The 72,089-nt window shown below is 39.5% G+C and overlaps 6 protein-coding genes across 6 annotated transcripts in view; 4 read left to right on the top strand and 2 right to left on the bottom strand.

Moving 5' to 3' along the window:
- LOC140238762 (uncharacterized) overlaps positions 1-856 on the top strand; it is a 13,308-nt gene extending 12,452 nt beyond the window's left edge. Inside the window, exon 3 of the mRNA XM_072318658.1 lies at positions 1-856. This exon is cut by the window's left edge and continues 1,351 nt beyond it. Coding sequence (XP_072174759.1) covers positions 1-790 — 790 coding nt within the window. The 3' untranslated portion in view covers positions 791-856.
- Positions 857-16,038: 15,182 nt separating this feature from the next.
- LOC140238763 (uncharacterized) lies at positions 16,039-18,048 on the top strand. Its single transcript, XM_072318659.1, has one exon. It carries the CDS (start codon positions 16,138-16,140, stop codon positions 17,962-17,964), a length of 1,827 nt encoding a protein of 608 aa, XP_072174760.1. The 5' UTR covers positions 16,039-16,137; the 3' UTR covers positions 17,965-18,048.
- A 2,062-nt stretch (positions 18,049-20,110) lies between these two features.
- On the bottom strand, positions 20,111-34,429 carry LOC140238921 (uncharacterized). The gene is made up of 11 exons (XM_072318817.1): positions 34,273-34,429; positions 31,850-32,028; positions 31,114-31,452; positions 30,076-30,225; positions 28,256-28,651; positions 27,185-27,360; positions 26,359-26,610; positions 24,921-25,060; positions 23,166-23,265; positions 22,551-22,722; positions 20,111-21,752 (listed from the first exon to the last, which is right to left on the bottom strand). The coding sequence occupies exons 1-11, from the start codon at positions 34,425-34,427 to the stop codon at positions 21,631-21,633; spliced, it is 2,181 nt and encodes a 726-aa protein (XP_072174918.1). The 5' UTR covers positions 34,428-34,429; the 3' UTR covers positions 20,111-21,630.
- Positions 34,430-34,889: 460 nt separating this feature from the next.
- LOC140238530 (uncharacterized) lies at positions 34,890-37,340 on the bottom strand. Its single transcript, XM_072318434.1, has 4 exons — positions 37,107-37,340; positions 36,720-36,758; positions 35,173-35,394; positions 34,890-34,909 (listed from the first exon to the last, which is right to left on the bottom strand). The coding sequence occupies exons 1-4, from the start codon at positions 37,150-37,152 to the stop codon at positions 34,890-34,892; spliced, it is 327 nt and encodes a 108-aa protein (XP_072174535.1). The 5' UTR covers positions 37,153-37,340.
- Positions 37,341-46,915: 9,575 nt separating this feature from the next.
- LOC140238531 (uncharacterized) lies at positions 46,916-47,842 on the top strand. The gene has a single exon (XM_072318435.1). The coding sequence runs from the start codon at positions 46,916-46,918 to the stop codon at positions 47,840-47,842; it is 927 nt and encodes a 308-aa protein (XP_072174536.1).
- Positions 47,843-51,195: 3,353 nt separating this feature from the next.
- LOC140238895 (uncharacterized) lies at positions 51,196-54,020 on the top strand. The gene has a single exon (XM_072318795.1). It carries the CDS (start codon positions 51,196-51,198, stop codon positions 51,967-51,969), a length of 774 nt encoding a protein of 257 aa, XP_072174896.1. The 3' UTR covers positions 51,970-54,020.
- The last annotated feature ends 18,069 nt before the right edge of the window (positions 54,021-72,089 follow it).

The following is a 72,089-nucleotide window of genomic DNA, read 5'->3' on the forward strand; positions in this document are numbered from 1 at the left end:
ATGCGGACGGAAATTCAAGAGCAAATTCAGTTTCGACATTCACCTGGAATTTCATGCACAGGGGCAGTGGAGAGAAATCCCAGGTCCAAGCAGCCGTCCGTTCGCGTGTTCGATGTGCCACAAGTTCTTTCCCACTCGAGCTTTATTGTCGTCCCACAGAATGGCTCACACCGAAGAATTACCGTATCGGTGTGGCGTATGCGACAGAGGGTTCCGGGGAACAAAGCGACGTGATACGCACGAACATACACATCAACGGGTCAAGAAGAAACTAGAGTGTCCTGTTTGTGGGCAAGCGCTTACCTGTACCGAAAGTTTTGCTTCTCACATGAGAAGACACAAATACTACAAGGCAGAAATCGAAGCATACGCTTGTGACAAGTGCCCAGAAACCTTTGTATCAGCACCAAAACTCTTCGATCACATAAAAGCGCGCCATCCTCCCCGTCCTTTTAGTGAGACATGCGAGAAGTGTGGTCGCAGTTTTTGTTATCCTGCCGTCCTTCAACAGCACCAACAGTCCTGCTGTTCCCAGCCCGGTGCTGAACGAACGACATTCCCTTGCAAGGTGTGCGGAAAAGTGTTCGCAAAGAGTATGTTGTTGTGCCGTCACAAAAAGATCCATTCAAGTACCCGTCCTTTCAAGTGTCGACACTGCGACATGGCTTTCAGGCAATCCGATGCCAGACATCGGCATGAGATGCTACATTTCAAAGATGGCGAGTTTCGTGACGTCACCAGGCATACGTGGAAGGTCAGCCACGGAAAGGATGGGAGACAACTCCGCTAGAAACTTTAGCGTCCATGTTTTTACAATTAAGCTGAAGAACCTGCATGATTGCACATCACCCTACTGTCAGTTCTTTTTTTTTTTGGGGGGGGGGGGGGGAGTGGGGGGACTGAAAGTGACAAAACAGTCATCTTCCTTTTTTTGTATTGCAATGATATTAGTATATTTCATGTATTGCTTTCATCGTTGAAACCTTGACTCCCCAAAAGAAAGGTGTTTAATGTAGTTAAATGACATATGGTGTTGTCATGACTGGATTGTAATGGACATCGATGTATGTGATAATGGTTTATTTACTTATTTATTTATTTATTATTATTATTATTATTATTACGATCAAGTCATTCATGTACATCGTCTCTCCGATTTTTTCCCCCTTACTCCCAGTGCCCATTCTACTGTATCGACATTTCTTGTGTTATGTGAAGAAATATCTAGCTTGGGTTAATGTATGGGATATTCCGTTCATTGAACAGTGCAAAGAAGAGCTCACATATATATTCGTGTGCGGGAAATTTGATTCATGAAATATTAAAAACGAATGTTTTAGAACGTAAAAAGTTTTTTCTTCTCTTTACACCTCCATGAGCCAGTAATGATATTATGATCACATAAGCATACAACGTAGAGGCATCGGCTGGTGCCTGTTTTGAAGAATATGTAAAAAAAAATATTACTTTTCCACACAGCTAGAAGAATAAAAATAAAAGGAACCGTTATTCATGCGCATTCAATTACATGTATTTTACATCTCCATTCTTTCCATCGTTCCAAACCCAATAATGTTCTGCATAATGTATAGGCCTAAATCATCGTTCATGAACGCCCAGTTATCTAGAGTACATGAAGATGATATGTTATTGTGGTAGAAATTTGTTGACACAAATGCAGTCTTATAGCATGACAAAGATCTATTACTACTGTATTAATCAGAATAGAAAGACAAAACGTAGCAAATTTGCAATGCTACGTCAAACGGCACGAATATGATTTCTCACAATTCTTACAGTTATTTTTTTTACAGGCATAATCCTAATATAATGTTGACAGTATTACTATAGTGACCTCAAAATATGAATGCTTGAGCTTTGATTATATATTTATATGATTTATATGTATTAAGTGTTTTATAAGACAACGTATTTGTACCGCGCGTTTGTGTATTCTCCGTGTTTTCTCAAGGCACCATGTTTTGATTACTTGATTCACGTAGATAAAAGAAGTTACAATACATCCTTTTCATTCCACCATTGTAAGATTCGAACCTATTTCTAAATACTTGTATTCTTTCATTTATAAACGATCAAAATCTCACAACCATGCGCATCAGTGTGGTCGCTTCGCTTGCGAGCCCCATTGATTTTTTTGCCTCCCCCACCCGAAAAAAACCCTCCTGTATAATTCTACTACATACTGTATAACAAATATAATCATCTTTGATCAACATAATGCATTTGATTATACCTTGTGAACTCGTTCTTTTTTTTTCAATTTGTGCTTCCCATATGGGAGAAAATGACAATCTTGTTCATTCTTTTTGCTGTTATCAATTGAATCTGTTTTTTCATTGATCAAATAAAAATAATTTGTAATCGTTATCTGTTGAATCACTCATCGTTATGTCATTATGCTCATTTTGGTAAGTTGTTAAGATCTCAAGATATTGCGTTACATGTCCGTCATAGCGAAGCCACTCGGTTATATTTTTCCCCGAATATCTACTTTGCGTCCTGATTAAAAGTAATAACTAGTATTGTATTCTGCTGATTGAGAATCTTCAAATAATATGAGACAATATTATTATCGTATGCTCTGTGCACAGATGAATTCCCGTTTCCATTGTACAGTTCCATATTACAGTAAATGTGAGAAATCATATCCTTCAAGAGAGTAAATATGTGACCCTGCACCTCAAAACAAACAAAAATTCGCCAGACATGAAATTTTAGTTAAGACCATATTCTGAAAGAGCAGACTTTAAGCTTTAAAATGATGTATAACTCAAATAAAATGGACTCTCCTAACCTATCTAAATATTGGAAAGAAAGCACAAACTCGGGAAAAATGTGAACTGAGAAAAGAGGCTCTGAGGTACAGTGTCTATTCAAGCGCTTAATCTTTACCAAACCGTGCTGGCTGTGCGATGAATGGGACAAAAAAAGGAAGTAAACCACCAGAGTAACAACAATGAAGGGATTATCAAATTAAACTGAAATTAAGCATGCCTCATTAACACATTCTGTCCATAATCAATGCCAACTTTCAAAGCAGTAGCACTATCCTTTCAAAAGTTATTAGAGTTGAAAGTGAAGAGTGTGGACAAGGTTTTTCAGAAATGAAAAAGGGATTCTAAGGACATGCATAATCACACTATTCTACCAAAAATGTTCGAGATAAACTGCTAAAAAACACACACTTTCCTGCCCGTTTTATGATACCAAATTTTAGCATAGTGTAAAAGAAGACCTGTTCTTTCAGAAAATATGAAAAAGTCAAGTTCGGCTAGGTTGACCCATTTCACTTATCTTCAGTCCTCACGCAAAATCAGTGTGTTCGACTTTATGTTCGTTTTGAGGTGCACGGTCACATATAATACATGAGCGAACGTAAGATATGAATGTATATGTATATCTTCATATGATATGCATAACTCATTAAGCCTATTCTACTTATGCATACATAATTTATAAGCGTTTATACACATGCACATATACATTTTATGTATTCTGTGTAGATTTGTGTATTTTTTATATAGGCACATATTTGGGCTCAAAACCAGCTTCTTTCTCTTGGGGCAAAAAAAGGGTCACCAATAGATTTGATGGTCCCGACACGAGCACTGAAAGTTGGACCTGTGAGCTGTACAATTTATGTAAAGCCACTATTATTATCATTATGATAATTATGATAATGATAATAACAATATTTGTATTCTTATTATCATCATCATCATCATCATTATAAAGGCACAGGGCCAACGGACTATCGCTGAATATCGAGACTTATTTTATGATATATAAACATGTATATATATATATATATACACACATACATACATATATGTATGTGTGTTTGTATGCGTGCGTGTGCGGATGTGTGAGTGTGTATGTTAGACTATTATGATTATACAAGTGTATTACATCCACACATTTACATTATACAATGGACTTGGTATATTCAAGGGCTGGTCCATTAGCGCTTTGAATATTCCACTCTCTTAGTCTTCTAATTTTATGTGCGGTATACCAGCTGTCAACCTTCTTCAGACATACACACGTACACACACACACACACACACACACACGCACACACACATCTACTCATGTTGATAGTACTTGATACATCATGTTGCCGATGTCAACATTACAGTAAAGGGAAGTTGACATATTTGAATGTTTTTGTGTATCAAAGTTTAGTGCAACTTCGTTTCTAACTACACAAGCACTAATTCCTTGAAAAACAGCATAAATGCATTCATTCATTGTGGGATTATTGATTCTTAATGTCACATTGTAATCGTAAATATATCAGTAGCTTACAAATTGTATGGCCACAGAAATGAAACCCAATATTGAGATCAAAGTATCTGTCTGTAGGCTAAAATATCATATATATATATATATATATATATATATATATATATATATATATATATATATACTTATATATTTATATATACCCCGTCGAAAATACATTTGAAGATACGAGAAAGAAGAAAAGAAAGAGAAAATAGAAAGAAGGATGAATTCTAACTGCACAAGACCACAAACTATCATTGTATAGTTTACCTGTGCCATTCGTTGTAGTCATTTTGGTACAACGAACTGACGTAAAGTACTATATCAATATACCATATTTTATTTTTAAGCACAATAATTGCAGGGAGCAAACACTTTTTTTCAAAGTGTCGTAAGTTTAGGAAAATGAACTACATTTGTATATCGGTATACAGCTGTAGATGAATCACCCAACTCTCTGTTCGGATTAGCTGTCATGTTCAGAACTGGTTCATAAACAGGAGTTGATTTCTATGACAATATTTCAACGACATTAAATTATAAGGATATTACAGCATTGGTCGAGACGAGAATTGGGCCTTTAGTCTTCTGCGAGATACCAAGACACCACCTATGAAAAAGTATAGAGTTGTATACCATTCTAAGATGAATTCAATTATGGTGATAATCGGTTTTGTAATGGCTGAGCTATCCAAAAACAAATTAGAACAAATCAACCGTAATAAAAGGTGAGTCCGGCCTTTTAAGGTTGCTCTGTTTTGGATATCTCGGCCATTCCAAAACAAATTTTCATCAAATAAACGTTCCTCTTGGAATTACATGCTCTATCACATCTTATTAGAGGTTTCTCATTATCTCACAAAAAAAAAAAAGTTAGAAACTTGAAGTTATATCTTAACCAAACTGTACAATCCCTTTAACTGTGACGTAAAGACTCAACGGAGTACACTGAAATAAAGTACGTCTACACGTATTAAGAGTCCTTGAACTGTCAAGCTGAACTGTGGGGACCAGGATTCTGTTCGAGCGAAGTTTTCACTTTTATGTTTCCTGGGTGAATGCCTTCCATCAATTTCTGATAATTGTTGTTTTTATGTGTTTTTGTTTGTTTTCTGTTTTCTGCTTATGCTTATGCTAAATGCTGAAGTAACAAGGATTAGTAACCAACAATATTAAGTAACGCCGACAAAATGATTCGTCTCAGGTGATTAATTTTTAGCTCGCCTGAGCCAAAGGCTCAAGTGAGCTATTGCGATCGTTCTTCGTCCGGCGTCCGTCGTCCGTCGTCCGTCGTCCGTCGTTCGTCGTTCGTCGTCCTACGTGCGTAAACTTCTTACATTTTCATCTTCTTCTTGAAAACCCCAAGACCGATTTTCACCAAACTTGGCAGGTAACATCCCTAGGGGGTTAGGAACTCATTTTTTTTTTTTTAAATGGGCACCATGCCCCACCCAGGGGGCCCTCAGGGGGGCCCAACCCCCCCCCCCCCCCAAAAAAAAAGGAAATTTTTAAAAATCTTCTTTAGAACCAGAAGATATGGAGCTAAGTTAATACAATGAGTTAGTACATTGATGACTGTAGTTTCAAGTTTGTTCATGGCGGAATCAGGGGTGCCCCCTTGGGACCCAGGGGAGGGGGTGGGGAGGGGTTCAAATGGGGCCTGAATTGTACATTTTCATCTTCCTCTTGAGAACCCCATGACCAATTTTCACCAAACTTGGCAGGTAGCATCCCTAGTGGGTTAGAAACTGAATTTGTTAAAATGGGCACCACACCCCACTCAGGGGGCCCAAACTTCCTAAAATGAAGGAATCTTTAATAATCTTCTTCTTTAGATCCAGAAGTGATAGAGCTAAGCTGTGGGGAGGTCCAAATGGGGGACTGAAGTGTACATTTTCATCTTCCTGAAAACCTCATGATGGATTTTCATCAAATTTGGCAGGAAGTATCCCTAGGGGTTAGGATCTCAATTTATCAAAATAGGCAACATTCCCCACCCAGAGGGCCCCAGAGGGCCCCCAATCCCCTCAAAATTAAGGAATCTTAAGAAAAAATGTAGGTCCTTATTGTACATTTTCATCTTCTACTAGAATACGTGGTCAAATTTTGGTAGAGCTGTTAATAATTTAGATTAGTGACTGCATGAAAATGTGAACCTGCGATACTCGGGTGAGCGCTAGTTCCGCGGGTCTCTTGTTCTTACGCACCGATGGAAGTAGCGTGGTTACGAGATCGCAAGAGCGCCACCACAGCTCCAAGGAGAAGTACCACGCATGCGCATGCCACGACGAGAAGGCTATAATACTCACGATTCCTGGTGAACCTCCTGAAATCGATGAGAAAAAAATTTGAGACATAATTTATGTTTACCTGTCTATGTTACGTACCACATCAAATATCTTTTTCTCTATTTGTCTTTTCTATATCTTTGCAGGCTGTATATCTATTCATCTTTCTGTGTGAAAATATCTAAGTAGGTCTACCTTATCTTCAACGTGAGAGCGTGGTGTGTTCGTGTGTGTATAATAGAGAGAGAGAGAGAGAGAGAGAGAGAGAGAAAGTGGGAGGGACAGGGAGAGAGAGAGAACAAAGAGAAGAAAAAGCAAAATCAGCACAAAAGAAGAGTCGCGTTTGCGTTGATATTCTTTTAAGGGGATGGTATACGTGGTGTAGTTTTGTTTTATATGGACATTCAAGTTTGAACTCTTTGTTTTATGCGAGATGATTAGAATCCACTTCTATGCTATTTAAAAAAAAGCATACTGTTCTAAAAGGATCTAACGTCTTATTAGAAGAAAATTAGTTCTGAGTGGCTGTACGGACATCCAAAAGCAAAGTGGTCTAATAAAAGGTGGGTCCCATAGTTGTGTTTAATGTTTGGATTAACTGGTTGTAAATTCATTGTATGTTAACAGGTTCGTCAGGTTTTTTAAGCATACCAAAATAATTGTAATCTTGCTTTCTTTTTGATCGTATATTGCCTTTGTTTTAAGTTAGGGAAATTCATTTATGGCATTGAAAAAGTAAATTGACATGAAAAGGTACAGACTCTCAAAGTGTTCACGCATGTTACATGAAGTTTGCAATCAAACGGAGAAGGCGGTAGAACAAACCTTGCGCCTTTCTTGTTTGCCTATCTATTTGTTTCATTGGTTACGTTCAGACGACAAGCCTTAACTTCGAGGTTAGGGAACCTCGAGGTTAGAGCTTGTATAAAGTTATTGACCGTGAAGACGCACTCGTAGTTAGCTAACCTCGAGGTTAGCTCGATGTTAAGAGCCACGAAAAGTCTTATGGTTAGCGCTCTAACCATTACCGCGGGGGAACCCCACAAGTAGCTAAGCACCGTGTGGACACAAAAATCAACGCACTCAAAGGGGCAGGAATTTAGCCTCGAGTTTTCGTAACCTCAAGGTGAGGGCTTGTCGTCTGAACGTAACGAGTGACTGATTTGACAGTGGGCGCGTTCTTGACCCCGTCACAATCCTGACGAGGTCATGCCATGAAAGTGGCTGCTTTCCGATTATCTGCTGTATATATGTAGAAAACAAAAGAAAGAAAGAAAGAAAGAAAGAAAGAAAGAAAAAAAGAAAGAAAGAAGTGTGGCATACTTAGCGTCTCCCCTCCCCCCTCCCCCTCCCCCCTCCCCCTCCCCCCGAGATTTGGTAGGTTCATTATTTTGCACTCTGAACTGCTGAAATTCGTTTTGAATAACGTCACAGACATCATACACTGTGGTAGTCGTCTCATGTCTCCATGGACTGCTATGGTAAAGGAACCATGTTTGATCCCGATGCAATCCCGCCCCCGCCAATGAATTTGTTAAAATAATTAATCTTCAGCTTGTGATTTTGTTGTTGATTTTGTCATAACAATACAGATTGTTGTAGTTTGTAATGAAATCCTGATATTTCAACAAAACCAGACATGATTCCTTTTGTCGCGCATCAAAGCAAAAAACAATCAAACAAACAAGAAACAAAACAAAAGAAAATAAAAAACGACAAACGTGACCGTTATCATGCTCTCTTGAAACACGCCATAAACGTCTGCGAACACTCTAAAAACGCAAATGTTGAATCAACATTTAAAAGGGCCGAGGAGTGACAGCATTTTTTGAAGTGTTGCATCCAACTTTTAAAATAAAATTTTAAATGTTGAATCTAGCAGGAAAACCAACACTTTGAAAATGTTGTCACTCCTCGGCCCTTTTAAATGCTAATTCAACATTTGTGTTTTTAGAGTGAACGCATATGAGATCTTTAATGGACGTATCTCGATATAGATCCTACACTTTCGTTGCCCTGAAATGCTCTACGGTGACACGTCATTATAATTTGCTCCTGCATAGCGGCAATTGCTCCGCGGTCTTATTTTTTCCAAAGACTTGGGGTTTAAAGGGTATGGCTAGTAACTGATCAGTGGGAATCAATGGGAATGCTGAAGGATGATTGTTCCAATCCTTGTAGTGCTCCTTTAAGAGTACATTTTATTATAATATAGTAATTATGATATAATTTTCACACAGAAATAGAATAATTATCTATTCCTGTGTGAAAATAATTTGCTTCAAAATGGTCTCTTTTTCAAGTAATGTGCAGTTTAATGTTTCCAAGTTAGCATGCCTGTACAGTGACGGCGGAGGCGATTAGATTGCACATTACCTGAATATGAGATCATACTGAAGCATATAATTTTCACATAACAATCCCACAAGGATTGGAACAATCATCCCCAAGCATTCCCACTGATTCCCACTGATCAGTTACTAGCCATCCCCTTTAAGTGAGCTAGGTTTGTGATAGGCGGATTTTTGTTTTAGTTCGATGGAGCAAAATTAAATGTCATGGAATTACAAAGTATGAACCCGCGGCTTCTAGATACAGTAGATGCACTAGTGTGTGGTATTTGTGACGTGAATGAATAATCCTCTCCGATTAGGTGGCAATAGTCGGAGAGGAAGTCAGTGCTGGATGGCTCGATAATGCGGAGACTACTGGATTGACTGTTGCAGGCACCCTTATTTCTGGATCTTACCGCCGAGCTGTAGGACCAGCGTGAATGGTAGTGGGTCCGCATCAGTGACCATGTGGACAGTGTTGCATTTGATTTTGTCCCATACATATAAGGCATCATTTTGTGCATATCATTTGGTGCATACAATTCGATGTGTCTCGCGTTGTTACCGTGTAGTAATTTTGCATACATTTTACTCTTCCACATGTTTCACTGTGTATCTGCCGGACACTCAACCTTCTTCCAGCTTCCATTTTGTCATCAGATTTCCAACACAGGGTTCCAGGCTGTACTTCGTCCGTCGAAGCAGTGAATCATGGCGGAATGGACATGTAAGTATTAGTGGGTTGGTTGATGTTCACTGACTGCAACAGTTTACCTTCAGTATCAATGTGTATGAGTGATACTTTTATTTAAAGAAATAACAACAAATAACACTGCACTTGCTTAAATTGGAATTATATGGCCTCCAATTGACTTTTACCCCACTCCCCTAAAAAGCAGCAATCAGTGAGAAAAAAAATATATCAGGCATAGGGATTAATAATGACATATAAAGAGTATGGTTGTGCCATTAACCTCGATTATTATCTTTTTTTAATGCCTCCGCTACGAAGTGGTGTCGGAGGCATTGGGCCGAATGCATAAAACAAGCAATTGCTTGTAAGCAATTGCTTCAAGCAAAAGCACAAGCTTGTCTAGCAAAAGGTCTAGCTCAAGCAATCGCTTAAATCCATATTAGTCTGGGTGCCAGAGGCTGAACCTTGTTTTACCGTCCACTCAATGTTTTTTTTATGGTTTTACCCTATTTCGGGGGTGCTGAATCCGAATCTGGATGATGCAACTCTTGCATCCTTGAGGATTTTGAGATATTCAAGATGGCCGCCAAAATGGCCGTCAAAACCGAAAATTCCCACATATTTCCTTCTAATTGGTGTGAAATTGAAAAGAATTGATAATTCTATCCTATTTGGAAGGTGCTGAATCCGAATATGGATGATGCAACTCATGCATCCATGAAGTTTTTGAGATATTCAAGATGGCCGCCAAAATGGCCGTGCCAATTAAAACCGGAAATTCCCATGTATTTCCTTCTAAATGGTGAGAAATTGAAAACAATTGATGGTTTTACCCTATTTCGAGGGTGCTGAATCCGAAACTGGATCATGCAACTCTTGCATCCATGAACTTTTTGAGATATTCAAGATGGCCGCCAAAATGGCCGCCAATTAAAACCGGAAATTCCCACGTATTTCCTTCTAAATGGTGAGATATGGAAAACAATTGATGGTTTTGCCCTATTTCGAGGGTGCTGAATCCGAATCTGGATGATGCAACTCTTGCTTCCTTGAGGATTTTGAGATATTCAATATGGCCGCCAAAATGGCCGCCAAAACCAAAAATTCCCTCGTATTTCCTTCTAAATGGTGAGAAATTGAAAACAATTGATGGTTTTGCCCTATTTCGAGGGTGCTGAATGAGAATCTGGATGATGCAACTCCTGCATTGTTGAAGATTTTGAGATATTCAATATGGCCGCCAGAATGGCCACCCAAAACGGAAGTTCCCATAGGCCTATATTGAAAGCCATTGGTGGTTTTTATCTTATTTTGAGTGTGCTGAATCCGAAGCTCAGGATACAACTCTTGCATCCTTAAGGGTTTTGAGATGATAAAGATGGTCGCCAAAAATGACCGCCAAAAACGGAAATTCATATGTAGACCCCCTATTTCCTTCTAAATGGTGTAAAATATAAAACAGTTGGTGGTTTTACACTATTTTGAGTTTGCTGAATTTGAAGCTCCAGGATATAGCTCTTGCTTCCTTGAGGGTTTTGAGATAATAAAGATGGCCGCCAGAATGGCCCCTAAATGGCCGTTAAAAACGAAATTTTCCATGTAAGCCCTCTGTTACCTTCTAAATGGTGTAAAATTCAAAACAATTGGCGGTTTTACTCTATTTCGAGGGTGCTGAGTCCGAACCTGGTTGATGCAACTTTCGTATTCTTTTTAAGAGTTTTTGAGATATCCAAGATGACGCCAATATAACTGTCAAAAATTGGAAAATTTTAGACCCTATTCAGCACCCTCGAAACTTGGTTGTTGAAATTCATCCATTCTTTAGGGTTTTTAGACGACCAAGATGCCATCCAAAGTAAGTGGCAGAATTCCAATGTTAATACATTTTTTCTTAATGGTAAAAGTTTTAAAATAAATTGATGGTCTTACCCTATTACGAGGGTGCTGAAGGTCTTTGAACGTTTTGGGACATCTAAAATGTCCTGTATGAACGGAAACTCCTTAACATTTTCTTATACTTAAATTATTACCTTCCATGTTGTCGTTTGTTTTTTACTCAATTTTTTTCGCGTTACCTGTGATATGACCGTCCCCTCGTGTGTGTTTGTAATATATTATATATACGTATACATATTATACATATACACATATATAATGTTACATCATAATTGAAAAAAAAAATTAAAGCATAACTATAAAAATGTCCCACTCGTGTCTTCAACAATGTCATCAAGACCATCAATATAAACCAAATAACCAATTTGAGTGTTCATGGATGAAGACATTAAAACTGCTCATGGATTAAGACAGGTAATATTGGGTAATTTCAGTACACTTCTCTACATCACTATCACAATATGATATGTTTTCCATATCTCACCATTAAGAAGGAAATACGTGGGAAATTCCAGTTTTATTTGGCGGCCATTTTGGCGGCCATCTTGAATATCTCAAAAACTTCATGGATGCAAGAGTTGCATCATCCAGATTCGGATTCAGCACCCTCGAAATAGGGCAAAACCATCAATTGTTTTCCATATCTCACCATTTAGAAGGAAATACGTGGGAATTCCCGTTTTTAATTGGCGGCCATTTTGGCGGCCATCTTGAATATCTCAAAAACTTCATGGATGCAAGAGTTGCATCATCCAGTTTCGGATTCAGCACCCTCGAAATAGGGTAAAACCATCAATTATTTTCAATTTCTCACCATTTAGAAGGAAATACATGGGAATTTCTGGTTTTAATTGGTGCGGCCATTTTGGCGGCCATCTTGAATATCTCAAAAACTTCATGGATGCATGAGTTGCATCATCCATATTCGGATTCAGCACCTTCCAAATAGGATAGAATTATCAATCATTTCAATTTCACACCATTTAGAAGGAAATACGTGGGAATTTTCGGTTTTGGCGGCCATTTTGGCGGCCATCTTGAATATCTCAAAACCCTCAAGGATGCAAGAGTTGCATCATCCAGATTCGGATTCAGCACCCTCGATATAAGGTAAAACCGTCAATTGTTTTCAATCTATCACCATATAGAAGGAAATACGTGGGAATTTCCAGTTCGGGCGGCCATTTTGGCGGCCATCTTGAATATCTCAAAACTCTCAAGGATGCAAGAGTTGCATCATCCAGATTCGGATTCAGCACCCCCGAAATAGGGTAAAACCATCAAAAAACATTGGGTGGACGGTAAAACAAGGTTAGGCCCAAAAAGTCGCTTTGGCACCCAGACTATATGCATAACCTTTTGCTAGTGCTTATACCTTTTGCTTGTCCCGCACAAGCAATTGCTTGCGTTTTCAACAAAAGGGACGTCACGCCTGTGCGAACACAAGAACAAAGGCGAGTGTGGCAGCATGCATTTGAAAGGGCATGTGTGTGCAGAAACATTTCCTGACATAGCAGAAGAGCTATGAAATGACACTCATAAATGCACACACAGACGCACACACACACACACAACTATACACACACTCGTATTTCTGGCTGATTCCCACCACTGCTTGCAATAGCCCGCATCTGCCAGATCGCACGTGGAGAGACGTCTCCTTGCTCTCCATCGAAGTGAGACATCCTACCCGTTTTCATCAAATTTTGCATGCTAACCACTGGACATTCCCGTTCTTGAAATGAAAAATTTCTTACTCTACTTAAGAGTAATTTCTTGTAGATTTATACCGCTCCTTCACAATTGTTGTCTTTCTTCCATGAATATGAAAATGATACAAGGGAACGTCCCAGATAAGCAAAAGCTCAAGCTCATTTTACAGAGCTTGGAAAATCGTAAGCAATTGCTAGCAAGAACTAGCAAAAGGTATGTTTTATGCATACGTTTTCAAGCAAATGCTTGGTCTCTAAGCAATAATAATTGCTTGCGGACAGCAAGCAATTGCTTGTACTTGCTAGCAAGAGCTTCTGCTCGCAAGCAATTGCTTGTTTTTATGCATACGGATTCGAGTAAAAGGCTAGCACAAGCAATTGCTAGCGTTTATGCATCCGGCCCATTATGTTTTCGGGTTGTCCGTCCGTCCGTACGTACGTCTGTCCGCTTTTGTTTACACGATTACTTGGGTAATATTGACTGGAATGTAACCAAACTTGGTCCAAGTATAAAGTATGATGGGGCAATTGTTTAGTTAGAGTTTGGGTGAAATCGGCCGAAGGTCAAAGGACAAGGTCAAATCATGAAATTGTATCTGTTAACGCGATAACTCACGACTGGATAGAGCAAATTTCACCAAACTTTGTCGGAGGATGATGTATGATGGGGCAATTACTTGAAAAGTTTTGAAATCGGACAGAGGTCAAAGGTCAAAGATCAAGGTCAAATCCTAAAATTTATCTGTTTACGTGATAACTCGATCAAAACTGGATGAAGCAGCTTTCACCAAACTTGGTCCAAGGATGATGTATGATTGGACAATTAGTTGAGTAGATTTTAGTGACATTGGCGAGAGGTCAAAGGTCAAAAGGTTAAGGTCATATGCTAAAAATGTTGCTATTTCCCCCATATCTATGCAATGCTCGAAGATATTTTCTTGAAACTTGGTGTAGACATGTACTACTGCGTAAAGATTCTCCAAAGAGAGTTTCATGTCATAAGGTCAAAGATTAGGTGAAAATGTTGCAATATCACTTTTCTCGCAAATGGTTCAATAGATCTTCATGGAACTTGGTACATACACATGTACTGACTGGCATTAATTATCTAGGGAATTTATGCGTCGTGGGTCAATAGTCAGGGGGTCAAAGGTCAAGGTGAACTCAAAATTTTACTATTTCCCGATATACTAGTATATGCAATGCTTGCATTATCATTTTTAAAACTTAATATATTAAACATGCATTAACTAATGGAGATTCTCCGGGAAATTTCCAGCTAGAAGGTCAAAGGTTAAGGGTCAAAGGCCAGGTTTCAATCCCCCCCCCCCAAAAAAAAAAAAAAAAAACGATTTTGCACTGTAATTACACTCTTTCTTCCTACCTTGGAAATTACTCAATGCATAAACTTATAAAAGGGTCCGACAGAAGACAAGTAAAAATTCTCAATTCCCAAAAAACATTGTGTGTACCTGCACTCTTAGACAATTATAGCAAACCCAGTTCAAGGAAAGTAAACATTCAAGATATTTCTGACAAACCTGTCATTTCAATATTTGGCCAGTTATGTGAAACTGTCATCACACAGTATGAAGACATTGTATTATATATACACCTATCATTCATTATGGCGGAGGCATCAGTCGCCATAGCGACATTTCTAGTTCGCAATATATCTTAAGGATACTAGATGATTTTGTTTTCAGACTTATACGAATGATCAACTATAAAGAGGTTAGTAATACTGTGTAAGGCATACAGAGTTTGAGAATTCAAAGTGATTGGGATGAGGAATAGGAGTGGTTTCAAAATTCATAACAAACACAATGAAACAAGGATGATGACATGGCAGCCTCGCTAAACCAAGAATGCGTGAGTAGGGACTCAAAGAAGCAGTAGAAAAGAAATCTTACATGTGAACTTGTTCAGCATAAGTTCTGTAAATGGTACGACATTGCCACATTTCCGAAATGATATGTTATGAATCCTCCAAAAAAAAAAATGTGCAAATCATCGATCATTCTTCAATGTAATGTGTTAATTTCAAAAGAAAGAAAGTACTATCCCTTATAAGGCACACAGGGTGTTGCCGTAGAGCGATTCTTTTTTTCTGCGAAATCTGGGTGGTTTCGTGTGTGTCAACGTATGTGTGTCAGTGTGTGTAATACGGTGCGTGTGTGTCTGTGGATTAGTAATCTTACGTGGAAGGGTTGAAAGGCTAAAGGTCATGCATGTTAATGGGAGTGCAGGCTATTATAGATGGATGTCTTGAGGGTTGGCAAGATGCCTCGATTAGGGAATGGGTACAAGATAGGCCCTACGTGTGGGTAGGGAGGCCGGCTGGACTCTTATTGTTATTGTCTTTTATAATTTTACCGAAATATTTGTAATTAGATGTATACATGTAGGTAACAAATCTTTCTCAAAGTGTTTAACAGTCCTGAAATAGCTGTGTCCCCCTCCCCCTTCCAAAAAAAAAAGGGATGTTTAAAGAGGGGTGGTGTGTGGCTTGCTGTAAAGTAATCAAGTAATATTCATCGGACTGCGATCCGATACGTGGATGGCTGGAAGCAACAAACTTTGCTTCTGGTGAGTGACCGATGAAACGAAATTTCTGTGGAATGGGAGTATTAAATTTCCTGTAATGCCGTTAAGATTTTGTCCGCTGCTAGTTTTTAACGCTTTGCATTTCTTTTGTGTGTGGGTGTTTTTGGTTTCTTTGTCTCACAGGAGAAATAGATGCAACCGGGAAATCATCTGTTGATCGTCTTGCCAAAAAGCAAAAAGAGAAATTGGAGAATGGAATCGTGAAGACAGTTGCATGCTCAGGACTTTACACTTCAATTCTTGATAATCCGTCTTGTCAAAGATTCACCGGAACCAGGAAAAGCTGTCAAATCCTCACCATGGCAACGTGTCTCGAAGATCTTGATGCTTTGTTTGAAGAAGCTTGGAACCGCATTCCGCATTACGATTCCGAACAGTGCTCTGATGACCATCCAAACTCATTGTGTGATGACCAGACAACGCCACGTGCCCCTAGGGATGTGCACAACGAACTGACGGAGCAAAATGCGCGAGTGGAAGAAGAGATAGCACCATTGGGAAAGGCGGTAAGGGAAGCAGACGGCGGAAAACCCTCACAGGCAATACTGCGAGGTTTATTACTCGATACTCACCCCAACATGTATGCAACCAGTAAATCCTCATCTCCACACGGGACAAGTAACTATCCCGAATCACCGACAGATGGCCCTGGCGCCAAAGCTATGACACCCGTGGTCCAAGACCTTGATGAAATAAAAGAAGAGTTCGATGTCTTTGAGGTGAAATACGAACCAGAAGACGATTCGAACGAGTTCACCGAACAACATCACGTACTAGATATTACCGAAGGCACGTCAAAATCACCTGGCCAACACGAAACTACAAATGATGCGAGAGCTACCTCGCGCGCTCACTTGTTCAGGGCGGTTAAAGCAAACACAAAGCCTGGTGTATATATGGATGAGCCACACATGGAAGAGCCAGACGTGGAAGAGCCAGACGGGGAAGAGTCAGACGTGGAAGAGCCATATACACCACCGAGTGAGATGGAGGAGGAGACAGAGAGCACTGACGAAGATTGCAGGAATATTGAGAGGATCGGGAGAGAAAGAAAATTGAAGAAGAAAGAAGAAATGAAAGAGAAGAAAGCCGAAGAAAACTCACACCTGAGAGAACCTTCATGTCTTAAGCGTGGGTCGAACGACTTTTATCGAGGCTTGAAAAAGTACCAATTACGGGGAAAGTTCACGGATATTTGCATAGATAAAGTGCGAGACAATTTTGAAGAAGTTGTAGTTAACAGACGTCATTGCTTCAGATGTAAATTATGTTCCAAGACACTTGACCAACTGATTAGCGCCATCAAACATTGCAGGTCACATGTCAGGGGAAAGTACCTCTTTTGTGGCAAATGCGGACGGAAATTCAAGAGCAAATTCAGTTACGACATTCACCTGGAATTTCATGCACAGGGGCAGTGGAGAGAAATCCCAGGTCCAAGCAGCCGTCCGTTCGCGTGTTCGATGTGCCACAAGTTCTTTCCCACTCAAGCTTTATTGTCATCCCACAAACTGACTCACACTGAAGAATTACCGTATCGGTGTGGCGTCTGCGACAGAGGGTTCCGGGGATCAAAGCGACGTGATACGCACGAACATACACATCAACGGGTCAAGAAGAAACTAGAGTGTCCTGTTTGCGGGCAAGCTCTTACCTCTCCCGAAGGTTTGGCTTCTCACATGAGAAGACACAAATACTACAAGGCAGAGATTGAAGCATACGCTTGTGACAAGTGCCCGGAAACTTTTGTATCAGCACCAAAACTCTTCGATCACATAAAAGCGCTCCATCCTCCCCGCCCTTTTAGCGAGACATGCGAGAAGTGTGGTCGCAGTTTCTATTATCCTTCCGCCCTTCAACAGCATCAACAGTCCTGCGCAGAACGTCCGACATTCCCTTGCAAGGTGTGCGGTAAAGTGTTCGCTAAGAGTAGGATTCTGTCCCGTCACAAACAGATCCATTCCAATACCCGCCCATTCAAGTGTCAACACTGCGACATGGCTTTCAGGCAATCCGATGCCAGACATCGGCATGAGATGCTACATTTCAAAGATGGCGAGTTTCGTGACGTCACCAGGCATACGTGGAAGGTCAGCCACGGAAAGGATGGGAGACAACTTCGGTAGAAACCGTAGCGTCCATGTTTTTACAATTAAGCTGTAGTACCTCTATGGTTGCACATCAACTTATCATTTTGATTTTTTTTTTGAAGGGGGGGGGGGGGGCTGAACGTGAGAAAACAGTCATCTTCCTTTTTTGTATGGCAATGATATTAGTATATTTCATGTATTGCCTTCATCGTTTAAACTTTGACTCCCCAAGCAACTGTTTAATGTCGTTTTCGTATGGTCATGACTGGATTATAATGTACATTGTATGTGATTATGTTTTTTTTTTTTTTTTTACGATCAAGTCATTCATGTACATCGTTTCTCCGATTTGTTTTTTTTTTTCTTCTGCGCTCCCAGCGCCCATTCTATAAACTGTATCGACATTTATAATGCTATGTGAAGAAATATCCAGCCTGGGTTAACGTGTGCGATAATTGGTTCATGAAACAGTGCAATGAAGAGGTGATATTCGTGTGCGGGAAATTTGATTCATGTAATATAAAAAAGAAAGTTTTAAAACGTATAAAGCGTTTTCTTCATTTTTCACCTCCATGAGACAGTAATGATATTATGATCACATAAGCATGCAAATGAGAAGCATCGGCTGGTCGCCTGTTTTGAAGAATATGAAAAAGAAACAAAGAAAAATATTACTTTTTCCCACAGCTAGAAGAATCAGAATAAAGGGAGTCATTTTTCATGCGCATACAAATACATGTATTGTACATCTCCATTCTTCACACCGCAAAACCCAGTGCCCAGTTACCCTGAATGCATGAAGATATGTTATTTTGATAGAAATTTGTTGACACAAATGCAGTCATATAGTTGGACAAAGATACTACTATATTAACTAGAATAGAAAGACAAAACGTAGCAAATTTGCCATGCTACGTCAAACGACACGAACACAATTCTTACTGTAATTTTTAACAGGCATAATCCTAAAATAATGTATCGTTGACAGTATTGTGACATCAGAATTTGACTCCACTTTAATTCACTATTATTATGTATAAGTGTTTTATAAGACGAGGCAATTGTACCGCGCATTTGTGTATTCTCTTTATTTCTCAAGGCACTATGTTTTGATTGCTTGATTCACGATAGATGAAAGAAGTTACAATACATCGTTGTCATTCCACCATTGGAAAATTCGAAGTGATATCTAAATGATGTACGTGTATTCCTTCATTTACAAACTCTCGCAATCTCATGACCGTACGCAGCAGTTTGGTCGCTGCGCTCCTTCGCTTGCGTGTCCCATTGAAACTTTTTTGCACCCCCCCCCCGAAAAAAAAAACCCTCCTGTATAAGGCTACATTCACAAATATACTCATCTTCGATCAACACATTTGCATTTTGCTCTCATACCTTGTGAAATCGTTTTTTTTTTTTTCAATCCGTGCTTCCCTTAATAGGAGAAAATGACAATCTTGTTCATTCTTTTTGCTGTTATTAATTGTATCATATCCTTTCATTGATTAAATAAAAATCATTTGTGATCGTTTTCTGTATAATCACTCATCCTCATGTCATTATCATCATTTTGGTCAGTTGTTAAGATCTCATGATATTGCGTTACATGTCTGTCATAGCGAAGCCACTTGATGTTATTTTTTCCCGAAATATCTACTCTGCGTCCTGATTAGAACTAAAAATCATTATATTATTCTACTGATTGAGAATCTTCAAACAATATCCCACAGTTAGAGTATGCTCTGTGTACAGATGAATTCCCGTTTTCATAATTATTATAAGTATTAAATGTGAGAAATTATATCCTTATAACATGCGTAAGACTGATGTATGTATTTTAAATACATATCTATATGTATATCAAATACATAAATCCTCATATATTCACAACCCATTAATCTTATTATATTTATGCATACAAATACATATATTCTGTGTAGATTTATGTATTTTATCTTTATATATATATATATTATATATCAGGGCTCGGAACTAGCTTCTTTATCTTGGGGCACGAAAGGGTCACCGATAGATTTTCATCTTAAAAATTTGGTGGTCCCGACACGAGCACTGAAAGTTGGACCTGTGAGCTGTACAATTTATATAAAGCCACTTTTATTCGTATGATAATTATATTAATAATGATAATAATAATAATAATATTATTATTATCATTATCATCATCATCATCACCATTATGATAAAGGCCCAGAGCTATGGACCACCGCTGAATGTCAAGACCTGTACACACACACAAACACACACACACATATATCTATCTATCTATATATATATATGCATATACATGTATGTATCTGTGCGTGTGTGTGCGTGCGTGTGCGGGTGTGTGAGTGTGTGTGTTAGCCTATTATGATTATATTATATCCACACAATTACATTATACAATGTACTTGGTATATTCAAGGGCCGGTCCAGTAGCTCTTTGAATATTCCACTCTCTTAGTCTTCTAATTTTATGTGCGGTATACCAGCTGTCAATACCTTCTTCAGACATACACACGTACACACATTCTATACTCATGTTGATACATCAGTACTGTTGCCGATGTCAACATTACAGTAAAATGGAGTTGACATATAGTGTTTATGCATATCAAAGTTTAGTGCAACTTCTTTTCTACACTACACAAATGCTAACTCACTTACAGCAGCATAAATGCATTTATCATTTAACACCACGATGTTTGTAGGACTATTGATTTTCAATGTCACATCGTAATCTTAAATATAGGATCAGTAGCTTACAAATTGCATGGCCACAGAAATGAAACCCAATGCTGAAATCAAAGTCATATCTAAGGAATATCCCATCGAAAATACATTAAAGATACGAGAAAGAAGAAAAGAAAGAGAAAATAGAAGGATGAATTCTAACTGCACAAGAGTGGAAACCATTATTGTATAGTCTGCTTGTGCCATTCGCTGTAGTCATTTTGAAACGAAAAAATGTTAAGTATTCTATCAATATACCATATTCAATTTTTAAGCACAATAATTGGAGGGAGCAAATACTTTTTTTAGAGTGTCGCAAGTTTCGGAAAATAAACCATATCGGAATACAGCTGTAGATAAATCACCCAACTCTACTTTCGGATTTACTGTCATGTTCAGAATTGGTACATTGACAGGAATTGATTTCTATAACAATATTTCAACCACAGTCGATTAAAGGGATTGTTCAGTATTGGTTGAGACGAAAATTGAGGTACCAAGACACAACTCGTGAAAAAAGTATAGAGCATACCATTCTAATATGAATTCAAAGTTAATATGATGATAAGCGGTTTTGAAATGTCTGAGCTATCCAAAAACAGAGTAAAATAAAGCAACCGTAATAAAAGGTGAGTCCCACCTTTTATTAGGATTACTCTGTTTTGGATATCTCGGCCATTCCAAAACAAATTTTCATCAAATAAACGTTCCTCTTGGAATTAAATGCCCATTCACATTTTATAAGAGGTTTCTCATTATCTCACCAAAAAATGTTAGAAACCTGAAGTTAGATCTCAGCCAAAACTATACAATCCCTTTCACTGTGACCTAAAGACTCAACGGAGTACACTGAAAAAAAGTATATACATGTATATCATGTCTACACTTCCAAGAGTCCTTGAACTGTGGGGACTAACGATATCAAACAACGCCATCAAAATGATTTGTCTTGGATGAATTGATTTTTTCTTATGCACCGACGGAAGGAGCGTGGTTACGAGATCGCAAGAGCGCCATCACAGCCCCAAGGAGAAGTACCACGCATGCACATGCCACGACGAGAAGGCTACTCACAATCCCTGGTGGACCTCCTGAAATTAAAGAGAAAAAGATTTGAAAAATGATTTATGTTTACCTGTCTATGTTACCACATCAAATATCTTTTAATCTATTTGTCTTTTCTATATTTATATCAATTCATCTTTCTCTGTGAAAGTATCTAAGTAGGTCTACCTTATCTTCAACGTGAGAGCGTAGTGTGTTCATAATAGAGAGAGAGAGAGAGAGAGATAGAAAGTGGGAGGGACAGGGAAAGAGAGAGAAAAAGAGAACGAAGAGCAAAATCAACACAAAAGAAGAGTTGCGTTTGCGTTGATATTCTTTCAAAGGGATGGTATACGTGGTATAGTTTTGTTTTATATGCAGATTCAAGTTTGAACCCTTTGTTTTATGCGAAATGATTAGAATCCACTTCTATACTATCTTAAAGAGCATACTGTTCTAAAAGGAACTAAAGTTTTATTTGAAGAAAATTAGTTCTGAATAGCTGAGACATCCAAAAGCAAAGTCAAACAAAGTGGTCCTAATAAAAGGTGGGTCCCATAGTTTTGTTTAAGGTGGCGATTCACTGGTCGTAAATTCATTGGATGTTAATTAATAGGTTTGTCAGGTTTTTTAAAGTATACCCAAATCCTTGTAACATTGCTTCCTTTTTGGGTTGTACATTGTATTCTTTTTTAAAAGTTGGGGAAATGCAATCATGGCATTAACGAAAAAGAAAATTGACATGAAAAGCTACAGGCTCTGAAAGTAGCCTGTGTCCACGCATGTTACATGAAGTTTGCAATCAAAGTACAACAGAGAAGATGGTTAGCAATGGTTAGACTAACCTCGAGCACTCCTGAACACGAACGGCCCCTGGGAAACAGTGTGCGGTCCAGAGCTCGCTTCTCGTCGCATGCGAGACTCTCGTCTCTCACGTCCAGAGGTGCTACTGCAGTCAGTGGCACACGCACTCTCGTCGGATTGGTGGCACACAATGACGTCACAGTGGATGTACACCTGTCGAACACAAATCACCAAGATTATTGCACCGGTGGGTAAGAACCATGAGGATGCCTCTTTGTCATCAATGTGTAATATTGTCGTATTTCATCACATTTTTTCCTTTTGTTGAAATTGGAGAAATGACAAGATGTAACCTATCATTCTTGACATTTTATATCTGCTCTTTGAAGGTTTTCCCTCGCTTTACAACCGTTTCTTTGGCACGGTGTGTAGTGATAGGCCCATTTCGAAAGGACATTATTATCTAAAAAAAAAGTACAGAACAAGACGGTAAAACCGGGTGTCCCTTGTAAGAACTCGAGCACGTATTAATACACAAACACAACATTGACAGAAATGATATATCTGCCACAAAAAAAAAAAAAAAATGCATTACTAAGCAAAATAAGACGTGGATATTATTTTTGCCCGGGTAAACAGACGTAGCTTTTAATTACCAACTCCAGGTCGCCACCGAACAAGAAACCTCTGAAGGAGAACGGCTGCACGCTTGGATTGGGTGAAGGAAACACACGTACGCTCCTGTCCACCGGGCATCTGTACGGTAAAAAAAGAAGAAGACGTAAATATAAAAATAATTTAATGCAGGCCTTTGCTTTTCATGTATACTCTAACTCTAACAAATACTCGCAAAATGACTTCTTCTTTTTTTGCCAGTTTGAGATCTTTGCTATTAAATTTGCTTTAAAAAATGATGGAAAATGTGGGATTTCTTTATCATAATGGTAATAGTAATCCTCTGAGTGCAACAAGTTAGTGAGGTATCAATGAAAAGGGATTTTATCGCACCATCTGATAAAGGACATACGAGAGGGTATAGTTCTGGTTGAGATGGAGGATTCAGATTTTAACTTTTTGCGAGATAATAAGAAACCAAGCGGCACTCATGAAAATGCTAAAGAGCCCCGCACAATTCTAAGAAAATTTTATAGTTCATTTGATGAAAATCGGTTTGATAGGGTTGAGATATCGAAAGACAAATTAAAACAAAGTGGTCCTAATGAAAGGTGGGTACCACTTTATAGTGGGACCCTCTTTCTTTTTTGGATATCTCAGCCATTTCAGAATCAACTTTCATCAATAAACTTTGAATTCCTATAAGAGTTGTACATGTTCTTTCATATTTCTCAAGCGGCTTCTCAACATCTCGCAAAGAGTGGGAAACGTGGAGCCCCATCTCAACCAAAACTATGACATGTCTTAAAAAAGAAATTGTCCTTAATCCGTTTACGATCAAATATCTCATTTGTTTCCTTAGTTCTGTAGTTATCTGTGCTTTTTTTCTGGCCCTTTCCCTTCTAGACTTTGTAAATCTTCATAGAGGTACGTACTACACAAAACGCCAGACTTCCTTGATTTGCAGTCAACTCACTGGTTCGATCAACCTGTGAAATTAAATTCACACCGGTGAGAAAGCTTCCGTGAATTTATTTTTCTTCCCGTACAGTGTAAAGTAAAATACACATGTCTGTTTTTTTTTATTATTATTATATTCCATGGGCTGAAACACCCCATCTACAAAAACCCACCTGTATCTTTGTCCAGGGTGACATTCATAAGTCTATATACCTGCTTTCAACATTGTAGACCTATACACGCTACACTTCCATTATTCGGTAACATCTTGTATTAAAATTTCCACGACACTCTGGAAAAGGTCAATAACCGGCCCATTTTCATTTCCAAATAAAACCCTTCAAAAGGTTCTTTACCCACTTCAATGCAGAGGTAGGATTTCCACTGACATTCAACATGCCACTTTCCAAGAGGTCGTTTACCCATTCTACCTTGCCATGCTAGTCTCCAAAAAGTTTGTAACCCATCTCATCATCACCCGTTTCATTTCACGAAGGACGCATAGTTGCTTTCAAATTCCAAATTTCTCCTGGACAGATCGATTGCCCTTTTCTGGACTACAATCGGAAAGGACGGTCACCTTTACCGAGATTTCAGAACGGTTCAAGTTGGTTAAGTCTGCAGTGCGATCTCTCTCCCCCCCCCCTCTCTTTCTTTCTTCTCTCTCTCTCTCTCTCAGGGACGACTACTCACTTTCTCATTATTCACGACACAGCAGTTTTGAGATTATTTGTATACCTATAACAATTATCTGTGGTACTTTCCAAATGTCAAGTCAACAAGCGAAGCCATACATTCATTCCCTACCAATAGTCACTGCTATAATTATTATTTACCCTTCCACGATCAGTTCGTGACGAACGCTGTCAGTAGGATCGGGCGATTCGGTTGCCCAGCAACGCACATTCTTCGATTCTACTACATCAGCTACGAAGGACATTTCCGTGGCGATGTAGATGTTATCGCTCTCCGCCACCTGAAAGGAGCAAATGGGGGCCAATCATGAATACGTAAAATTTGTCGAAATCAATAAATGATTCCAGACTGAGAAGTGTTTTTTTTTTTTTTTCACATATCATATCGACGGGCGTTTCCCCACCAGAGTAAAGAATGACTGTAATAAGCCAGTTCGGAGTTCCACTTTGCGCATGAGCAGAAAAAAGGTCATTGGTATCAAAAGGCATGTTGGGTTTTTTTGAATTCACTGAGATAAACATCTGTTATGTGATGACTATTCATATAATCCCTACAAATGCTGCTTGCAGCACATCCACCTGACAGCAAAAGTGGTATTTGGGAATATTAATAGACAGAGATTGTTAATACACTCGATGCAAATTAGTGAAATGGATGCCTTCCCAAGAGTTAATTGACGGATCATTCTGGTCATCTGGCCTACGCAAGTTCATTCTTTGTTTGAACAGGATAGATGAATTCCATAAACTGTTAAATACGTAACGCTTTATGCATTGATAGCTCTGAAAACAAGTGAAGTGCCCCTAACCGAGTGAAAAATAAAGAAAGGTCATTCGGACCAATGTGCCAATGAGCTAACGCTGAACTGGCTTATTGTTTATGCGCATATATATATAGGGGGCCTATATAATTCTGTTACACAAATAATGATGATGATTGTTATTTCCTCATACTATATCAGCCTGTCCCACAGGAGAAAACGTCGGCGCCGTGGCTGCCTCCATGCACTGATAAGTCGCCGAAATCTTGAAAATCTGAAGGCTTGCGCTCGCACTTAAAAATGGTGATTCCGGGCGGACGTCCGACTGTCCAAGAAGTCACTAAACAAGGTCACAACGTCTGTTATGGAGACGTCCCCACGACGTCTCCACAACGTCTCCACCTCGTCGCCTGGTAGGCCGCCATAAGTCATCGCAAGACTTCTTTATAACGTTTGGCTGTGGAATCATGAATTGTTCAATGTACAACTGTAAGTTGTAGACTTCAAATCCAGGAATGACAACACGGGGAACTAAAACCATTATACTTTAAGCTTTCGAATTCCTTGTCCAAATTTTCGAGAGCTTCCCTGATGTTTTCTGCTCATTCTATTATATCTATTTCTCCACTGAACTCACATAATTTTGGCGGATATAATTCCCCTTTACTATTGAAAGCTATAGTGCGAACTGAATGCATCATAGTAATGACTGAGAATTAAGATTCCACTCACGCGATATCATGCATATTATGTCATGTGTTGAATGTCACAGGGTCACGGGGTCATGTATTAAGGGCATTTTATCAGCTGATTGATACCTCTTGTGGGTAGCTGTTAAACGGGAATGGATCCCCGAAGCCCTCGTCGTGGAACTGGCGGATCATGACGGAGAAATTCCCGTACTCGTCCTCCTTCACGAATTTGAGCCAAGCGTGGGAGAGGTACGACATGTCCACCCGGTAGTTCCGCCCCATGGAGCAGTTGAGCTTGATGACGATGTCGCTGTTCCGGATGCCCGATCCGGTCCGCACGTGCACCTTGTTCGAGAAAGTGATGTAGTCCTCGTGTTCCTGGTTCAACGAGAATTTTGACGCGCAGACATTGAAGTGTTCGATAGAGAGACTTGTTAATATTCAAATCTGTGTCTGTGTGTCTGTCTGTCTCCCTGTATGTGTGCATTCGTGTGTATGTGTATGTGTATGTGCTTGTGTGTGTGTGTGTGTGTGTGTGTGTGTGTGTGTGTGTGTGTGTATGTGTGTGCATTATACACATGAAGGTAAGAAAAAATGATCGAATGAAGCAATGCTAAATGCACTGATGATTGAAACATCACGAATAGAGAGATGAAAACATAGCAAGGTACGACAAAGCCGGGCTTACTTAGTAATTCGTCAAGTCGTTTTGTGGTAACGGAAACATTGGCTAGGATGTTAACGACTTTTGTTAAGCATCGGTATTTACATAGATAAATAGTTTAGCAAAGGGGGGATGGTAGTTAATCATTACATCGCAATAACTATCTTCCCAGGCTGGTAATTTCCTCACACTATGCATTGCTGTGAAAGGCGATTTGCTGTGAAATGCCGATGCATTGCGGGAATTATTACAAATACATTTCTTTTCCAAAACTTCCAAGATCCTCACCGTCAGAAACGTTCCACAATCATTGTAGCCCGTCGTAATCGAGATTGTATCGTGGTCGTGCTCGACGCCGTGACAGTCGGAGTCTAGGAAAGAGATTTCGTCGTCGGGAAGGATACCGAGTCTGGCGCGGTCGAGGTACATGGTCATCGACGTAGCCCCACATGTGAGTCTTGTGGCTGAAAGAGAATCAAGTTATTGCACGATAAGGGCAATGAATAGCCATAGATAACAATTATTTTCACTCATCCTCACATAATTATGAACAATCCAGAGATTTTTAAACGCATCAACATGATAGTGTGATGTTAATTTTGTTTAAATTCTTTCGTTTACAACAGAAATGCATTTGCATAATAGTAAATAAATTTTTCCAGCATTGTAATAAAAGAAAATCTTATTAATTGAAATATACCATTTTAATCCTAAGAATGTACTACCAGACAAATATTCATTGTATGGTAAGCCATCTTTCATTTTCATGTCATGTTGGTAATATTGTGCTTTTTCTAACATGTATCTAATGGCCACTTCAAGATTAGCATGTGATTGTCTCACGTAACTTACGTAGAATATGACTAATTACAAGAGCCTCATGAGAAAGCTCACTCGTTTGGTATCGATACTTAGCTGTTTCTTTCGTATTATGGAACTTGGGAGATTTCAAAGTAAAAGACACTTAAGTTCAAGGTGGTTTTAATGTATATTGAATAAAAACAAAGCAAGCAGACGAGCAGAATATTGTTACATCATGGCATGAAAATCCGCAGGATCTGGAATTACAAAGTCTCTAACGAAATGGGTTCAAAAGACAATGTATCGGCTGCCAGCACACACTTAAGTTAGATGAGGTGTTGATGCCATAGATTTACCACTTTCCCATCAGTCTGAGCAAAATCGTTTCCTGAAAATGTGCGAAGCATTGAAACTTTCTTACTTTGATAGAAACAACAAGAGGAATTGTACCACTGATTGATGCTTTATACTGTACGCATTATAGTCAACTAAACTTTGGGTGCAATTAATACTACTAGAACTCGTGTAATTAATCCGATTGCGCGTCTACCTGCATACCTTGGGTACATTTGCCGTAAGAGACGTCGTCGATAGCGACCTCGTTGGCTTCAGGGTCACCAACCGTGACCTCGAGGAGAATCCTTCCGAACCCCATGGCTCTGACCTCCGCCTCGCCGCCGATCCACTCGTCGGGGTGACCGCCGAACACGGAGCGAAGGAGCTGGGGCGGCCCGTGATCATGATTGTCGTGTGGCTCGTACAGAAGATATTCTCCCACATCATCTCCGGGCTGGAAGAAGACCTTGAGGGAACCGTTGACAACGTTGTTCATGTGGTACCAGTACCGGAAGCAGAGCGGCTCCGATTCGGACGCGCGCACTGGCGGGCTGACCAGAGTGGCAATCTGATTTTCGCCGGCGGCGAGCAACGTATCGACGAACATGTACCTGCCATCTTCAGGAAGATTTGAGTAATTATGATGATAACATTTATTATCATGATGGTTTTATTATTATCATTATTATTATCATTATTATTATAATCATTATTATCATTATTATTCCTATTATTATTATTATTCCTATTATTATTATTATTATTATTATTATTATCATCATCATTATTATTATTACTGTAAGTAGAAAGTAGGGCCTAGTAATCATAACAATAATATCAATGGTAGCAATAATGAAATAATATCAATAATAATTTGACAATGATTGTGACATTAACAGTAATGGCAACAACTGTTATCATTGTCATAAATTAGCCAACGAAGTCCCGTATCATCTATCATTAAAGTTTGACGCCTCTGACCACCACTGCATGTCATTATACTCGAGAAAGATTTCTTCAATCCATGAAATCCACATAGAATTAAAGAACAGTATGCAGATTTCAAAAAAAAAAAAAAAACAACACAAAAACTGAATATAGTGCTTACCACTAATCGACGGTCTAACAATGCCGTTTGTTTTTATTTGTTTATTTATTTATTCATTATTATTATTGTTATTTTGTATTTTTATTTATTTATTTTTTATTTATTTATTCATTTATTTATTTATTTATTTATTCATTTATTATTATTATTATTATTTATTTATTTTTATTTTTATTTTTTTTTTTTGGGGGGGGGGTCTAAAATAAAGCCCATGGCTGGAGAATACGAAATCATCAACACTCTATCCGCAAGTCTATAATAGGGCATCATGAATAGACGGGTCTAGGGCAATTACCCCCTGGCCAATTACCCCGGACCCTTCCCCTGGCCCTTATCCTAATCCTAATCCTGAACTTAATCCTAACCCTTACCCAAACTCCTAACCCTAACCCTAATTTTAAACTCTAAACTTACCACTTACCAGTATTTAGCCGGGGGTAATTGCTCTCTTGGGGTAATTGCCCGGATACGAGAATAGACAGTTACAAAAATATTTCATTGTTTCATTGTTTGGCCAAATATAGTTTCCATGCTTATAGCGAAACGAGGGATGGTATAGTATTGGTGGAGATGAGGACTGGGCTTTTAACTTGGCAAGATATCAAGAAATCACTCATAAAATAGTACAGAATATATCATTCTAAAAGGAATTAAAAGTTCATTTGATGGAATCAGTTTTGGAACGGCTGAGACATACAAAACAAAATGAAACAAAGAGACCGTAATAAAAGGTGGGTCCCACCTCTTATTACAATCACTCTGTTTTGGATATCTCAGCCATTTCCATACAAATTTTCATCAAATAAACAATGAATTCCTTTTGGAATCACGTGCCCTTTTTACATTTCATAAGAGGTTTCGCGGTATCTCACCAAAGAATATGAGAAACCGGAAGTTATGTCTCAACCAAAACTATACGATCCCTTTAACTAACCTGTAGTTCTACTGCTGTGATCAAACTCAGGTCCTCCGCTGATGTTTGCCGCTAACTGCCCGCTACGTCTGGTCCAGTCTATGTCATTGACCTCCGCATTGCGCCACCCACATTGACCGTACGTGAAGTCACAGTGCCAATTTACCATGTCTTAACACACACACACGCACACACACACGAGAAAAATCAAGAATTAAAACGTTTCAAAGAATTATACTCGAATCGATTCAAGTAAATATATCCAAAATAAGTATGGGAGACGTCAGGACGTGTGGGTACGAGTAAGCATGGATGTAGGAATAGATCTCTCTCTCTCTCTATCTCTCTCTCTCGCATTACTATCTATACAAATTACAATACGATGTTCAATCAATGCATACAAGATGTAGTATCAAATGTTTTTATATAACATATATATGTATATGTATATATATATGTATATATTTATATACATAATCATACAATGATATAATTGAAACAAAAAAAAAAGGAAAATTGATCAGAAACAAATGATAAATAATGATAAATAAAATTTGAGCAAAGTTTTCACTATGTATATAATATTCGATGTGTGTACAATTATGTCTCTCATCATGAATCCAAGTCTGGGGACAGTTACTGGAAAAAAATGATTTTCGTGATACAACATGATTTCCATCTTCTTTATTGTTTTTGTCGCTGTTTTTTGTATGTTCGTGCGTAATCTATACATGTCTATGATTTACAAGGTATCAAGAATAAAGTCTGCACAAGAATAGGAAGCGCATATCAATGAAGGTGAAGGAGAATTTCTGTATCCGAATATACACTATATATGGAGAAAATTGCTGTATATCTATAATTATGTATTATAATGTTATGTGAATGATTTATATGTAATGATACAATACGTCTGATTACATAACATAATATACCTATGATTTTTTTTTTGAAGTCATATTAGTGCATGTGTCATGGTATTCAAAACAGAGTAAGCACAATTTTGTAGTTTCCTTCCCCCCCCCCCCATCCCCTAGTATCAGACCGTATAGAGCCTACCTTGAGGGGTTAGATGCCCCCTGAAAACATCCACAGGGGTGGTGAGATCTTCTTCGGTAGCGACTCTTCTCGCATCACTAGTAGGTTCGCGACGCCGACCGTAATAACCCGAAGGGGTCGTGAGAACTTCGTCTACATTAGATTCGTTTACATGTAGTTCCCAAAGCGAGGCGCCCCGAGAATCTGCCCACGTAACCTCATCTTCGAACCAAGCCACGCCCCAGCAGGATGCCGAGTGGGCTGTAAAGGTGCTCGGCTCTTCCTTGGCTAGGTCGAGAAACTTGATGAAGTTACGACCATTACCGCCTTCGGCATAGCTGCACCAATATAATACAGCTCCTGTACATAGGGCAAGCAAACACGGTTGATGAGACGAATGTAGTTTGCATAGTTAAGCTCTGTCTTGTTTTATGATTTTGTGATGGTATTTGTAGTACAAGTAATAGACAGTTTTGATATGTTTATATGCATGAATTTTATGTACAATTGTGAGCAATTCAGCATTTTTTCTTGCTGCAAGTCACCGTTTTAGTAAACTGAATAATTACAATTCATTGTAAAACCTCTGGTTGAAATGACAGAACTAGATGCGATACTGCGATATTGAAAGAATCAACAGAAACAACAAACAATAGCAACAACAATGGTCATAAGAACATGGCTTACATCAGCACGAAGAAACAAATGATTTGAAAGAGCTGATTCGTTATTTCCTGTCAGTATTCTCTGGATTTACCATCTGCATCAAGCGCAAGGCCGCGTGGAAGGTAGCCACTGGATTCTTCGACGAGTGTCTCGCTATCGGTCCCATCATAGTTCGCCTTTCCGATTTTTCGATCATTTTCGTAACGCCTACAGCCGTAGTAATTATTATAGTAGCTACATCTCCGTCCAGATGTTGACCAATAGAGTTGTCTGCACTCAAGCACAGAATAAAAAAAAATTGACGTATATCTTATAAATTTCACACCAAATTCATTCTGTCAAGTGCAACGAATCCATGCAGTCATTGTTATGGTCATATGAAGAGTTTGTTTGCAAAAACCGATAAGTCCATATTTGCCAAATGGAGATATTTGCGATTAAAGGTCAAGAAAAATAAAGAGAATAATAAGAAAATTTCTGCTTCTTTTGACCATAACTTCAGAAATATACCTTTATATGTAGTGACCAATATATCATTTAAAAGGTATTATTTTGTACTTTATGACAGAGATCGTAATTCAAAATCTTCAAAAATGGACTTATCGGTTTTTGCAAACAAACCCTTCATATATTCTTGGTAATTGATACGTATTGCTTCAATCAATTACAGACCCATTTCATTTCATTTCTTAAAATGACAGCTGATGCTATAGCAACTCCAAAATCTAATCAATTTCAGAAGAAAGAGAAAAATGCAGAACAGTTGCAAAATGATCAAAATCGGTTAACAAATTAAAAAAAAGTTATAACACTTTGAAATTTCTAAGTTTTTCTGGAAACATCTCTTGACAATCATTATGAATATTCAACTCAGCAAGCTGATGATGTCTTGTTCTCACAATTTTTTATTCATTACATATACAGAAATGACAAAAAATGTCACATTTCAGCTGTACGAATACCAAACTTGCCTAAAAACCATCCAAGAAAAAAACAAACAAACAAATGATAACTCTGATATATATTTTGGTATGGGAATATGCTTTTATCTGTATTTGCTATATAGCAATTTTCCGAATATCATTTAATTTATAACTTACATGAAAAATTGAGAGGGCACGACCTCATCAACTCATTCATCAGTCGCTGTCAGTTGAATATCCGTAGCCACTGATCAAGAAATGTTTCTCCAATAAATGTGAAATTTCTAAATGTCATTTATTTCTTATTTCTTACCCAATTTTTGTCAGTTTCGGGACGTTCTGTAGGGATTTTCACAGTTTGATTGAAAGTTCATATAAAGAGGGTATTAAAGTCTACGTCTCAACAATAATTGTCCAATTGTAAAATGTCATGTACGAGGGATACGTGACAAAGTGCAGACTTAAAGGAAAAATCCACTTGCATAGACATGTGGATTGAGTAAATGCAACAATATTACTAGAACATAATCCATGACAGTTTGGGGAGAATCGAACAATCCGTTCAAAAGTTCTGGATTTTTAAAGTATCTGCGCAGTCATTGCTGGAAGGGAAGACTGCTACAGTGTATGACCTCACATGCGTAAAACAATGTAACGAAAATATAAAGAGAATTTCACATTTGTTTAAGTCGACTTTTCACTGATGTATAACAGTAATACACATATCTAACTCATACACAATTTTATTCCTTCTGAAAGAGGCAAGTCAAGCGTTTTCTTATTATGCGAAAAAAAGGTGAAAATATGTTGAATTTTCTTTATTTTCTTTATATCGTTCTACCCATGTGACATCGCAAGCAGTAGTAGTCTTCTCATCCAGCAGTGACTGAGCAGAAACTCAAATATTATTTTATAACTTTTGAACAGAGTGTCCGATTTTCCTCAAACTCTCAGTGATGTCTTAGTATTCACTCAATCCACATGTCTATAGAAGGTGAACTTGTCCTTTAACTGCACTCCACTCCAGCCATGTCAAAAGTCACTTGTCAAATCAATGCAAGAAAAGGAAATTAACAGAATGGACGGAATTGCATCGATGTCAATCATGAAAGAAGAACCTAATTCGATTTTTGAAGTTTTGCACGTTCATGAAAAAGACAAGTTATCATGTGATAACAATATTATCCACAACCACACAAGCAAGTCTAAAAAATCGAAATTATGGACTCATACTTCTACTATATTGGTCATGCTGTGATGTAGGCCTACGCAAGCCTTCACTTCATTTCTATTTTTTTTTCTGACAAAATACGGAAAGAAATCGTATTTCTTGCAGACCAAGTTAATTATCATATGTTATTATTGTAATAACATGAGAGTGAGTTCATTTTGGGAAAAAAAAACCCGGTTGTTGCTCGATCAGCGACCAAAAAAAGAGATTTTTGGTTTTTAATGCATTCATGTCCATATTCTCTATGTGTATATGTGTATTATTGTCAAGTTTGCGTGTGTTGTATGTGTGTGCTATTCTGTGTCGAATATGTTTATCTCTGCTCGTGACTTATCGAGTAAAATAATTGGCATGTCATACCTCCTTGACGAGTCCACGACAATTCCCACCGGGTCTTTGTCGGGCATGGACAGCACAGTTCTGTGGTCAGAGCCGTCGTAGTTCACGGATTTGATGGTGTCCGTGTCCAACTCGGTCCAAAAGATTAGCTTAGCATCCTTATCAATGGACATCATTTTTGGCGCTATATAAAGGAAATTGGTAAGAAAAGAGACAATTCATTCGCATACAACGGATTCTCGGGAAAAGCATGTAAGCATACATGCGACTCCCGTCATAATTAAGTCCTGGGGACTGGCATATGGGGACTATACACGCACATACATATATATATATATATATATATATATATATATATATATATATATAAGCATGTTGAGAATTCACGTATTGGCTCCACGAAGAAATGAAGAAATTAACTGGTAATGCATTTTTTTTTCTGCCAATAAAGAATGAGTTTATTCGAGTCAAATTTTTAGCGGTCTCCGCCTACTTCAGGAGTCTTATCAAGACTCCCGAAGAAGGCGGAAGGCCCGACAGGCACTTAAATTCAAATCTGATTGCTACGTTTGCTTTCAGTTCGAGCCACTACATTCTTTTTCTTTTTTTAGCCGCCGAAATTTTCAGATTTGAAGAATTCATTTGCCCTGACAGGCCACTAGAAAAAAAGAAGAAGAAGAAACTTGAGTGTTCATCGAACCTTGGTTATATAGGGCATAGCAGTTCTAAGAGTGAGAGAAATTTTTGATAGATTTTTGACGGATATTATTTCATTTTGTGCACGGATATGGGAAGAGGCGAGACGTGAAATTATTTTCAATTTATTTACAGCTGTTACATGATATTATGATATACATGGGGAAATTGACCCACGCTTTAAACCTGATATGCTTTTCTCAGGAATGTCACGTGAATACTCACAATTGCTCGTTGATGATATGATTTCGTACTCATTGCCGTCGAGTGCTGCCTTTTTAATCTTATCTGCAAGGCCGTCGATCCAGAAAACGGAATGCGTGTCGACGTCGACATCGACGGCGACAGGGTTGCCGATTTGCGTTTCGTCCAAGAGCGGTAGTGGGCCCTCGTACTGGTCAGATATCACGTATAGACGATTTGTCTCTGCAATAACGGTCACGTCTCCTGCAGAGAGCATGTGATGACAGTCGTTAATACATACCTTATCGAGCGTGCCAAGGGGAGAGTTTTGTCCAAGAAATATTTCAGGAAGAAGTTGATCGGCGAGATGGAGAGAGTATAAGGGAGAAGGAGGAAGGGGGAAAGGAGTAAGAATATAGAATATAAGAGAAAGAGAGAAGAATTAAAGGCAGACATAATATGAGAGAGGGGGATATATATGACATGGAATGGTAGAGATATAAAGTTGGTCTATAAAGTATATATATACACACACACATATATATATATATATATATATATATATACATATATAAAGTATATATGGAGAAGGAGTGATAAACATTGGAAAAAGATATAAAGTTGTAGAGGGATCGAGACATATACTACCAAAGTTGGAGGGGGAAGATGCGTAGTAGGAAAAGGAGACTGGTTGGAAGGGAGAGGTAGAACAAAAGGCCTAGAGGATCTCTGTCTCCATGACCTAATCTCGCGCTCTGTGATGTGCCACCGAAAGTTAAACGAATTTTGTTTGGTACTAAAGGTGTAAATGCCTATATGACAAACAAACGAAACAGAAACACACACACAAAAAAAAGCCTGACAAATTACTCATATTCATGTCGTGGTCTGCTATAACACATTCTGAATGCATTATTGACAGTTAGGGCTATAACTGTAAAACTGTTTGTCTGGTGTCCCGTTCCGGCCACTAAAACCTTAGGATCTGAAATTTTGGCGGACTGAAATTAAAGCTAAATCAGTGAACTATTTGGAATCTTAGTTGCATTTAATCAGTCAATTTAAATACAATAATGATAATAATGATGATGATGATGATAATAATAATAATAATAATAATAATAATAATAATAATAATAATAATAATAAGTCGATTTTCATGACAACAATTTTGTTACCCCAAGGTTCCACAATTATATTTTTCTCAATTTACTGTGTTTTGATTATGCAATCTTATTCTTAGTAAAAAAAAAAAAGAATGTGAAATGTTTATGTTCTTTTCGAAAATGAAATAAAGTTTGTCTTGAATTGAATTGAATTGAATTGAATTGAACTGAATTGAATTGCCTTAAAGGGATCGCATAGTTTTGGTCGAGACCTAATTTCAATTTTCTAACATTTTTGGTGAGATAGTGAGAAACATCTCATGAAATATGAAAGCATGTAATTTCATGAGGAATTCAATGTTTATTTGATGAAAATATATATAGTTCCATGAACAACAAGCCCTGGTATAATTACATCACTGTGACATATGCTTCCATTTGACGAGGAAAAAAAAAGCCACAAACTTGTAATATCACGCTTACCTGAACCATGGCTCCATATCGGTGTAATGGCAGTGACTCCTGAAGAAAGAAATGTTAAGCATAAAATTTAGGCAAACTTAATACACTTATATCAATCTTCCGCCATAGCATCTACGACAATAGCTATATACCTGTGACTGTCATTTTCAAAGTTTTTTTTTTTTTTTTTTTGGCAATACGAAGTGGAGCTTTTTATTTTTTACAATATCTTTTTTAGTATTTGAATGAAGAATCAATCAATTAAACATTTTGTAATTCTCAATTAAATCCATTTTCCAAAAGTCCTTCTCGACACTTCAAAAGGCGATTTTTTTTACAGTCAAAAAACAACAACAACAACTACACACACAAAAGCACACACAATACATCTACCAAAATTATACCCACCCAGAATCAGGAAGAAAAGATGTGCTTCACACAGTCGATTTGCCATCAGAACCTTTTGAGCTTCAGTTCTCCTTCCCGGATGAAAAAAACAACGACGTATTTTCGAACATGAAATGAGGGCACTGAATTTTTTTAATAGCTGATCAAGAACTGGAGGTGTTGACGCACAGTAGACGACAGGAGACTGACAAATGACTGAAATCAAATCTTGATTACGGGAGCGATTTATATTGTGTGATCTCTCTGTCCTCCCTCTACACTGGACAGCTACTTGAAGCTTGTTTGCCATACAGAAACGGGGAAAACCTGGACAGCTACTTGAAGCTTGTTTGCCATACAGAAACGGGGAAAACCAGCGAACTTTAACAGTAAGGTTGCTGATTGGATATCCAAGGACGGGAAGTTTGAGAAGTTCATTCTCTCAGACCTCCTTGTTGCAAGAACCCTTCTAAGGGCAAAGTGCACTTTTTCATCGCTTAGGTGGCTTAGATTATAAAGGGAAACTGACACATGAGAACGATGATAATGCTGGTCTTTTCTTTAAATCCAGGGTAGCCTCTTTATATTACTCAATACAGTGGTCTACAAGAAGGTCCTGTCGTTGTTTTTCTACCACAGAATTGCCAAGTACCCTTTCATACGTCTGGGTCAAGAAGGGGGAAGTTATGGGCACAACACCTTGTTATGGAAGGAACTCACAGGGCGGAATTCGAACCCCAGTCCTTCTGTTTACAGGTCCAGAGACTCTTCCAATATACCATGATGTTTCTAGGCCTATACGACACGGTGAGCGATAGAAAAGCTCTAGGGATCTTTGGCTAATCAACTTTAGACAAACGTACACGACATGGAAAGGAAAGATAAGATAGATATGGCAGCCATGAGCGGGTATTCCCACATTTCATGAAGCCATTCGATCCAGATGTTCATTGCTATACCCGGTATAGACCGGTTTTGTAATGTAGGCCTATTCAAAGTTTTGCCAGCTTTGTTCACAAAAGTTGCCCTTAATATCAATAAAGCTTGCCGGATGCTTGTCCTAGCTTTCTGAATTTTTCTAGTAACAACTAAGTGAATTCCTGTCTGTGGAACTTAATTGGGAAGGAGCAGGTGCTACAGGAATAAAAGAAATAGTTTGACAATACTCGAAGATAGCTCAATTAATATAGGTTACAGGCAATGGAGTTATAACCACAAACTAAACTCATGTGGAGATTGAACAGAAGGGAAGTTTTCGGGGGAAATAATTTCTATAAATGTACAATGCGCTCAATAAATCTTCGAGAAAAATCGGCCAGTAACTTAAAATATTGTACTGCCTTAACAATCGTATTTTATTTTACATACCACCGTCTTTATATGGGAAGACAAAATCAAATTAAACTGTTACATACAGTAAACCACTCCAGAGTTACAATCTGGACTTGTGAAAATACAGGTCATTGCAGATTTTCTCTTGAAATTGTCTTGTAGTAAACTGAGCTATTAAAGGCTGGATCGGTCTTCATGAAATTTATACGTTGCATGTATGAACCAAATACATATTGGAGTGTACAGGTGAACCTGGGGGTGTTTCATAAAGCTGTTCGTAAAGTTACGAACAACTTACGAGCGACTGGTGATCAGTTCTTGTGCTGAATTATGGAAATTCTGATAAGTACAGCACATCAGAACTGATCACCAGTCGCTCGTAAGTTGTTGGTAACTTTACGAACAGCTTTATGGAACAGGGCCCTGATTTAGTGTTTGGGAATGTAGACCTATATTCTTTTGAACCAAATTTAGGACACATTCACGCAACGCTTACATGAGGATTAATATTATGATGAGAAACATTTACATAGCGCTTTTTTTCTGTAAAGAACATTCAGAGGGACAAAAGCATCAATAAGTTGCCACTTTCTGCTTAGCTGTTTTCCACTGCTCTACCGAAAGATTATTATAATATATTTTGCAAACTGTGTTTCAGAGGACATTGCAGACCAGTGTTAACTTTGAACTGGTTTACGATCAACGATATAAAAAAAGTGATATGCATTTAGAAGAGTGAAATCATACTCTTTGAAAAGCACAGATTGTCTCGATTTGTTGTCAGGCGTCTTCTGGAGGAGAATGCTCAACTGCTTCTCTTCTCCCTCTTCTTTTTCTTATCATTATTATCATTTTTATTGTTATTATTATTATTGTTATCATTATTATTATTATTAAAATCATAATTTTTATTGCTGTTTTGTCAGCTAAGAACCAGAAGGGCACTATAGCTAGCGTTCCAAGATTTGAGCGTAAAACAAGCGAAACGATCAATTTTTGTGATATAAAAAGTTTACCTAATTGAGTAGATTTAGAAGCATTGTTCCAAATATTGGGTGCTTTTGTGGTTTTGATTTTCACTGAAATCGAAAATGAATTAAAATTGACGCCGTATGTGGAAGAGATCGAGCTTCACAACGTGATACTAACACTTGACTAATGACATGAATAACTCAATACCCCCCCCCCCAAAAAAAAAAAAAATGCGATAGCGTCCTTTTGATTTACTCCCTAAAAAATTGGTTTTTAAATAAATTGATTTTTTTATTTTGTAGTTCATGTGGCATCACAAATGAATATTGAGAATGCATTCTAAAAGGGCGAAACAAGGAATTGTCCAGAACTTTCAGACTTTTCCGAGTGCTTCCCCAAACTCTTCCCATCAACTGAATTAACAAAAATATGTTTGGGGAATTTACTTCACCTTTCAAGCGAACGCTGACCTATATTTTCCTTAATGGCTTCGTCACACCTTTCCGGGCAAGCTGCACGGGCTTGTTGCGAGGAGGAATTTTCCAGCACGCAGGAGAATTTTCCCGGGCGGACAAGAATGTTTGCGAGTTTCGCACTTGTTTCTTACCTACTATAGACGCGTGCTACGAGCGACTTACAAGTACTGAGAAGTACCTGCGTTAGAGTTGCCTGAGAGGTGCTGCCGGTAAGGGTCTCCTATTATACTGGTGTTCTGCGTGTACCACTGCGAGCGGACCCGGAACAAGTTTTGAGCATGCTCAAGGCCCTGTCGTACCGTATCTGGGGATTTTTTTTTTTTTTGCAGCTTTGACTTGCGGGGAAACGAATTTGCTACCCGGAGCTCTCCGCAGTTGGTCCGCACCTGACAGTACCTAGAACGTATCTCGCTTTTTGTTGCCCGGATGTGCGCACGCAAGTCCCATTTAACCGCAGCCAAGTTTTGAGCATGACCAAAATTCTTTCCGGGTGAGTCGCGGGGATGCCCGGAGAGGTCGACGCAGAACGCCAGTAGGAGGCCCTTAGCGGCAGCACCTCGCAGGCAACTCCCACGCAGGTACTTCGCAGTCCCCGTATGCAGCCAAGATAATGACATTCTGTGGGACTTCTGCCATTTCTTCAGAGGAATTCCCTCACTGAATTGTCAGCACCATCGCGACTGGTACACAGGTCACACAGTAAACCCGTAAGCAGAATTTAAGTAGAACGCGTCCAGCAAGTAAGACACATGCTCTGACTCGCCCAAATCCTTGTCCGCCCTCAGAAATTGTCCGGTATGCTGGAAAATCCCCACACACAACAAGCCCGCGTAGCATGCCCGGAAAGGTGTGACAGGGCCTAAACATGGTTGCGGGTAAAAAGATCTGCGTGCGCACCTCCGGGCGACTAAGGGTGAGATACGTGCTAGGTACTGTCATGTGCGGGTCATCTGCGGGGACCTCTGGGTAGTAAAAATTGTTCTTCACAAGTCGCACGCGAGGCTTGCCCGGAAAGGTGTGACACGGCCTTAATGCTTTGCAAATTCCGGTTGCTCCAGCTAGCCCATGAAGTTTTAGGAAAAAAAAAATTAGTGGTCGCATGCTGTTACACCATTGACATGTTTGTGTTTAAAATTCATCGTTCGTTATTCCAGATGGTTGAGTAAACACAACTGTTATTTCATTCAGCTCTTAGTTGTTCATGTATATGTGTTTGTGTCCTGTTACAGAAGCTTTGAAATTTCAATATAGCGTTTTCATGCTGTTACCTTGGGTATCACTTGCACCACGAAAAGAAAAGATTTTGCTCTTAAAGCTATATGTCCTCATGACTCTTGTGTTACGTTGATGAAAATACTCGAATACTGTACAACAGGAAGTAATATGCTCTGGTGTTGGTCAACGGTCCGTACAGCGATTTCAAGATCAGATTAAAGAAACCATACACCAAAAACAAAACAAAACAAAATCAGAAGAGGGTATCATTTTCGCCTTGTAACTTTTTGAACCTTTATGTATTTCTTTTCACTCTACGGCGGGATGGACATTCATCCGTTATCAGCATTTTGAAAAAAAAAAAAAGAATAGAGGAACCAATGCAGGAATAATGGTCAACAAAAACCAAATGAACCAGAAAAACAGAGAGAAATAAAAGGAGGTCAGAAAAGTGTTTTGGGGGCAAAGAAGAAAGAGGAGGAGGAGGAAGAGGGGGAGAAAAAAGAAGAAAGAGGAGGAGGAGCAGAAGAAGAAGCAGAAGAATACAGAGATGAAAAGGGCAGAGCGAGAAAAAGTCTTTTCTAAATTTTAGTATCAAATTTTACATAAACGTGTGCAAGTTTACATAATACTCTTTCGTGCTTACTTTTGAAAATCCACTGACTTGATTTATACAATGGCTTCGACTCAAACGTCTGTGGTATATCGGCCCACTTTTTTTTTTTAAGTTGAACAAGAAAATCATGGATGGATTGAGTAGACAGCTATCAAAATTACAACTACTATTGTGGGATATTAATGGTCTACGTCTAGATACCCGAAACAGTGTAATTTTACCAAATCTTTGGGTTTGCCTTTCTTACATTTATTTATTTATTTTTTTTTTTTTGCAACGTCGCATACACTAATTCACTGTCATTTTGATGTCACTCGCTTTTCAAATGTCACATTACTATAACGATATTCCGTCAATATTGAAATACACTTTAGTGCTGTACTAACAGGCCTAACTGAAACTATTCGAGACCTGAATCAAAATGCAGGATTTCATTGGTGCCTTCATTAATGTTTCTTGTCAATCCAAGCCCAGCCTATTGAATGATATAATGATAGTTTTAAATAAGAAACTTCAGCATCTTATACTAAGTAGTTAATGCAATTCTCCATTACTGATCAAGCTATGACCATTTTATCAAAGATATATATATATATATATATATATATACATGTACATATGATATATAATTGATATATATGTATATATAATATATATACATATACATATCATATACAATTGATATATATGTATATATATATATTGTCGGGGAGGGGGAAATTTCGCTTATCTAATAGTTTTGTTTTATTCTATTACTCGCAACACTGAACTAGAATATGCTGTCAACAAAGTCCCTATACATGTATTTCAATGTCTTTAAATGTTTTAAAGGGCCCTGATGAAAACCAGTATGAAACACTACAGTGATCAGGCGGCTCATTCTACAAATAATGAAGCTCAACATAAAAGTGGAAGATGGAAGCAACTGTGGCATGTGGATAAGACCCTTGGCATTGGATTGAAGGTCTCGAGTTCGAATCTCTTCAAGTGTCTACATCCTTGGATAGGATGTTTGTACAAATATGATGTCCCTCTCGACCCGGATGTATAAATGAGTACCTGGCAACGATAGGTTAATGATAATGATAGGGCCTTCTGGTAGAGTAGTGGCGACACTGAAGAGGCTACCCCTAGAAGATCGAATTGATATCATTATGTTATTATTATGAATAATTTCCCGGGAGGTGGAAAGGGACCGACCTAGATATCCTGGCCTGATTCGAAAAGTAATCAGCTATTAAGACGTAAGAGACACCCTGAGCTCACAAAAAATTGGGTCAGAATGCCTAACTCCAAGGACTTGTTATACTGTCCTCGAAAAGTTATTATTCTCAGACTGGCACAGCACCGGAGGTGGGGATGTGGAAGTAACAGCTTCAATTAAAGGAAAATTAAAAGCCCCACATCCCATCTAAATTCAGGGTTCCTCTAAAGTGTTTATCAGACTTTCGACTCTAACTCATCCTTCTTTTTTGCCCCTCTCATAGGCAACTAGATAGATAAAATTAAACATGATGGCAGAGACAAAATGATGACACTCAACTTTTGCAAAATTGCAGATTTTCTAAACCAAGTGGTGTTGCTCTACACAGTCCATGACTGCGTTTCAAATAAGCAAATTCCCTGTCATCTATGATTATCAATAATTGTTAAAGAAGCCTGGTTTGATTATGACGAGAGAAAAAAAAAACATCAAAACCATAGTCACTATAAGTTGTCACAAAATGCCTTACGAGCCTTGTCCGTACCATTTCATTCCCTTTCTTCAAATATCTTTATTCGTACAGGGAACATGACTTCAATTTTTGTTAGGAAATTGAATCGTGAGCTGATGGCCTTATAAAAGGCTATACCTGAATCCTGTGTTAACATTTAGGCCTACTTGTGTTATCAATCCCATGTGAAGACGGAAGCTATAACGCTACCAAAAGCATTATCGCAATTCCTTTTCCACTTTATAGAAACCCAGGATAGACACTGAACTATAAAGAGGGAAAGTTTATGTAACGGGGAAGTTCCACCAAACATTAACGCGTACTCTGCATGCAAACTCAAAGAAATCCATGAAACTTGTTGCAAAACCCAGAAAATAACTTTACTTTCCACAAACACTTTTTAAAATAAATTCCATATCACGCTTTCTGAACGTGGGAACATCAGGTAGCAATGGATAGCAGAACTTGACCTCCCTCCCCCTCCCCCATGACCTAATTGAAGAGTACACTGTATAGGATTTGCCGTAGTTGTAATCACGGGGGATGTACGCGTACGTTATTTTAAAGGTTAGTTAGTCCGAAAAAGAAACAAAGTTCCTATACATGTATGTAGCGACCTTTGGAAACAACCCTTACTATGTAATTGTGGTGTCTTGATTTTTTTTTTTATTTATATAAAGTAAACTATGTGTGTATGTGTGTGTGTGTGTGTGTGTGTGTGTGTGTGTGTGTGAGTGTGTATGTTAGCCTATTATGATTATATTACTTCCGCACATTTGCATTATGCAATGTACTTGGTATATTCAAGGGCCGGTACAGTTGTAGCTCTTTTATTCCACTCTCTTAGTCTTCTAATTTTATGTGCGGTATACCAACTGTCAACCTTCTTCAGACATACACACGTACACACACACACACACACACACATCTACTCATGTTGATACATCATTACTGCTGCCGATGTCAATGTGACAGTAAAGGGGAATTGACATATAGTGTTTATGCATATCAAAGTTTAGTGCAAATTCTTTTCTACACTACGCAAACACTAATCCCTTGAAACAACAGCATAAGTGCATTCATTCATTGAACACCACGAGGTTTGTAGAATTATCGATTCTTAATGTCACATCGTAATCGTAAATCTGCAGTAGCTTACAAATTCTATGGCCACAGAAATGAAACCAAATGTTGAGATCAAAGTCATATCTGGCTGTATTAAAACAAAAATTATCCCGTCCACAATACATTATAATGTAGTGGTGTAAAGTTGACCAGATACTGGGGTCTAGTATCGTAGACTAACACTTTGTTTTTTTTCCTTGACATTGTTACATGAACTTGGCGTTGGCCTCAGAGAGTTGGGGACACAGGTAAATGTGTGTATGTATGTATTGTGAATGCACTGTTTCAAGACACACACTGCACACCCAAGAAGAACTGGTTGTGTGGAACAATGCAATGACCAGGTGTTCAAGACTTTCTTGAGACAAAGACTGCATTTGAGCGACCTTATGTGGTGTCTAAAGGCAGATTTCACAGGTTCAAATCCCTCACCAGTGAATGTGAGTATCATAGATTTATCTAGTAACTTTTCATCTCTTGTGACATATGGGGGATACACCCTTAAGTCTACAATCTGTGTTGATGTAACTTGGCTTGCCCAAGAGTTCTTGCATTGTACTAGATCTGGTGCACTAAGCTGTGTAGTAAACAAACATGGAAAGTGATATGCTGCATACTTGAGGCACAGTAATCAAATCACATATTGTGAAATCATTTCTGATCAATAGACTTGTTGTTAATATTGTTAGAGGTATATCCTGTAGATAAAAGAGGATAGTAGAAGTCACTTAACTTGGTTCCAAGGGTGATGTGAGAATGGATCTCAGAGTATACAGTTTATTATACATTTCCTTAGCTCTAATAGTTGTAAGTGGAGTTGTGCTTGTACTTGTAGGGATAGTTTTGATTTAGCTCAAGGTCACTTACAAGGTCAGGTGCTCTGTGTTTGCATAGAGTTATGAGCATGTGGTCTGAGATGTGATGTACATACTGTGAAGTTATGATGTGCACATCAACTTATTCAGAAGTGTTAGTTGAACACAAATTGTCTTCATGATGTAGATAGCCTTTTGCATTCTTAATGCTATGTTACCAAACTCACTAAGTGAATGAGGATAAGTACAATGAGTACTGGCATGGTTTGTGCACGTTAGTATTTAGTATATTTATACCTCATATTTCTAGGGCCAGTTGTCCATTTGTAACGCGACAAGTTGCTCTGTGGCAGGGATCGGCATGGTGCTAAGTAAACGCTGAGAGGTACATGCAGGACTGGTGAGTGACACTGAGATGAATGTACACTGATGTCAGTCATTGTGTATAAATTGGGACAGTGTGTTCATAGTGATATACAAATGGTTTGAGCTAGCACTCACTGGATGGATATGACACAGCTAGGATATAATGTTATAAAGTCATTTTAATAGCACTCTAAGCTCAGCTCGTATGCCAAAGAGGCCAGATGGTTAATTGTTCGGTTGCATAATATGCCATTATATACTGCTCATGTTAGTCAGCTATGTGTCGTTACAAGTGGTGTTAGATCTCTCATTTGTTAGGGGAGTGTATATGACTAAATGCATGGTTGTCTGTGCACTTGTTTCCTTTTATTGGAATGTGAATTGCTTGTACTGGTTCTTGTGTGGAAGAAGTAGGGATGAAGTAGCAATTAATGCATCATACTGCAGCTAAGTATGCAGGGGATAGTTGCTTGGTACAGTACCACGGTACAGAATGTATGCCATTTATCATGATTGGTATTCCGTGATGCATTTATATCCATATTAGAAATATGAGGTGTGACTTTGAATACATATACAGGTGTAATGTAGGCCAATACTGTGTGTAGATACGGAGAAATGCATGGTTTCCTTCTTTATAAAGCGAGTTCTGATTGCTTTAAACAGCAGTGAATGATTTGAAACACATCTTTTTTAATGTTGTTACACTGACTAGACTGGATGGTTTTGATCATAACCTTTTCTTGTGTATAGATGGAGAGAGATGCGTTCATCTCACAGCGATTGAATTTAACAATGTTGCACCTTGCTTTTGTAATGTTTTTTTTTTGTTTGCTTGTTGAACAGAGGCTGTTCCTCGACAGTGACGAATAAAGAGACCCGTTCACTGCACATTCATGGTGTGTCTGCTGCAGTTTAATCTCCCGCGTCTTTACAGTGGTGTCAGGAGTGGGATGCAGCCCAGTGGAGCTGGACATCGATGAACTGCACAGTGGAACGAGACTCGGTGGATGAACAAGGAACAGCCTTAGCCCTATAAATTTCAGAGACTGTACCTCATTTGTATTGTTTTGGTGTAATAAAGTTGTGTGATTCATGCATTGTGATAATTGACAATTATTACTGTACATGTATATGTGAGGATTTGCAGTATTTGTGATAGCGTAGAGGTCTTCAGTTAGTGTCGCAAGAGTTAGACATGAGTTCCCCTCAGAAAACATCTGTTGAGAGTAGTGCCTCCATTGGTGCCGATGCAATGGCACAGCTCTTCAAGCAAGTTGTAGGGCTGACAGGGATTCCAATGGGAAGGCTGTCCAAGTTCCGCGGACCCCCATATAGATCTGGGGAACCCAGTCTGACAGAGTGGATCGAAGAATTCGAAGAGGCGACAGGATCGTTGGACCTCTCAGAAGACAGGAAAGCACGTGTCCTCATCGATTATCTTGCTGGCCCAGCTAGGGAGGAGGTAATGTGTCTACCCGAGACTGAAAGACTGAAGCCAGACAGCATCAAAGAAGCGCTTAGACTGTGTTTCGGGCAGGACGAGACATTTCAGTCTCTGAGTAGCGCCTTTCATGCTCGTAAACAAAAAGACGGTGAATCTCTGTCTGAATTCAGCCGCTCACTCCTCAGAATGTACGGCAGAATGGAGGCAGCAGCTGACACCAAAGGAGAAGTTGAGGCCTTGGGGAAACTGAGAGACAAGGCTCTCTGCGATCAGCTGGTTCAAGGAGCCAGGGAACAGTCTGTGCGCAGGGAGCTGCGTAGGATTCAGCTGGCCAGTGAGTCAAAAGGATTTACCGCCATGAGGAGGGAGGCCCTTCTGCTATTCCAGGAGGCTGAACCAGCTGGACGGACTGGGCGAATTCGTGAGATAGCTGAGGTCACGACACAGCAGTCATTCCAACAACAACTGGTGGATTCGCAGCGAGAGTTGGCCTCAGTTGTAACCACCCTCAAGGAAGAGGTTGCCAATCTGCGATCAGAGATACAAGTGCTGCACCAGTCTCGACCTAGACGCAAACCTCTGTCAGAGGTTGAGTGCCACCAATGTGGCCAGAAGGGCCACTATAAGAAGCAGTGTCCACAGGGAAGGGAGCAGGAGACACAGAACCAGGGAAACTAAGGAGCTCTGCTGTTGCGGGCAACACAGCAGAGAGGACAACAGTTTTGCCCATGGCGTGTCCAGATGCAAAATCTGCAGGGATAAAGGAGGTCAACATTCGTGACCTCTTGATTGCAAAGAGCCCTAAGGTGAAGGCTCAGGTCGGGTCGACAGAGATTGGATGCCTGTTGGACACCGGAGCAGAGGCTTCCCTTATCCCTGCTGAAGTGTTCCATGCGAAGCTGGAGAAGTTAGGACCGATTGGGGTGGTAGATTCCTCCATCAGAATTGTGGGTGTGGAAGGAAGAGAGATCCCAGTGCAAGGGTACGTGCAGGCTCCAGTCTCCATAGGAAGATACAGTGCCATGGTTGGATTCCTGGTTGTCCCCCAGAAGGTGGTGCATGGAACCGACAAAGTAGACTATCCAATTTTGTTAGGATGTAATGCGCTGAGAAGCTTGTTGAGGTCAGAGGAGGACTCAAGTGATCTTGCCTTGGCAGCAAGGAGTTTAGAGATGCCCCTCATGGGCCCTACACATCTACCAAGCCGTCAAGGAAAAACGCAGGTGGTAACGGGTCCTTCCGTAGAAACCTTCCCTCCTGGATCCGTGAGGGCACTGCATTGCACTCTGAATGCAGATCAACAAGACGAGTCTGAAGGTCTATGGTTGGTGGAAGGAGGAGACAAGAATCACAAGGGCTTGCAGATACTGGAGGGTTGTGTGCCTGGAAGCCAGGGCTTTGACATCCTTGTGATGAACAACGGCACAGATGATGTTGTACTGCAGCCCCACACTGTGGTGGCCTCAGCTGTGGTAGTGCATGGCCGCAAGGAAGTACTTACTCGGTGTAAGGCAGAGACCATTGAGGTTGACGTGTCTGAGGTGTTGGTAGAGCAGGGAGTTGCAGCATCAATGAGTTGTGTTCAGCATGATGATCCCACAAGTAGTACCATGGCGGCTGGGAAAGTGCATGTCAGTCAAGATGATCTCCCTGTTGGTGTAAAACTACCTGACAGGGATCCGCAACAGACACAACTGGTGGAAGAGTTGCTACAAGTCAACAAGGATGCCTTCTCGACTGATGACCTTGACCTAGGACTGTGTGATCTCATACCCCATGAGATAAAGCTGACGACGGAAAAGACGGTGAGACTGCCTTACAGACGCATCCATCCTGAACAGATGGCTGAAGTGCGGGAACTTCTTCAGGACTTATTGGACAGGAATATCATAAGGAAGTCAACTAGTCCGTATGCTAGTTCCGTTGTCCTGGTTCGCAAGAAGTCGGGCAAACTCAGGCTCTGTATCGACTACAGACAGTTGAATTCCATCACAATAAAGGACTCCTTTCCTCTACCACGCATTGAGGAAACTCTGGAAGCAATGTCAGGTGCCCAGTTTTTCAGCTCCCTTGACCTATCCCATGGATATTTCCAGGTGACGATGCATGAGAAATCAATCCCGCTCACAGCTTTTCGTGTACCGTGGGGACTGTATGAGTTTTTGAGACTCCCGCAAGGACTTTGCAACAGCCCTGGGACCTTCCAGAGAGTTATGGAACAGATCTTTGGTGACCTCAATCTTCAGAAGCTAGTCCTATACCTGGATGATGTCCTGATATTTTCGAAGACATTCAAGGAACATGTGGAGACTCTGAATGAGGTCTTTCAACGGCTGATCCAGCATGGACTTAAGCTGAAAGGGTCCAAATGTCATCTCTTCCAATCAGAGGTGTCCCACCTTGGCCACATCGTGAACAGAGAGGGTGTTGCAGTGGACCAGGACAAGGTAGCGCGCATCACTAACTGGCCTACTCCCAAGACCAAGGCAGAACTCAGCTCGTTCCTGGGGTTGGCCTCCTATTACAGGAGATTTGTCCCTGGGTTTGCAGCGATTGCAGGTCCTCTCCACAGTCTGGTTGGGAAGAAGTCGTCTCAACGGAAAGCGGGGAAGGGGCAGCGACCTCACAATGGTGCTTCAGTGGATGCCGGATTTCGATGGAGTCCTGAGGCAGACATGTCGTTCTGCAGGCTCAAGGAGTTACTGACCTCATCGCCTGTGTTATCCTACCCACGGTTTGACCAGGAGTTTTACCTTGAAGTGGATGCATCACTGAGAGGACTGGGGGCCTGCCTCTCCCAAACTGATGACGATGGCAACCTCCATCCTATAGCGTTCGCTAGTCGAGGATTGCGTGGAGCAGAGTGTAGGTACCCAGACTTTTCGAGCTTTAAGATCGAACTCTTAGCCCTTAAATGGGCCGTGACAGACAAGTTCAGGGGTTATCTCCAGTACTCGCGATGTATTGTGCTCACCGATAATAATCCACTAGTGCACCTCCAGACCGCCCAGTTAGGAGCGACGGAGCAGCGTTGGGCAGCCCAGTTGGCACCTTTCAATCTGGAGATTCGATACAAGCCTGGACGTCTGAATGTATGTGCTGATGCCCTCAGTCGCTGCCCAGCAAATGACGATGAAGTGAAGGCCATGATAGGTACTGTAACAAACAGTAGTGTCCTGCCAGCCTCACTGCAAACTGGAGATTCACCTCCAGACTTGGATTCTGAAGTCCAGACCCCTTGCCCGGCAGTGTTCCCATCGTACACTCCTTCACAGTTAGCTACGATGCAACGTGAGGACCAGTACCTAGGTGAGGTGTGGAAGTGCTGGGACACTGGACGCAACCCAGGAGATGAGAGTGCATCTACTTCACCAGAGACCAAGGCATGGTTCAAGCAGTTTCCCAAGCTAGTGGAACATAATGGGGTGCTCTATCGACAGGTGTCAGATCCAGAGATTGGGCCCTGCCGTCAGCTCTTGATCCCAAGCTGCCTCCGAGAGAAGATGTTAGATCTCGCTCACAACCAATGGGGACATCAAGGAGTGAGTAGAACTGTAGGTGTCCTCAGAACTAGGTGTTTCTGGCCAGGTCTACATCAAGATGTCAAGTCGCATGTCAAACAGTGCTTCACTTGTGTTGTGGGCAAGGCTCCGACTCCAACCATACGTACCCAAAGGAGACATCTCGTAGCTTTCAAGCCAATGGAGCTGCTAGCCATTGACTACCTAAAGCTAGACAAAGGAAGGGGAGGGTACGAGGATGTGCTAGTCATGACAGACTGCTTCACAAAGTTCGCACAAGCTGTTCCGTGTCGGAACCAGACAGCAACAGTAGTTGCACACGCCTTACATGATGCCTGGTTTTCCCGCTTTGGTACACCACTAAGGATCCACTCCGACCAGGGCAAGAATTTTGAAAGTGCAGTGATTAGAGAGCTCTGTCAGATGTATGGTGTTGACAAGTCAAGGACCTCTCCTTATCACCCGGAAGGGAATGGCCAAACCGAAAGGTTTAATAGGACATTGTGTGCCATGATCAGATCCCTGTCCCCAGGAGACCGAAGGAAGTGGCCTGACCTGATCAGTCAGTTGGTGTTCCTCTACAATTGTACCCCTCACTGCGTGACAGGCCTGTCACCTTACCGCCTTATGTTCGGGAGGGAGCCATACACACCTCTAGACCAGCTCCTCTCCAATGTTGACACACAATGGAGCGAAGACTTTGTGGCAGACCAGGCAGAGTCCATGAGACGGGCCAATGAGTATGCAAGGAGGCGCATTGAGCAAGCCCAACGTACAGAGAAGGAGAGACATGATGCCCTACCAATGAGCGCTCCACTGGAGATTGGACGCAGAGTGCTACTGAAGCGATGTGCCTTTGATGGTAGGCATAAGTTGGCGGATAGGTATTACCGTATCCCATATGTGGTGACGGCGAGGAATGAAGCTAAGGATGTGTACACTGTTCGCCCACTCATGGGGGGTCCTGAGAAGAATGTCAATCGGAAGTTGCTCGTACCGGATCCACGCGGGCAAGAGTTACCAGAGCTTCTTGATGATGCTGGTGATGAATGTCCCACACTGCCTGAACAGCAGGATGAAGGCAATAATGACCATCAGGGTGAACCTGACAGTGAGGATGAGGAAAGACCTCCATACTGGATTTTCATTGATGGTCACCACAGGGCTGAGACTGAGACCGGAGATGTTACATCGAGTAGTCTGCGAAGATCCGAGCGGAAGACCAAAGGGATGCACAGCAATCCTTTTCACACCCCTGTTTCGGCCGTAAAGAAACCTCCGTAGTTTCGCCTAAGACAGATTTGATTAGGTGTCTGTAAACTGACGGGCACTCAGTGCCATAGACTAATGTTCATGTTTGTTCAAGGATTATCGCTACCCGGTGGGTTGGTGATAATCGCGGGGAAGTCTGTAGTGGTGTAAAGTTGACCAGATACTGGGGTCTAGTATCGTAGACTAACACTTTGTTTTTTTTCCTTGACATTGTTACATGAACTTGGCGTTGGCCTCAGAGAGTTGGGGACACAGGTAAATGTGTGTATGTATGTATTGTGAATGCACTGTTTCAAGACACACACTGCACACCCAAGAAGAACTGGTTGTGTGGAACAATGCAATGACCAGGTGTTCAAGACTTTCTTGAGACAAAGACTGCATTTGAGCGACCTTATGTGGTGTCTAAAGGCAGATTTCACAGGTTCAAATCCCTCACCAGTGAATGTGAGTATCATAGATTTATCTAGTAACTTTTCATCTCTTGTGACATATGGGGGATACACCCTTAAGTCTACAATCTGTGTTGATGTAACTTGGCTTGCCCAAGAGTTCTTGCATTGTACTAGATCTGGTGCACTAAGCTGTGTAGTAAACAAACATGGAAAGTGATATGCTGCATACTTGAGGCACAGTAATCAAATCACATATTGTGAAATCATTTCTGATCAATAGACTTGTTGTTAATATTGTTAGAGGTATATCCTGTAGATAAAAGAGGATAGTAGAAGTCACTTAACTTGGTTCCAAGGGTGATGTGAGAATGGATCTCAGAGTATACAGTTTATTATACATTTCCTTTGCTCTAATAGTTGTAAGTGGAGTTGTGCTTGTACTTGTAGGGATAGTTTTGATTTAGCTCAAGGTCACTTACAAGGTCAGGTGCTCTGTGTTTGCATAGAGTTATGAGCATGTGGTCTGAGATGTGATGTACATACTGTGAAGTTATGATGTGCACATCAACTTATTCAGAAGTGTTAGTTGAACACAAATTGTCTTCATGATGTAGATAGCCTTTTGCATTCTTAATGCTATGTTACCAAACTCACTAAGTGAATGAGGATAAGTACAATGAGTACTGGCATGGTTTGTGCACGTTAGTATTTAGTATATTTATACCTCATATTTCTAGGGCCAGTTGTCCATTTGTAACGCGACAAGTTGCTCTGTGGCAGGGATCGGCATGGTGCTAAGTAAACGCTGAGAGGTACATGCAGGACTGGTGAGTGACACTGAGATGAATGTACACTGATGTCAGTCATTGTGTATAAATTGGGACAGTGTGTTCATAGTGATATACAAATGGTTTGAGCTAGCACTCACTGGATGGATATGACACAGCTAGGATATAATGTTATAAAGTCATTTTAATAGCACTCTAAGCTCAGCTCGTATGCCAAAGAGGCCAGATGGTTAATTGTTCGGTTGCATAATATGCCATTATATACTGCTCATGTTAGTCAGCTATGTGTCGTTACAAGTGGTGTTAGATCTCTCATTTGTTAGGGGAGTGTATATGACTAAATGCATGGTTGTCTGTGCACTTGTTTCCTTTTATTGGAATGTGAATTGCTTGTACTGGTTCTTGTGTGGAAGAAGTAGGGATGAAGTAGCAATTAATGCATCATACTGCAGCTAAGTATGCAGGGGATAGTTGCTTGGTACAGTACCACGGTACAGAATGTATGCCATTTATCATGATTGGTATTCCGTGATGCATTTATATCCATATTAGAAATATGAGGTGTGACTTTGAATACATATACAGGTGTAATGTAGGCCAATACTGTGTGTAGATACGGAGAAATGCATGGTTTCCTTCTTTATAAAGCGAGTTCTGATTGCTTTAAACAGCAGTGAATGATTTGAAACACATCTTTTTTAATGTTGTTACACTGACTAGACTGGATGGTTTTGATCATAACCTTTTCTTGTGTATAGATGGAGAGAGATGCGTTCATCTCACAGCGATTGAATTTAACAATGTTGCACCTTGCTTTTGTAATGTTTTTTTTTTTGTTTGCTTGTTGAACAGAGGCTGTTCCTCGACAGTGACGAATAAAGAGACCCGTTCACTGCACATTCATGGTGTGTCTGCTGCAGTTTAATCTCCCGCGTCTTTACAATAAGATACGAGAAAGAAGAAAAGAATGACAAAATAGAAAGAGAAAAAACCTAGGATATTCTAACTGCACAAGAAAGGAAACCATCATTGTATAGTCTACCAGTGCCATTCTCTGTAGTCATTTTGGAACGAACAACGTAAAGTTTTCTATCAATATGACATAACATATATATTTTTAGCACAGTCATTGCAGGGAGCAAACACTTTTTTTTTAGAGTGGCGCAATTTGCGGAAAATAAATCATATCTATTATCGCAATACAACTGTAGATGAATCACCCAACTCTCCGTTGGGATTTACTGTCATGTTAAGAATTGGTGCATAGACAGGAATTTATTTCTATAACAATAGTTCAATGACAGTAGATTAAAGGGATTGTACAGTATTGGTTAAGACGAGAATTGGGCCTTTAATCTTTTGCGAGATACCTAGACACCACTCATGAAAAAAAAGTATAGAATAGACCATTCTGTGAGGATAATCGGTTTTGAAATGGCTGAGCTATCCAAAAACAAAGTAAAACAAAGCGACCGTAATAAAAGGTGGGTCCCACCTTTTATTAGGATTGCTTTATATCAGCCATTCAAAAACAAATTTCCATCAAATAAACGTTGAATTCCTTTTGGAATTACATGCTCTTTCACATTTCATAAGAGGTTTCTCATTTTCTCACAAAAAAAAGTGTTAGAAACCTAAAGTTGGATCTCAACCAAAACTATAAATCCCTTTAACTGTGACGTAAAGACTCAACGGAGTGCACTAAAAAAAAAGTACAAATATCATGGCTAAACTATACGTATAAGAGTCCTCGAACTGTAGGGACCAGGATGCTGTACGAGCGAAGTTTTCACGATATATTTCCTGGATGAATACCTTTATCAATTTCCTGTTATTGTTGCTTTATGTGTGTGTGTGTGTTTTTCTGCTTACACTGAATGCGGAAGTAACAAGGATTAGTAACTAACGATATTAAATAACGCCGTCAAAATTATTTGTCCCGATGAATTGATTTTTGCTTATGCACCGACGGAAGGAGCGTGGTTACGAGTTCGCAAGAGCGCCACCACAGCCCCGAGGAGAAGTACCACGCATGCGCATGCCACGACGAGAAGGCTACTCACGATCCCTGGTGAACCTCCTGAAATCGATGAGAAAAAGATTTGAGACATAATTTATGTTTACCTGTCTATATTACCACATCAAATATCTTTTCATCTATTTGTCTTTTCTGTATCTTTATATCTATTCAGCTTTCTGTGTGAAAGTATCTAAGTAGGTCTACCTTATCTTCAACGTGAGAGCGTGGAGTGTTCGTGTGTGTATGATAGAGAGAGAGAGAGAGAGAGAGGGGGGGGGAGAGTGGGAGAGACAGGGAGAGAGAGAGAACAAAGAGAACAAAGAGTAAAATCAGCACAAAAGAAGAGTTGCGTTTGCGTTGATATTCTTTCAAAGGGATGGTATACGTGGTATAGTTCTGTTTTATATGCAGATTCAAGTTTGAACCCTTTGTTTTATGCGAAATGATTAGAATCCACTTCTATACTATTTTAAAGAGCATACTGTTCTAAAAGGAACTAAAGATTTATTTGAAGAAGATTGGTTCTGAATAGCTGAGACATCCAAAAGCAAAGTCAAACAAAGTGATCCTAAGAAAAGGTGGGTCCCATAGTTTTGTTTAAGGTTGGGATTCAATGGTCGTAAATTCATTGTATGTTAATTAATAGGTTTGTCAGGTTTTTTAAAGTATACCAAAATCCTTGTAACATTGCTTCCTTTTTGGGTTGTATATGGTATTCTTTTTTAAAAGTTGGGGAATGCAATCATGGCATTAACGAAAAAGAAAATTGTCATGAAAAGCTACAGGCTCTGAAAGTAGCCTGTGTCCACGCATGTTACATGAAGTTTGCAATCAAACAGAGAAGATGGTTAGCAATGGTTAGACTATAACCTCGAGCACTCCTGAACACGAACGGCCCCTTGGAAACAGTGTGCGGTCCAGAGCTCGCTTCTCGTCGCATGCGAGACTCTCGTCTCTCACGTCTAGAGGTGCTACTGCAGTTAGTGACACACGAACTCTCGTCGGATTGGTGGCACACAATGACGTCACAGTGGATGTACACCTGCCGAACACAAATCACCAAGATTATTGCACCAGTGGGTAAGAACCATGAGGATGCCTCTTTGTCATCAATTTGTAATATTGTCGTATTTCATCAAAATATGCTTTCTTTTTGTCGAAATGGGAGAAATGACAAGATATAACTTATTATAAATTGGCATTTCTTATCTGCTCTTTGATGATTTTTCCCTCGCTTTACATTCATTTCTTTGGCACGGTATGTAGCGATAGGCCCATTTATCTTTAAAAAAGTAAAGAACAAGACAGTAAAACCGGGTGTCCCTTGTAAGAACTCGAGCACGTATTAATACACACACACAACATTGACAGAAATAGCATAGGGCCTATCTGCAACAACAACAACAACAAAAAAGATTGCATTACTAAGCAAAATAAGATGTGGATATCATTTTGCCTGGGTAAACAGAAGACGTAGTTCTTCATTACCAATTCCAACTCGTGATCGAACGAGAAACCTCTGAAGGAGAACGGCTGCACGCTTGGATTGGGTGAAGGAAACACACGTACGCTCCTGTCCACCGGACATCTGTGTGGTAAAAAAAAAAACAAAAAAAAAAAAAAAACACACACACACAAAAAACACAAAACAAAACAAAACAAAAACGGTTAAAGAACAAATACAGGCCTTTGTTGTTTATAAATATTCTAACAGAGTAATCGCAAAATGACTTAACTTCATTTTTACCAGTTTGAGATCTTTGCGATAAAACTTGCTATATAAAAAAATGATGGGAAATGTGGGATTTTTCTTTATCATATAACGGTAGGAATAATCCTTTGAGTGTGACAACAAGTTAGTGAGTTATCAATGAAAAAGGGTTTCTAGCACCAACTGATAAAGGATATGAAAGAGGATATAGTTTTGGTTGAGATGGGGGATTCGGATTTTAACTTTTTGCGAGATGATGAGAAACCAACCCACACAATTCTAAGAGGATTTCACAGTTTATTAAAGGACAAGTTCACCTTCATAGACATATGGGTGGATTGAATGCAGCAATATTAGTCACATCATAGAGAGTTTGAGGAAAATCGGACAATCCGTTCAAAAGTTATGAATTTTTGAAGTTTCTGCTCACTCAAGACTGGATGAGAAGACTACTATAGCTTGTGATGTCACATGAGTATAACGTTATAAAGAAAGAATAAAGAAAATTCAACATATTTTCACTTTTCTCGCATAACAAAAGAACACTTGACTTCTCTCTTTCAGAAGACATGGGGAATAATATTACCCTTAACTATGTCAGTAACAAGTCGAAGAAATTTGCTCTTTTTCCAAAAAGTAAAGTTTTGTGAAATTCTCTTTTTATTTTATATCGTTGTACGCATATGACAGCATATACTGTAGTAGTCTTCTCATCCAGCAGTGACTACAAAGATACTTTAAAAATTCATAACTTTTGAACGGATTGTCCGATTTCCCCCAAACTTTCATTGATGTGTTCTACTAATATTGTTGCATTCACTTAATCCACATGCATATGAAGGTGGACTTGTCCTTTAATGATGAAAATCGGTTTGATAGGATTTAGATATCGGAAGACAGAGTAAGATAAAGTGGTCGTAATGAAAGGTGGGTCCCACTTTATATTGGGACCCTCTTTATTTTTTGGACATCTCAGCCATTTCAAAATCAACTTTCATCAATAAACTTTGAATTCCTATAAGAATATCATACATGTTCTTTGATATTTCTCAAGCGGCTTCTCATCATCTCCCAAAGAGTGGGAAACGTGGAGCCCCGTCTCAACCAAAACTATGACGTGTCCTTAAAAAAATTGTCCTTAATCCGTTTACGATCATGTCATTAATTTTGTTTCTTTAAAAGAAAACTGTACTGACAATTTCTAATTGTCTGATAATTCTAATCTACATTTTTTGATGCCTACTACTGGAAAGAGAGGATTGTAAAACCCAGGATAAGCCTGTAATGATTTTTTGAAAAAAAAAATGAAAACGAGCAAGCCATGGAACGATCCACGCAATTTGGCCTACGTCACAGGTGCTCTTTGTGCACAACTCCGACATTTTTTAGCAAGACGAACTACATAGTGCCAATTTACTGATGAAATTTCATACGAAGCACTCCAAAAGCTGTTATTTAGTATAATTGCACTATGGAGCTATAATAAATATGTTAAACAATATCTATTAATCTTTAAAAGCAAGCTCTTCAACAGCTTTTTATTTAGATAAAACTTGTGGGGAAATTCCAGATATGCAAAATGAAATTGGCATCGTTATCCGAACGTGCTGCCCATAGAAGACCGTGCGTAAGTAACGTTACGCATTGATGATCATGATCGAGCGATGGTTCGCGAGTTCAAACTATCTAACGTAGATGAGGGCTGAGTGAATCTCGAAAATCCAAATGTAGATAGACTCTCTTCAACGGCACGCACGATTTACGCTTAGTGAGATGAAAACGGTACCCAGTACACATAGACTCTGAAATACTAGAACTAGGACAAGGGCTACTGAGCAGTCAAGGAGTAGGTTCTACGTGGCAGTCCAAGTTTTGATGAGTAGGCCCTACACCCACTCACCGTCGACATTGCAGCTGTACGCCCTATGTGCACAGCGCTAAGGCACAGCGTAACGTTACATACCCTGCTGCCAGAACTTGAAGAAAGTCCAGACGAAAGTCCAGACCCCAGATCTAGATCTGGACCCTTGTCCTGCAGGCACTGTTGTTCCTGTGCTGGATTTTTCAGGTAAGGTATCTGCTTTATGGATTTCCGATGCTTTGTAGTCGAGATAAATCTCATAGTGGTGTTATTTACACCAAGGACTAATGTTAGATCTAACAGTTTGTTTCAGTAGGCCTACGTACTAGGACCAATATCTCGGAAGAGTGGCGTGGTGACCACGTAGATTTTAACACAGTGTCGCCGCTTCGCGATCCCGGCGCTGGTGTAGGTATAGTGCTAGCGTACTTCCGTATCCATGTAGATATCTCAAAATTCACCTTGCCAAATGGCACCAAACTCACAGGAAATACTTTATGATTCATATCCAACAGCTCACGTTAATTGGAAACAAATCACATGTCGGGAAGCGTAAGTGTAGATGTCGACTTTCCTGTCGGCATCGCTAAAAATAATCTGCTCTACGACTACCAACACGAGTGATTGCGGCCAGGCCCTACCTACCTGCTGCGCACGCACAGACTGAAGTTAGCCATTAAATATCATGAGACAAATCTTTCAAGTAATCGGGGGCAATAAATAAATTTACAAATTATTTGTGGTAAGTTGAATAAAAAATGTAGTTCCTATGTCACACAAGTCGCAAAAATCATTACACTTTTGAGTTTAGTTCTCGCGTAAATTACCCGTTCGCACAGTACTAGTCGGCTAACTTCAGTTCTAGATTGTGCATCTTGCGTTCACCAAGATCTCTCGCGATGAGTGATTTTTTTTTTTTTGAGTGACGACTTGAAAGTCGGCGTCAATATTGATACTTCTCGATTACTGATTTCGTTCAAATATAAGAGAATACTTTGAAATATGCTATGAAGTATATCCTGTAATTTTGGTGCGATTTGGTTTAGTGAAATTTGAGATATCTACATGGATAGAACAGTACACAAGCGCCGCCTGCTAGCTAAATTAGGCCTAAGCGTCGTCTGCTACTCGATACGAATTAACGCACGCGTATGCAAGCACTTGTAATCAGTAATAGTGAGAGCACCTGTGACATCATAACATCCGGGCTCGTCAGCTCATTAGCATAATACTCACCTAAAAAATTCCATTTTTAACATTAAATTACGGACTTAATCGTTATAAAATTGTGATTCTGTTTGCACCGCTGGGTCTTTTAGAATTAAAAGAACAACATATAAGAAAATAAAAAACCGGTAAAATGCCCTTTTAATTCTGTAGTTATCTGTACTTTTTTTTTTTGCCCTTTCCCTTCAAGACTTTTTTTTTATTTATGTTTTATTGAAAAAAATTATACAGAATCACACTATTTACAACAATTAACTTGATCAGAATAACACAATCACTGAACAGTGTATAGGAATAGTAAAAAAAGAACAAAAAAGGCAGAACATTCGAGGTTACCATATACAAATCAGATCTTGTTCAAGAGCGATATTCCGAGATGGGGAAGGAGAATAAAACAAACAAACACGCAAACAAACTAATGAGTGACCAATTAACAGTTATTTCCCTTCAAGACTTTGTAATTGTTCCTAGAAGTACGTACTACACAAAACGCCAGACTTCCTTAACTTGCAGTCAAATCACTGCTATAATTATTATTTACCCTTCCACGATTAGTTCGTGACGAACGCTGTCAGTAGGATCGGGTGATTCGGTTGCCCAGCAACGCACATTCTTCGATTCTACTACATCAGCTACGAAGGTCATTTCCGTGGCGATATAGATGTTATCGCTCTCCGCCACCTGAAAGAACCAAAATAAAGCCAATCATGAATATGTAAAATTTATGAAAATAAATAAATGATCCCAGACTGTTAAGGTTTATTTCACTCAATATGTTATGACATCGACGGTGCGCTTCATCACCAGCAATATCCATGAGAGTAAAGAATGTCTGTTATTGTTTATGCGCATCAAAAATAGAAAAGAGCTCCCAAGATCGTCTCTGTTGTTATTGTTATTGCCTTGCACATACTCTGATATATATCATCCTATTACACAAACAAAGATGATGTTTATTTTCCCATACTATATCGGCCTGTCCCACAGGAGGAAACATCGGCACCGTGGCTGCCTCCACTGATAAGTCGTCGGTGATTATCTTGTGCGTCTCGAAATTATTGAAAATATAAAGGCTTGCGCTGGCACTTTAAAAAGTTAATTCCAGGCCGACGTGCGACTGTCTGAGAAGTCACCACGCAAGGTCACAACGTCAGTTGTGGAGACGTCTCCATGACGTGACCACGACTTCCCCACGACGTCTCTACCTTGTCGCCTGGTAGGCCGCCATAAGTCATCGCAAGACTTTTTTATCATGTTTCGTTGTGGAATAATGAATTGTTTAATGTACAACTGTAAGTTGTAGATCCAGGATAAAGATCAAGATCCACACCCAGATCCAGGAATGACGACACGTGGAACTATAACCATATAGGCCTACTTCAAGCTTTCGAATTTCTTGTCGAAATTTCCGAGAGCTTCGCTGATGTTTTCTGTTTATATATTTCATTACTGAACTCACATAATTTTGGCGTATAATATATTCCCCTTTAATATATACTGTGGAAAGCTATCTTGAAAACTGAATGCATCATAGTAATGACTGAGAATTAAGATTCCACTCACGTAATAATATGCATATTATGTCATGTGTTGAATGTCACAGGGTCACGGGGTCATGGGTTACGAGCATTTTATCAGCTCATACCTCTTGTGGGTAGCTGTTAAACGGGAATGGATCCCCGAAGCCCTCATCGTGGAACTGGCGGATCATGATGGAGAAATTCCCGTACTCGTCCTCCTTCACGAATTTGAGCCAAGCGTGGGAGAGGTACGACATGTCCACCCGGTAGTTCCGCCCCATGGAGCAGTTGAGCTTGATGTCGATGTCGCTCTTCCGGATGCCCGATCCGGTCCGCACGTGCACCTTGTTCGAGAAGGTGATGTAGTCCTCGTGTTCCTGGTTCAACGAGAATTTTGACGAGTAAACATTGAATCATTCGATAGACAGACTTGCTAATATTCATATCTGCGTCTGTCTATCTGTCTGTCTCTATCTTAATGTGTGTAGGCCTATGTGTGTGTGAGTTTGGGCCGTGACGCGATAAAAGGGCCCTTAGCGCCGCTGCGCGCAAACGCCAGAAAACGGCACGAAAGTTTAACAAAGCAATACGCGCAAAAAAGATCTACTAGCTTACTACGCGGAAATGCATAGACGCATCAAAAAGTGACAGGATTTGGACAAAACATGCTGTTTTGAATGTCGTAATGGGGTCATTTAGGATTGGAATTTCAGACAAAGGTTTGCATATCCAAATACGTCAGAGTCTCTTCTACAATATGGAGGTGAAAACTCATTTTCGGTATGTAATGTCCTTAGGGCCCTTTTCTCGCGTCACGGTCCATATATAATTTATCATATATATATCTATTTATTTGTATTTATATATAGACATATAAAGGTAAAAATTATCGAATAAAGAAGTAAATGCAGTGATGATTGAAACATCATGAATAGAGAAATGAAAACATAGCAAGGTACGACAGAGCCGGGCTTGCTTCGTCAAGTCGTTATGCGGTAAAGGAAGCATTGGCTAGGATGTTTGCGACTCTTAGGCCCGAATTCACGAAGGTGGTACAAAATAATGAAACCATGGTTTAAACCATGGACGAAAACCATGGAGCGCCAAGTGTCGCGTGGAATATATTTCGTTACAAAATCAGTCATTTCGTCGATGAAATGATTATTTTGTAACGAAATGACATTTTCTAACTAAGTGAACATTTCGACCACGAAATGATAATTTCGTTAACGAAACGGTCATTTGTCGACGAAATGACCAATTTCGTAACGAAATATTCCGTGCGACACTTGGCACTCCATGGTTTCATTTGTAATTGTAATTTGTAATTCGGGCCTTATAGTTTAGCGTAGGTGATGGTAGTTTATCATTACATCGCAATAACTATCTTCGCAGGCTGATAATTTCCTCACACTGTGAAAGGCAATTTGTTGTGAAATGTCGATGTCCCGCGGGAAATTACCACTAATACATAATTATCTTTTCCAAAGCTTCCAAGATCCTCACCGTCAGAACCGTACCACAATCGTTGTAGTCCGTCGTAATCGAGATCGTATTGTGGTCGTGCTCGACGCCGTGGCAGTCGGAGTCTAAGAAAGTGATTTCGTCGTCGGAAAGGATTCCGAGACTGGCGCGGTCGAGGTACATGGTCATCGACGTGGCTCCGCATGTGAGTCTCGTCGCTGAAAACAGCATCAAGATAATATGTTCATTCATCAGCACATACGAAGATATTCACACATGCACACAGTCAAGAGATTTTGAGCGCATCCACATGTAGTGTGATGCTATTATAACCTTTTTTTTTTCTTTTGTCGCACCCACTTTATGGAATTCTCTGCCAGACCCACTGAGAAGTCAGATGCCAACAGACAATTTCAAGCAAAAACTCAAAACTTATCTATACAAAATAGCCTATGATTGTTAAATTTGAAGTCATTAATGCAGTTGTCTCAGTAGTACTGGCAGCTCTAATATATTGTGCTTTTAATAGTAATTTGTAATTTCTGTTATATTTTGTATTATGGTATAATATGTTTGTTTGTTTGTTTGTAAAGTGCATTGAAATGCGCTATATAAGAACTTGTTATTATTATTATTATCATAATAATCTCATTTTCATTTCATTTACTGTATTTCGTTTCCAACAAAAACGCATCAGCAAAATAACGATGAATAAACAAATGGATACACATGATTACACAAAATCGATGAAACACTGTAATAAAGAAAATAACTATAAATTGAAATCAAGGATTAATCGTATGAGTTTGGTGCTAGCCTATTATTCATTGACAGTTTAAATTTTTTTCATGTTCATAGTATCAGGTTTGTTATTGTGCTTTTTGTAATGGTTACTTCAAGATTAATCCGTGGTTGCCTCATGTAAACATAAATAATTAATAATGAACAATTACACGTGCCTTAACACACATTTCATTTGTTTGTTATCCAAACTACCTCTTTTATATAGAACTCAGGCAATTTCAAGTTAAAACACACTCGATGGTCAAGGTGACTTCAATGCATCGATGAAAACTAAATAAAAGGATGAACGGAAATATCATTGTAATATCATCGCATGAAAATCAGCAGGATCTGGAATTACAGAGTTTGTTTGTTTGTTTGTTTGTTTGTTTGATTTACTTTCTCTGGAGTCTCTGGAGAAATAGGTTCAAAGACAATAAATCGCCTGCCGGCACACAATCAAGTTAGAATAGCTGTTGATGCCATATGCATTACCTCTTTCCCGTCAATTTGGGCAATTTTGCGCAATAGTAACGAACAACAAAATCGTTTTCTGAAAATGTGTGAAACATTGAAACTTTCTTTAATTTGACAGAAATTTAATAAAAAAAGATTGTACTACTTTTTGACTGCTTATGTTTGGTGCTGTGCGCAATGGTTTATTCAACTCGTAGCTTATCCGATTGGGCGTAAACCACCATACCTTTGGTACATTTGCCGTAAGACACGTCGTCGACAGCGACCTCGTTGGCTTCAGGGTCACCAACCATGACCTCGAGGAGAATCCTTCCGAACCCCGTGGCTCTGACCTCGGCCTCGCCGCCGATCCACTCGTCCGGGTGACCGCCGAACACGGAGCGAAGGAGCTGGGGCGGCCCGTGATCATGGTTGTCGTGTGGTTCGTACAGAGGATATTCTACCACATCATCTTCGGGCTGGAAGAAGACCTTGAGAGAACCGTTGACAACGTTGTTCATGTGATACCAGTACCGGAAGCAGAGCGGCTCCGAGTCGGACGCGCGCACTGGCGGGCTGACCAGAGTGGCAATCTGATTTTCGCCGGCGGTGCGCAACGTATCGACGAACATGTAACTGCCATCTTCAGAGAGATTAATTAATGATGATGGTGATGATGACGACGATAATGATGATGATGACAACAATGCTTATAAAAAATAATAATGATAATGATAATGACAATGAAAATAATAATAATAATAATAATAATAATTATAATAATAATAATGATAATTGCATTTCAGTTGATTGGTGAGGAATAATAATAATAATTGTTATCATCGTCGTCAATATTAGTTGATGTTTTAGTTTTTAGTTTTCGTTGAATAAGTTCATCTTCTCATTAAAGTTTGGCTCCTTTGTCCACCACTGCATGTCATTACAAAAAAAAAAAAAAAAAAAGATGAGTTTAAAGGGGATGGCTAGTAACTGATCAGTGGGAATCAGTGGAAATGCTGGGGGTGATTGTTCCAATTCTTGTGGGATTCATTGATGAGTACATTATATATCTATTGTTGTGTGAAAATTGTTTGCTTCAGAAATGTCTCATATTCAAGTAATGTGAAGTTTGTTTAACGCCCCGTCACTGTACAGGCATGCTAACCTGGAAACATCAAACTGCACACTACTTGAATATGAGACCATTCTGAAGCAAACAGTTTTCACACAACAATAGATATATAATGTACTCTTCAATGAATCCCACAAGAATTGGAACAATCAATCACCCCCAGCATTCCCACTGATTCCCACTGATCAGTTACTATCTATCCCCTTTAAGATAGTTCAAACCATAAAAAACACATTAGATTATTGACCGATTCGGGTTCGTTGAGGGCAGCAGACATTTTATGACACTGGGCGCAGCCATGAGCTCAAATTGCGGTGTCTCAGCCGACCCCCCCTGCTCTCCCCCACCCCACGGGCAACATGTTTATCGCGCACTTGTAACAAAGGTTCGCGCACTAAGCAAGCATTCGCGCACTCAGTACGAGACGCCCATTGGCTAAAACAACCATGCATCAGTTTTTCATTAAGCGCGCGTGAGAGGGGTGGGGAGAGAGAAGGGGGGGGGGGGGTCGGCTGAGACACCGCAGTAATGGCGCTGCCCATGCCAAAAATACACATAGCGCGTCACAGAATCGGTCAATAGATAAGATGTGTACCAAATATTGCCAAAATAGATATGCAGCTTTTAGAGAGAAACTGAGCTTCAGACTTCGTAGATGCATTGATATTGTTGTGTTGTAAAAAACAGTTTTAAATCTATCAGATGTCTTTTGAGAATTCTGCAACCGGAAAAAAAAAAAAAGAATGTGAACAGCAAAAACTGACGTTAATGAAGTTAATGCTTAGCACTACATAAACAACGGTATAATCATGCATTTTTTTCTCTCATCACTTTCTTGTCCATGTCTCTAAAAGTCAATTGTTTGTAAATACGAAATCATCAATACTCTAGCACGTCTAGGGCATCATGAATAGACAGTTACAAAATGCTTGAACACAGAAACGTTAATACAAACATTCCTTCAATTCACTTTTCTGATTTTGGGGTTAACTCTAGACAAATGACATTAGATGCTCTTGTTTGGATTATTATCGATTTCTATGTCTTGCACGTTGTTATCTTTGGGCATCCTTCATAATCATTATGTCTGAAATGTAAGTTGACTCTACATCCTCTGTATATCGATATTTGCTTTCCGTATACACATTTGTAGAGTTGTTGAATTTTTCATTTTTTATATTTGTTGGGGTTTTTTAAGTACTTTGAGACAACCGGGGCTGAGCACTAAGCTCTAAAATCAATCCCAAGTTCAGTCCAAGTAATCATAAAATAGGGAGAAATATTGGATTAATCAATCCATTTGGGAACAATGTCTAGCGCTCACATTACTCTTTTCTAGAAGACAGCTATATAAGTATTATGTTGAAATCTTCCAGACTAGATCTAATCTGAATCTATCCCAACTTTCGGTTCATTCATGTCATAGTTTGGCCCAATATAGTTACCATGCTTATAACGAAACGGGGGATGGTATAATATTGGTGGGGATGAGGACTGGTATGAGCTTTTAGCTTGGCAAGATATCAAGAAATCACTCATAAAATAATACAGAGCATATCATTCTAAAAGGAATTCAAAGTTCTTTTGATGAAAATCAGTTATGAACTGGCTGAGACATCTAAAACACAATAAAACAAAGAGACGGTAATGAAAGGTGGGTCCCACCTTTTATTACAATCACTCTGTTTTGAATATCTCAGGCATTTCCAAACCAATTTTCAGCAAATAAACAGTGGATTCCTTTTGGAATCACATGCTCTTTCATATTTCATAAGAGGTTTCTCGTTATCTCACCAAAGAATGTTAGAAACCTGAAGTTATGTCTCAACCAAAACTATATAATCCCTTTAAGCAACCTGCGGTTCTACTGCTGTGATCAACCTCAGGTCCTCCGCTGCTGTTCGCCGCCATCTGCCCGCTGTGTCTGGTCCAGTCTACGTCATTTGCCTCCGCATTGCGCCACCCACATTGACCGTACGTGAAGTCACAGTGCCAATTTTCCATGTCTTAATACACACACACACACACACACACATACAAAGAAAATTCAAAAAATTATACCCAAAACGATTCAAGTAAATATCTGAATAAACATGGGAGACGTGAGGACAGGTGGATAATTATGAGTAAATGTGGATGCAGGAATAGATATCTCTCTATCTTTCTCTCGCAGTATTATCTAGGCCTACACGATTCAATCGATACATGTCAATACTAAAATCTGGCATCATGAGTCCAAGTCCTCGGGACAGTTACTGGAGAACTTTAGTGATCTTCGGATTGTGTGATTTCCGTCCTTATTGTGTTGTTGTTTGTATGTTCTGCGTAATCTACAGTTTAGCAGTACATGTATGAAGTATGCACAAGTATCAGAAGAACAGATCAGTGAAGAGGGAGGAGAGCGGGAGAACCGAACGAGCCGTTAAAAGGCATTTTTTTTTTCCACATGAATATACTAGTACATGTAATACACACTCTGTTTTGAATGCCATTTCACATGCACAAGTATGACATCAAGGTCATAGGTAGCATGTTAATACTGTGTATATACATCATTAACATAATTATATACCAATATACGTAAGTTCCAAATTCCTCCATATATGGAGAAAAAAAAATATTTTAGATGTACATGTACCCCTCATTACATAGCATTATGCCTATGATCTTAATGTCATATTTGTGCGTGTGTAACAGAGTAGGCCCTATGTATAATTTTGCAGTTTTTTTTTTCTTCCCCTCCGCTCAGTTAAGAGACTGTATAGGGCCTATTGTACCTTGTGGGGTTAGATGCCCCCGGAAAACATCCACAGGGGCCGTGAGATCTTCGTGGGTAGCGACAAATAGACTCGTATCACCAGACTGGGTTACATATAGCTCCCAAAGCGAGGCGCCCTGAGAATCTGCCCACGTGAGCTCATCTTCGAACCAAGCCACGCCCCAGCAGGAGGCCGAATGAGATGTTAGGATGCTCGGCTCTTCCTCGGCTAGGTCGAGAAACTTGATAAAGTTATCACGACCATTGCCGCTCTCGGCATAGCTGCACCAATATAGTACAGTTCCTGTTTTCAGGGCAAACAAACATGGTTGATTACACGACAAAATGTTGCAGCTGAATGGCTTGTTTTGTTTTATGATTTTGTGATGGTATTATTTTGTACTGCAAGTATTAGATAGTTTTACTATGTTTATGTATGCATGTCTTTTATGTACATGTGAGCAATTTAGCATTTTCTTTTGCTGCAAGTCACGATTTTAGTAAACTAATAATTATAATGATTCTATGTAAAACCTCTAGTTCAAATGACAGAACGAGATGCGATATTGCGACATTGAAAGAATCAACAACAAAAAAATTAGCAATAACAATGGTCATAAGAACATGGCTTTCATCAGCACGAAGAAACAAATGATTTGAAAGAGAGGGTTCGTTATATCCTGTCAGTATTTTCTGGATTTACCATTTGCATTAAGCGCAAGGCCACGTGGTAGGTAGCCACTGGATTCTGCGACGAGTATCTCGCTGTTGGTCCCATCATAGTTCACCCTTCCGATGTGTCGATAATTTTCGTAACGACCACAGCGGCCGTAGTAACTGTCATAGTAGCTACATCTCCGTCCCGTTGTGGACCAATAGAGCGCTCTACCCGTAAAGCACATTATCAAATATTGACTTATATATTACATGTACAGTCAAACCTGTCTATAGCGGCCACCTAAGGGAGACGGAAAAAAGGGGCCGTTGTAGACAGGTGACCGCTATAGACAGGTAATCCAACTTTGTGTGCATTGCTTACATGTACATGTATCATCGTTGTATCCTTACATGTACATGAATATGTGTACGTATGCACACACCGTGTGTTTCATGCATTAACCCTGCCGGTGTTTATGATTGTTGCACAGTAGTATGTGTATTGTCGTGAAGAAAGCTGAACACTAGTGCATTATTATGACTGAATGAGGGATGAATGCAGCGGTGGCGATCACTGAACGTTGCCCGCACGGCTACAAAGCAGAAAAACACGCTGAATTATCGGCTCTGCTACGGCTCCATTGGGTTTTTGGCCGCTATAGGCAGGTTAAAATCTACCGCGGGAAACAAAATTTGTGGCCGCTGGCCGCGTTAGACAGGTGGCCGCAATACACAGGGTCTTTAACAGGGCTTTTCTCTCGGGGGGATTTTTCAATGGCCGCTATAGACAGGTGGTCGCTATAGACAGGTGACCGCTAAGGCAGGTTTGACTGTATTTTTTGTCAATTGTAACGAATCAATGCACTCACTTTGTCAGATTAAGCTCTACATTTGGTAATCGATTTAATTTGATTTGATTTATTTCCGCATTCAATCAGCTACAAATTGCACACAAATTTTAAAAGCACAAAGACAAAGAATAGCAACTGCAGTGAAATAAATCGATAACAGTACACAAATAGATACATATAAGTGATTGCATTGAACAGTGCACATACACAGAAACATGAAATAAAACATACGGTATTTTTCAGAAAATAGCAGGGATAATTGAATGCAGGAGACCGCCATCGTAAGCGATTAAGCTTGAAATGGTCGGGGGCCTTGGTAATTGATACTCATTGCTTCGATCAATTACAGGCTAATTTTATTTCATTTCTTCATTTCAATATCAGAAATTATTTATAAATGACAGTTGATTTCATACATGTCATGCTATGTAGACAGAATACACACTGCAAAAAGTCCGGTGTTAAATAGTGAACACCGAGCTGGTGTTAAATTTTCGGTGCTCATTTATGGTGTTAAATGAACACCTCCGGGTGTCATTTCCAAATTTCAAACTGTTTTTTGAAGAGTTTCTTAGTAACTGCACTTCTTGTTGATTTTTAATTTAAAGAAGACGATCAAGAATTTTACATTAAAATACTAGATTTTTGAAAAAATGTGAAAATAAATTTACACCAAAGTAACACCAGCTGGTGTGGTCTCTTATTGAAGCTGGACGGGTGTTAAACCATTGATAATAACACCAAAAAATATCAAATCAACACCATGTGGTGTCATTTTCTAATTAACACCAGTACAGTGTCAAAATAACACCAGGTACAGTGTCATATTAACACCACGAAGTGTCAGGTGAACACTTTTCAACACCATCACAGTGCATTTTCAACACCTGTGGGTGTGGTCCTTTATTGAAGTTTGATCGGTGTTAGATTTAACACCCGTGGTGTTAAATCTAACACCGATGTTTTTACAGTGCAGGTCTTGAAAAACTAGCCATGCTAGCTGAACGATTGGTGATTTAGCGTTCACTTAAAGAGAAAATGTAAAGCCTACGTCTCAGTTTTGTCCCTATTGTAAAATGTCAAATGTCATGGGGGGGGGGGGGCATGGGGCCTATCATACAGTGAGAACATAACTGCAACTCTACCTCGGGTTACATCTCTACAGAGCGGAAGGAATTGTATCGGTATCTGTTATGATATGAGAACCTTATTGGATTTTTGTTGTTTCGCATGCTTTAACAAAAAAGAAAAAGTGGTCAAGTTATAATATCATTAGCCACAATCGCACAGAGCAAGTATCGAAATCATCGACTCATACTTATACCATGGTCATGTTGCGATGCGCTGGAGGTCTACGCGAACCTTCTAATTTTCTTTGAACACAGAATTTAAAAAATGCATTTCTCGCATATCACATCATTTTCTACTGTATAGCATTGGAGTGATTTCGATCTTGGAAAAGCCAATAGGTGATTGTTGCTCAATCAGCTATCGAAAACGTGATTTTTGGTGCATTCATATCATATATCGGTTTTTATGTGTATAAGTTTCTATTCAATATATATATATATATATATATATATATATATATATATATATAACGTCATAATTTCCAGCGACAGTGGAAATGCGGAATGAATGATAGTTTTGGGGAAAATTGATAAAATCATGAAAATATTCAGAAAGAATGCAAATATTGCCCATTTTGAAAAATTATGCATCAATATGGGCTCAATGCAGAATTGAACTGACAAGAGCACAGAATGCATCTCATACCACTAAATTCCGTACGTTAATGAGAAAATACAACTCTTTTTTAGAAATAACAGATTTATCTAAATTCCCCCATGACCCGTTATCTATGCACATCCAATATATACACCTATTTTTTGCATTCCTGACAATCTCACCTAAATTCTATTGATGGGACAGTCCTTAATCTACACACACTATGTCTGACTCCTGTGGAGTAGTCCTGAGGCCCCGGATCATTGATAAGACTTTGAAAGACATCGTCAAAACCTTAAGGGGAATCAAACAAATATCTTCTCGTGCCCTGTCGAGTAAAATAATTGGTATACAAATAATGACTGCTATGAGGGGCACAGTTAAAATTATGGGCCCAAGGTGATGTGAAAACCATAACTATGCCTTAAGCGATGCTGAGGGCATAGTTCATGGTTTTCACGTCACCAAGGGCCTACATAATTTTAACTGTGCCCCGAATATCAAGCTGTCATTATTTGTTTTATATACCGAAAATATAGATTCCGATATATAGATACCGAAAATATAGATTCTAGTCTCTTTTACAGCACTCGTAATCAACGCTGATCGACAGCGCGGCGGTCGTATCATTGGTGCGTACTATGAGTGATCATCTATGCGTACGCCGGGTTGCGACTGTCTACAAACCTACTTACAGGGCACAGTGACCGCTAGTCTCTTTTACAGCACGCTGATCGAATGCGCGGCGGTCGTATCATTGGCGCGCACATATTGTGAGCGA

Source organism: Diadema setosum, chromosome 15 (assembly GCF_964275005.1).
Source record: "Diadema setosum chromosome 15, eeDiaSeto1, whole genome shotgun sequence".
Classification (NCBI taxonomy): Eukaryota; Metazoa; Echinodermata; class Echinoidea; order Diadematoida; family Diadematidae; genus Diadema; species Diadema setosum.

Bases quoted from the DNA above. Each gene is read 5' to 3' on its own strand.
- LOC140238921 (XM_072318817.1), bottom strand. From the start codon at position 34,427: ATGATGTCCATTGATAAGGATGCTAAGCTAATCTTTTGGACCGAGTTG. The intron at 31,453-31,849 runs GTAAATCCAGAG...CCCTATGTACAG, and splicing joins CCTTGCGCTTGATGCAGATG to GAGCTGTATTATATTGGTGC. The intron at 30,226-31,113 runs GTAGGCTCTATA...GTGTGTGTTAAG, and splicing joins GGGGCATCTAACCCCTCAAG to ACATGGTAAATTGGCACTGT.
- LOC140238895 (XM_072318795.1), top strand. From the start codon at position 51,196: ATGATCAGATCCCTGTCCCCAGGAGACCGAAGGAAGTGGCCTGACCTG.
- LOC140238531 (XM_072318435.1), top strand. From the start codon at position 46,916: ATGAGTTCCCCTCAGAAAACATCTGTTGAGAGTAGTGCCTCCATTGGT.
- LOC140238530 (XM_072318434.1), bottom strand. From the start codon at position 37,152: ATGGCAAATCGACTGTGTGAAGCACATCTTTTCTTCCTGATTCTGG. The intron at 35,395-36,719 runs GTAAGCGTGATA...TGCTCTCTGCAG, and splicing joins GATATGGAGCCATGGTTCAG to GAGACGTGACCGTTATTGCA. The intron at 34,910-35,172 runs GTGAGTATTCAC...CTTTTTTTCTAG, and splicing joins CATATCATCAACGAGCAATT to TGGCCTGTCAGGGCAAATGA.
- LOC140238763 (XM_072318659.1), top strand. From the start codon at position 16,138: ATGGCAACGTGTCTCGAAGATCTTGATGCTTTGTTTGAAGAAGCTTGG.